This window comes from Glycine max, chromosome 10 (genome assembly GCF_000004515.6).
Source record: "Glycine max cultivar Williams 82 chromosome 10, Glycine_max_v4.0, whole genome shotgun sequence".
Taxonomy (NCBI): Eukaryota; Viridiplantae; Streptophyta; class Magnoliopsida; order Fabales; family Fabaceae; genus Glycine; species Glycine max.
Window position 1 is genome coordinate 46,353,204 of NC_038246.2, and position 57,173 is coordinate 46,410,376.

General features: G+C 33.2%; 8 protein-coding genes across 11 annotated transcripts; 4 read left to right on the forward strand and 4 right to left on the reverse strand.

Moving 5' to 3' along the window:
• The first annotated feature begins 3,255 nt into the window (after nt 1-3,255).
• LOC100800208 (uncharacterized protein At3g49055) lies at nt 3,256-6,348 on the forward strand. The gene is made up of 5 exons (XM_014763350.3): nt 3,256-4,062; nt 4,455-4,531; nt 4,843-4,954; nt 5,049-5,165; nt 5,881-6,348. Exons 1-5 carry the CDS (start codon nt 3,403-3,405, stop codon nt 6,226-6,228), a joined length of 1,314 nt encoding a protein of 437 aa, XP_014618836.2. The 5' UTR covers nt 3,256-3,402; the 3' UTR covers nt 6,229-6,348.
• Nucleotides 6,349-6,487: 139 nt separating this feature from the next.
• LOC100800742 (uncharacterized) lies at nt 6,488-10,981 on the reverse strand. The gene is made up of 5 exons (XM_003535560.5): nt 9,482-10,981; nt 8,826-8,884; nt 8,038-8,166; nt 7,684-7,819; nt 6,488-7,040 (listed from the first exon to the last, which is right to left on the reverse strand). Exons 1-5 carry the CDS (start codon nt 10,184-10,186, stop codon nt 6,726-6,728), a joined length of 1,344 nt encoding a protein of 447 aa, XP_003535608.1. The 5' UTR covers nt 10,187-10,981; the 3' UTR covers nt 6,488-6,725.
• A 1,921-nt stretch (nt 10,982-12,902) lies between these two features.
• On the forward strand, nt 12,903-16,041 carry LOC102662566 (histone-lysine N-methyltransferase SUVR3). The gene is made up of 2 exons (XM_041005916.1): nt 12,903-13,140; nt 13,297-16,041. The coding sequence occupies exons 1-2, from the start codon at nt 13,024-13,026 to the stop codon at nt 13,609-13,611; spliced, it is 432 nt and encodes a 143-aa protein (XP_040861850.1). The 5' UTR covers nt 12,903-13,023; the 3' UTR covers nt 13,612-16,041.
• Nucleotides 16,042-16,366: 325 nt separating this feature from the next.
• On the forward strand, nt 16,367-17,796 carry LOC100785591 (60S ribosomal protein L36-3). The gene is made up of 4 exons (XM_003536414.5): nt 16,367-16,514; nt 16,641-16,746; nt 17,276-17,475; nt 17,605-17,796. Exons 2-4 carry the CDS (start codon nt 16,645-16,647, stop codon nt 17,633-17,635), a joined length of 333 nt encoding a protein of 110 aa, XP_003536462.1. The 5' UTR covers nt 16,367-16,514; nt 16,641-16,644; the 3' UTR covers nt 17,636-17,796.
• A 259-nt stretch (nt 17,797-18,055) lies between these two features.
• Nucleotides 18,056-23,785, reverse strand: LOC100801281 (uncharacterized). 2 transcript variants are annotated; one of them, XM_003535561.5, is made up of 10 exons: nt 23,245-23,785; nt 22,738-22,824; nt 21,578-22,578; nt 21,279-21,367; nt 21,054-21,157; nt 20,850-20,952; nt 20,553-20,628; nt 20,294-20,408; nt 19,632-20,163; nt 18,056-18,869 (listed from the first exon to the last, which is right to left on the reverse strand). In XM_003535561.5, exons 1-10 carry the CDS (start codon nt 23,474-23,476, stop codon nt 18,383-18,385), a joined length of 2,826 nt encoding a protein of 941 aa, XP_003535609.1. In that variant the 5' UTR covers nt 23,477-23,785; the 3' UTR covers nt 18,056-18,382. The 2 variants fall into 2 exon arrangements, with proteins under 2 accessions (XP_003535609.1, XP_006589536.1); XM_006589473.3 differs by having other exon boundaries at nt 22,738-22,835; nt 23,245-23,364.
• Nucleotides 23,786-26,643: 2,858 nt separating this feature from the next.
• Nucleotides 26,644-31,471, reverse strand: LOC100786118 (protein NLP6). Its single transcript, XM_003536415.5, has 5 exons — nt 30,991-31,471; nt 29,705-30,276; nt 29,438-29,485; nt 28,385-29,318; nt 26,644-28,047 (listed from the first exon to the last, which is right to left on the reverse strand). The coding sequence occupies exons 1-5, from the start codon at nt 31,262-31,264 to the stop codon at nt 26,900-26,902; spliced, it is 2,976 nt and encodes a 991-aa protein (XP_003536463.2). The 5' UTR covers nt 31,265-31,471; the 3' UTR covers nt 26,644-26,899.
• Nucleotides 31,472-38,541: 7,070 nt separating this feature from the next.
• LOC102666086 (uncharacterized) lies at nt 38,542-40,530 on the forward strand. The gene has a single exon (XM_006590146.1). It carries the CDS (start codon nt 38,542-38,544, stop codon nt 40,528-40,530), a length of 1,989 nt encoding a protein of 662 aa, XP_006590209.1.
• Nucleotides 40,531-52,936: 12,406 nt separating this feature from the next.
• On the reverse strand, nt 52,937-57,049 carry LOC100786631 (signal peptide peptidase-like 3-like). Of its 3 annotated transcripts, none has more exon segments than NM_001254403.2 (4): nt 52,937-53,228; nt 54,646-54,846; nt 55,550-56,475; nt 56,995-57,042. In NM_001254403.2, coding segments are annotated over 3 exon segments (1,119 nt in total). In that variant the 5' UTR covers nt 56,351-56,475; nt 56,995-57,042; the 3' UTR covers nt 52,937-53,111.
• Between the last annotated feature and the right edge of the window lie 124 nt (nt 57,050-57,173).

Genomic DNA, 57,173 nt, shown 5'->3' on the forward strand with positions numbered 1-57,173 from the left:
GAAGAGGTTGGTGGAAGATGATGCATGTTTTTTCCGTCAAATCCTATTCGGGTTAAATGCAAGGAATCCTCATATCTTGGTTAGAGAATGAAATCTCAATATGAATGTGTTTGTAAAGATAATTCTTTGATTTTGATTTTTCTTTTTCTGTCATTGATTCGAAGGATTGTTTTTTATTTCTTTTATTCTGTCTATGTAATTGTTTTTTTGTCCTCGATCCTTAAAGTATGTGAAGGACTGAATGTAGGTTATATTTTATGTTTCCTATTCTTAAATTCTTGCTATCAATTTCTGGATATTACAATTTGTTGCTTATAAGTTTGCATACAAAATATATTTCTTTTGTGTTTCAGAAAAGATATGAAAATATTCATGCTTTATGGTCATCGGAAGTTTTTTTTTCCCTTCTAAATACATGAAAAATTATTTTTGTTTTCCTTTTACATGTGAAAATGAGAAGATCTTCTTGAAATTTTATAAAGAGTTTTGCAAGATTCATTGAAATTGTCTATGCTAACACATGCATCCTCTCCTTATTTTTCGTGTTTTTTTAAAGACATTACAATAGATAATATTTTGGAATGCACATATTTTAACATTGAAAAGATTCTTTTTTTTTTAAATTTTGTTTTTTTATTTAATCCTTACGTTATTTTCTTTCAACTTACTCATTTTTTTTCAGATTTTTCAATAACTAATTTTAATTATTTTTCTCCCCTTTATTTTATTTATTATTTTTGGTGTTTTTTGTGTGTTTCTATTTGAAAAAAATAAAAAGAGTAACAAAGATAAATAATTTTAAAAACCTACAAATTATTTAACTAAAACTGCCCATTTTTAAATTTTAAAACCTACAAATTTGTTAATTAGAACTGTTTATTTTTTTAAATTTTAAAACTCTACCAATTGAAAACTGTTATCTTTTTGTTGCTAATTATTTAACAAACCAATATTTTAATTAAAGCTGTATGTTTTTAAATTTTAAAAATCTACTAATTTGTTAATTATAATTATCCATTTTTAAAAATTTAAAAACCTACTCGTCATGTTAATTAATATTTAAAGTAACCACACATTACTTTCTTTTTTCAACATATACTTTCTTCAAATTAATAACAATACTCAAAGAGATTTTTTAAGTTTTTTTTTTAATTTTGTTTTATCTTTATGCCTTTAGGAAAATGAAACCATGGAAATATATAATTTTTTAATATCAAAGGATTGTAAAGAAATATTATGTCTATTGATAAAAGACTCTTTAATTTATAAGAGAGAAATTAGAAGATATAAGATAAGTTAAAACCTCTTATATTTTATAGACTATTTACCTGTTTTTTTTTACTTTATTTTTATTTACTTACTTTGTTGTTTCTTCTTAAGTGCTTTTATAAGTAAAGAAGAAAAAATATAATGATTTTTTCATTATCTCATTCACGTGCTATAAGTTTTTTTTAATTACTTTGTTATTATCGTTGTGCCTTTAGGGAACAAGAGTCATGAGCGTATATAATTTTATAATATTCCACGGAAGTAAAAAGATGTATGGTGTTGTGTTGGAAAAGAGAAAAATGAGAAGAAATGAGATAGACAAAATAAAAAAATCTTACATTTTATAGACTTTTAACTATTTTCTTCTGTTGTATTATTTTTTTTTTTACTTTATTGTTTCTTCTTAAGTATTTTTATAGGTAAATAAGAAAAAATCTAGTAATTTTTTCCTTTTCTTATTCGTAAGTTTTTTAATTATTTTTTATTATCTTTGTAGCTCCAAGGAACAGAAATCATGAGAATATATAAATATATAATATTTAAGGATGGTGAAAACATGTATCATATTGTGTTGAAAAAGTCTTTGATGTGAATAGAGAATAAAGAAAAAATGGGATAAGTAAAGTAAGAAAACATCTTACATTTTATAGACTTTTTATTTGTCTTTTATGTGTTAACTTTATTTACATTTCTAATTATTTTTCAAATTAATTTTGCCTTTTATTACTATGATTTTCTTTCTCTCATTTTTCTATGTAGTTGAGAAATTTGAAGTTAGCATCTCATGAGTCTATAGGAAAGGAAAAGAAAGAAATGAACATAATTGTGAAGAACAAGATGATATATATCTCTATTTTTGTCTTTGATCATATCATGCTTATAATATTTAGTCTAAAAAATTTGTATTAAAATTAATTTTTGGATTTGTATTTGGGTAAATTTTTTTGTTGAATTGTATATTTGGATTATGGACATCAAATTACGAAGAAATGACTTGATTGATAGTTGATAATGTTAGGAAATAATTTTATTGGATTTTTGTAAGGTGTTTATTAAGATGAATTTTTTCTCTTAAGGGATGTTTATAAAATGAATCCTTGTAAGCTATTGAAACATGAATGTTTATTACAAAAAAAAAAAATTAATATCTTTAAGCTAACATGTTCCTATAATGACTTCAACACAATATTATCCTTAATTTTTTTCTTCTAAAAAAGTAAATAAAAAGATTAATTAATTATTTTCATTGTCCTAGAATTTTTTTATTTATTAAATGCTAGCAGAAAAACAAGAATCATTATATATTTCTATAATTTATTAATTTTGGATATAAATGTTTAAAAAATAATAACAAACTCAAAAACATTGTCAAAAGGATGGTTTGAATGATTTTTTTTTTGTTTTACAATTATAATTTTAAAAAATGTTCAGATAATCTTTACTTTCTATACATATTTTTTATATTTACTTTATATATTTATCCATTCTCTTTTTTTTTTTCTTCACCACATATTTTACTTTAAAATATATAAAAAATTCTTATAATTGAAATATATACATCCTAAGAGCAAAAATAATTAAAAATTAAAATAAAAAGAAAAATATGTGGTAAAGAAATAAAATGATATCTAAATATATATCACAAATGATTTGATCAATTGTGTATAAATAGACATATATTTACAAACATAACATTTTAATTTATCATGTTATTATAATAAACAAATAAATATAAGTAAAATCATGTATACATTATAAAACATATTAAATTAAAATTAATATGCACATTAATTTTAACATAATAAAATATAATAAAAATACAGACACACAAAACATCATGCGTGTGTTTTCACTGGTTATTTATAATTTTTTTACGTTTTAAAAAAGATTCTGTTAGTTTATTAATCAGTATCGGCAACACATATGAAAGACAAGTTTGTGTCGCGTTGGCTATTAGTTCCAACTACACATTAAAGATCAGCCCGCCAAATCTTGAAACCTCCTTTCTTTTTTTCCCCAACCTTTCCCTCTGTTGACTGGTAGTTTTGAAACTCTCTTCTGTTTCCACAGCCTCTGACTTTCTTCTGCTTTTCTCTTCATGAAGATCCCCAAGAACCCACTATTATATGCAACATGGAACAACTTTCTCAACCATCACTTCAACCCCATCATGTCTCTGACCATCTTCTTCATTCCGATACAGTCCCTTACATTGAAGTGGTTTTGAGAGAAAATCAACAAGATGACGAGTATTTCAAAGAAAGAGTTGAGAGGTTGGAGAGTGAGAGGGAAGAGAGAAATGGGGTAATGTTTAAGGCTTCGGAGTCTCTCACCTCAACCAAGGAAAGCTTGTCTAGTGTCATAGAGGGGTTAGAGGGAGAAAAAGATGCAACTTTTGTGGAAAATGGTAATGGGGAGTGGTCAGATGTGGAATCAAGGATGTTGTTGGAAGATGCAAGGTTGATCTCAAGGCTTGCAATTGAGGTGGAGACAAGGGTGGATAGGTACAAGGAGATGAGGAGGAAGGAGAAGAGAGAATTGGAGAGTAGTTTAATCAGTTTAACTGAGGAGAATAGAGATGTTAATAACTTGCTTAGGATTGCTTTGTTGGAGAAAGAAGCATTGGAGAAGAGAATAAAGGGTCATGACCACAAAAGGATGCCCCTTTTGCAGTTTGGATTGCAGAAAGTTGGGTTTGGATTCATGATGGGGGGTGGGAATAATGAACAATCTACAGAGAATTCTTTCGCTAAATCAGATAGCAGTGAGTGTGAAGAGGAGGTTGTTAGTCTGGTAAGCTATTATTAATTCCTTTTAGTTGATGAAAATTTCTCTTCCTTTCATCCAAATAAGTGTTCTCTTGTAATATAGTTGACATTTAACAAAAGGGAAGAAAAAAAGACAAACATAAAGGAATCATAACATTGCGTAAAAGATAGTTACATTAGACACACTACCATTACAAACCTGTTATATTGTTAGGACCAAGATTTACTCTTTATTTTTTTTTTCTGTTACAATTTGCCAGTCACTCTCTTTTTTCTATCTCACGGTGCTGATTTATTACCACACCATTACATTTAGTTACATTTCTCGCATCTTTATGTGTTGTGTAAAAAAAAAGGGTAACATTTCTTATAGATGGCAGTTGTAGCCTGTTTTGAAATTTATGGTCATTTTCCAAGGCCTCAACAGTGGAAAGGATAATGAAGAATCTACGCCTTGAAACCACTCAATTGAGGAGATCTTTGGAAGAATCTAGGTACTTTACCATCTAATATTATATTGAACTCATAGATTCTTGTCGTTCTGGTGATATGGTTTTCTGGTGATACTGCATAATTTGCAAGAAAGAAAGTGAAATTATAGATTTATGCAAAGCCCTTTCATATATGCCTCGTACTCTTCTTTGATAGTGCTAGATAAAAAAATACGAGTAATTTCTTCTCTCTCGGCTTATATTGATAAGAATATTTGAGTTTATTACTGAATTGTGGCTTGCTTCTACAATTTATAAGGTTATTGAATTCATATTCCTTGGTTTTGGATTATTTATCATGAACCCCATGCCAGGTCAGACACGGAGCGCCTCCAGTGTCTCACAGAGAAACAGGCCAAAGAAATTGAAGAAAACAAACTCTACATTAAGGAGTTAGAAGACAGAGAGAGAATTTTGGCTCAAAATGTAATCACCTGCTTAATCAATTACTGAAATAATAGTTCCCTAATCAAGCTCTTTTTCTTACTAGTCTTTTTCTTTATGTCTGACTTGCCAAAAGGTAGAGGAGTTTTTGATGGAAATCAAAGCAGCGGAAGAAGAAATTGCTAGATGGAAGGAAGCTTGTGAGTTGGAAGTTGAAGCTGGAAAGAAAGAGATTGAAGAGCGTAACAAAGTGGTAAAAACTCGTTGCATGCTGTCTAGTGTTATATTATTATCTCTTTGTACATGCTTTAAGACAAAACTTAGATGTTGTTTTTTTATGTGTTTTTGGTATTACATTAGAGTTTTATTTCAAAAATCAGCATAAAAATGTTTTATATTTACAGTTCCGAATGTTGTGAAATTCTACTTCTGTTTGAAGGAAAGTATAAAAAATACTTAAGATACTGTATTTAAATTTTGTCTTGTTCTTTATTCCACTTATCCCTCTCCTCCTGCACCTGTAACGTGAAGAAGAGAGAAATACACGGGATTCAAGTGAGATTAATCTAACAAATGAGTCTTACCTGTCTTTCTTTCTCATCACAACATGTGCAGAGAGGATCTTGATCTGTTTTCTTCTAATTCATTCAACTAATTCTCTGAATACTTTTAAAGAAGTATTAAATGAGAAAATAATACATTTAATATTTAGAAACATAAAATGCATTCAATTATTTCTTTTGTTTGGAAAGTAAAAAGGAAAATATTGTAGGAGAATTTAGAATTTGTTTCATCCTTAACAATAGATGGTGACATTTAAGAACGGGTGATACTTAAAAAGTTAAAATGATTATAGTCTCAATAATGAATAATCTTTCTTTTTCTAATTGAAATGCCTTGGATGCCAAATTAATTTATATAATTACTCTATTTCTTTGTCTATTAATGATTTGTCATTGTTCCATGAGGTGGCTGCTTTGAAACAAGAACTACACAAAACAAAGGCTGCTTTGAACATATCCAATGGAAAATTAAGGCTCAAAGAGGAACTTGCAGTCACTGCAATAGCTGCACAGGAAGCAGCAGAGAGGTCTTTGCGGCTGGCTGATACTAGAGCAGTTGAACTTCGTCGACAGGTTGAAGAACTAACCAGACAACTAGAAGAAGCAGAGAAACACGAACACAACAGCCATAAAGTGAGACGTATATGTTGGCCATGGCAAGTTTTCAAATTGAGCTCTGGCAATATAGCAAGCAAGAGTTGGAAATGCCAAAAGGATGCTACCAGAAATGCAAGCCTTAATTTAATGAACTGAAATATATATATATATATAACATACTTTTTTCCAAAACAATGAGTTGATTCATCTTAAACTTCATTTTCTCGTGTAATAATTACTTTTGTTCTTGTAAATGTGAGATATTTTATTGTTGAAGTTGTTTGGACATCACACGCACCATCACTAAAATTTTCAAAACTGTTGGAAATCTTGTGACTTGTGAGGAAAATAATAAAAATATTCGAACTAGCAGAGAAATTGAGAGATTGAAATTCAAGAAGAAAAATTGTCATTGAAATTTATGCCTATGCATAGGCCTACAATTAATCTAAATTTCCTAAAATATCTTATCTGCCATCAGATTTACTAGGATAACATTAGCTAACAATTTCCAACAAATCAATCAATCTTCTTTTCATGTTATTTCATCTTTGAGCTACAACTACACACCAAAAAGATTCACAAAAAGAATGAACGAATTTAGTGGTTCCCAACAATTATTTATAAACTAGTCTGTATAAATTACACAACCATTATTTCATGAGCAAAATGTGACCATGCTCATCCTTATCAAAAAGACGCTCGATCATTTCATCCCAAGTTTCATCCACTGTACTCCTATTAGTTGAACCAAAAGAAGATTCACCTTGTGACCTTCTTGAACTCTCCTCTCCCTCCTCATCAAAAGTTCCATATTGTGATTCTGGTGTATAAGCATGTGGAACATCAAATGTTTTAGCCCTTTGTAATGCTGCTTTGTATTCTTCACTGTGTCTAGCTAATGTTTCTTGCATCTCCATGATTTGATTTGCAGGTATTTCCATGATACTATCTTTCTCCCTCATCAACTGCAGTTGGCAGAAACAAAATGGCAAAGGTTGACTATTGAATAGAAAGGAAAAGTATTCTGAATATGTTTATTGTATCAACACAGGAAATATGTAATGTACACAGAAGATATTTGAATTCAAAGTGCTAAAAACTAAATCCTTATGGACCCTATCACATCTGTTAGTTCCTGTTTTGTAGTAGAACAAGTATGAGATGGACTTGGTCATTCCCCTTCACAGAACCCGATTACTTACATGTATGATTGTGACATGCCAACAAGAAGCTCAAATTTGTATAGGAGACAAATTAAAGATTTACGGAAATTTATATGCATAATTGAAGGGCACGAAGAATAAAATGTTGAATGCTTTTCTCTAATTCTTGCTACAATCTACGGGAGGGAGTTGTTGGCATGTTGCAAAGCCATAAAAATTGCCATTACTTTCTGGTTGAAATATGTGAGTCTAATAGCTTTCTCAAAATTCATATTACTGTATGCCTTCTAACCATTTCAAACCTTAAGACCATTGGTGCTGGCGAGATAAAGAGAAAACAATTGTAGCCAGGGCCCTAGTGAAGCGCAGAAAGAGAGAAAGAGACCAATATTTCACTTGCCCCAACAAACAAAGTAGTAAGAGATTAAGGGATTGACAAACTTACATCTAAAGCCCTTTGGGCTTCTTTCTCTATCCAAATAATGGCATGATCAGATGTGGCATTGCAAGAAAGCACTATGTGTTCAAACCTTCCATCTACTGGCACTGCTGTCCTCACAACTGGGGGAAACCTTCCCATTCTGCATAGAGTTAATGTGAAAGCCAGAAGTAAAAGTTATAAAAACATCTTTTAACCGTATTAGCATATGTTCCAACGGAATAAACAAGACCATAAAAACATGCCAAACAGTTAAATAGAATACAGTTGTGTTTAAACAACTGGTGGTAGTTTCCAGAAGTACAGTAACAATTCTGCAATGCATAAGCTCTTATTGGAACCTTAAGTCCTTAACCATACCTGAAAGGCTTTCTCTCAACAATGTGATAAAGGCGACCGGGAGCATAGAGTCTCCTTGGATCTTTCAGCATCTTCTCCTCTGGTATGCATGTATCCTTCATGCACCTCAAGCACAATAAGCATGGCAAACTGCAAAACCAAGAAAAAAATATCTTACCATAAAAACATTAAAATTACTGTGACAATCATTTCCATTACCTGTTGACCTCAACTAATCACAACCGTAGCTGAAGAACCTTATAAAAATAAGCTTGTTACAAATAACTTGCACAGTTGCACTTAACAAAAGAAACATCAGACATAAATCATACAAATTGGGTACTTGGCGTTGGCGTGCTCCATTAACCACAACTTGCAAAATCAAAGAAAATGAACATAGCTAGAGGGACAACATAACAGGTGGTAGACAGCTGGAAGCCTAAACCAAAACAGGCACTGGTAGAAAGAAGCATGTTAGGAAAGGGAAGGTACCACCAGAACAAAGCATGGTAGAAAAGCCTAAAGTTTATCAAATAGCATCTCAAATTCATCCAATCACTATTTGGAACTTCACATGGCAAAAATAACTTTAAAACTGAACTTTGGAGACCCAAAGACCTTTGTAGATTGAGGAGTTTGGAATGCCAAAAATTGACTCAGTTGTGAAATGGTTGGAATTGGCTTGGTCAACAATTCAGTCAACTAAGTTAACAGATAGCACGAAATTTAGCATAATAGAACACACTGTATCCTTGTATATCAAGCAGGATGACATGGTAGCTACTCTTGTAAAGGGCCTTATGACATACCAGAAAAGAGATTTGAATATATCCTCCAATGGAGTGGCTGTCCTTGGTAAGAAGTCATCCTGATCAAGGAAAAGAGCAGTTATTTCAAAGTACAAGATTTGGCAATTGGCATGAATCAAGACAAGGAAGTAACGGAGTATGAGGATATTAGTAGTTAGATGCAACTTATGCTTAACAGCTGCCTGGCTAAAACTTTATTTTGTCTTTCAATGATGCTCCTCTCTCACCACATATATTAATGGAATAATTTACTAGAATTTAGGAAATCTGTATTTATCTGCAGACTGTGGCTATCACAATAAATACTCGTCAAACAATAAACTAAATGAAAATTATAGCTTGTATTTAAAGGTTTTGGAGCACTATATTCATAATTCGTCATTTTTTATTCCCTTGCACTAATGCAAGTTTATGCAAAGCTGGAACAGTTCAGGAATGCAATCTGTATTCCAGAATATTCAAAATTTAGGTTCTCTTTTCTAATCATGTCTTATTTATACACAAAGCAAGAAACAAATATGGATGGAAATTTAAAGAAGACTACCTTATATATCAACAAATGCTTTAATTTTACTTTCATCATAATCTGCTGGAAGTAAAAATATTCAAAAGGATGTTGGATTCCTGAACTTAACAAAAGGATTCATATAACTTGCCTGAAGCACAACAGAGTTGATGACATCTGCATATCTGACCGCCAAATTCAGTGACATACACCTAGCAGGTGCAATAGCATAGCACCTGACCCTCTTCCTCTCAATATGTCCAAGTTTATCGTGATTTTGCACCACTACCATGCTCAACATTGCTGCTACTCCTGATCCAAGGGAATGTCCAGTAAAAGTCAGAGAATAGTTTGGATACTTCTCTACCAACTCCTTTAGAATTTCACATTCAGCATCCATAACCCATCCAGCAGCCTTCAACAGCCCGTTGTGAACATACCCCCCATCAAACTTCCTCTTCCCCAATCTATTATCCAACAACACTGCATAGTCACTCTCCTTTGCCAAATTTAGTCCCCTAATGGCAAGAACTATATCAGCATGATCATGATCAAGATACAGCATATAGGGCGGGGCCCTTCCTTGTGTATCTTCATATGCCTTCTTGAGTATTAACCAATCAGGGATAATTCCATAGCCACCAGGAGGTTCCCAAAGAGGGTGTCGAATATCATCTTCATACACGGCTAAAATATACCGACAAAGGCGGGGAACAGGCTCAAATTCTTCTACAGTGGCAAGTCCCCAAGTTTCACTGTCATGGCCTGCAGTGTAAATACATCTTTTCCAAGCCCAACGAGCACAAGCCAGACAGTACACACATTCAAGAAGAGGCACACCACACAGAATTGACATTGTACCTATAGCTAGGAATACCAAGTATGCTGAAAACCCTCACAAATAGGCAAATTTCCTTATTGTACGTAATTACTTGCTTATACAGAAATAAATATGAACTTCAAATATGAAACTTGGAGCTCAAACTACAACGGTACGTGTACTTTATTTCTTGAACAATTAACAGGATATTGACATCATCGAAGTAGTGTACTCAACTCAACAGTGATCATTGACCAGAAGCTGTAGCTTAGGGTAGCAGATCAAAAATAAAATACAGGTAACACACAGCAATCTAAACTTGCTTGCTAATTGCTACAATGGTTGATTCCATTCAGAACAACAAAAGTACAGTACTAAGGGATTGTAGCAACTATACAAACTGGAGAATTTAATAAACTGAAAAAATTTAAGAGGGGGTTGATGAATATCAAAATTGGAACAGGTATGCATATTCCAGGGGAATCCCGAAACTCAAGGACTCAAACTTGGCAACTTCAGCGAATATCAATAATGATCAGTTTGGTCACAAATTTGAAATTTCATGCAAAGCACCAATGAAAAAAGGTGGGGAAATAAACAAAAACAAGTGAAGGCAATTTGTACCAAATATCAGTGTTGATCAAAGAACCCAGTACAGCAAAGCACCAAGAAAAGAAACATTGGTCGGAGGCTGTGAAAACCTGACAGTGTCATCATATCACAGGCTTAAGGTTGGAAAACAATCTCCGAGGTTCTTCTGATATGTGATGATAGAGGACAAAATTGGCTTTATCCTGTGCTGAGTTGTACACATAACTTAAAAATGGGTATGCAAAGAAATAAATATATATATATATATATATATATATATATATATATATATATATATTTTTTTTTTTTTTTTTTATATTTGGTTTTGAAAGTAAAGGTGTCTGTGTACACTCTACAACTCCAGCAAGTAAAAAGACCGTTTGGTTTTGGGTTTTTCCATTGGTGCAATGTTGGGTGGGGAAGATGACATGCTGCTGAAGTGTATGACATAATCATTATTGGCTTTCATTTACATATTTAAGAGAAAGGGGTGTCAGAGTTAACAGTTGAAGATTCCAGATCATATGGCATTTATTTTGGGGGCTTGAGAGTGGTTAAGCTATCATGTTTGTCTTTGGCTGATGTAATGGCTACCCATGCTTGTAGCTTCTGCAGCAATCTGCAGTGTTCTGCTTGGCAGTGTTATTGCTAGAGGGAATGACACCTAAATTTGGTAAGAGAATTAATTGTTTTCCAATTTTGTGATCTAAATAAACCATGTACTCTATTTTCCTTCTTACAAGTAGTGGCATGTACGATGTAGTTTTTGAAAACATTGTTTACACTTTACAATACCATGTTTTTTTTGACACTTTTGCTCAAATTCCGGTTTAAATGTTTTAAAATTTAATTTATTTAGAATGTCTTTTTTTTTTGGATTTATTTAGAATGTACCCACGTTTAATAATCCAAAGAATAATTTTGTGGTCAACAGTGATTCTATGAATTTGGTTTTGATCCTTCTAAAACATGGAGTATTACTTTTCCTTTTTCCAAAATGTGAAATCATTATTTTTGGTCCAAATTCATTTTAAAATAGATAAATAACATTTATGTTAGATATCATGAAATTTTTAAAAGTATCACATGTTAATTTGGTACCATAAATGTTTCAGTCAAAAAAACTTGGTACCATAAATATTACTGGATGTTATTTAAGATAATCACTTAACCCCTTAAAACACAAACATTTAATGAGTGTTACATAAAAGTAGAAATAAAAAACAATGATCAGAGATAAACAAAAGAATTTTTTTATAAGGGTTAAAATCAAAACTCGGTTATTTTACAACGAATAAAAGTATATTTAAATTTTAATTATTTTATGTTTTTCTTGAATATATCTTAATAGTAATATCTTTAATTTTTTATACTGCAGAAGATTCTAGTTTTAGATTAAAAAATAATTACTTTTACATATATAGAGAAAATGTTTTAAAATACTACGACGAAGTGATAATTTTCCGGAGTAATATTACGTCAATGTTTTAAAGTAATTATTTTTAATAGAAAATATGTTATATTGTAGGAGTAATATTTTTTGGTACTGGTCTATGAATTATTGAATAGGGTCAGCTGTAATTAAAAAAAAGTTATATTACTCATTTCATCTTTATGAAATATTTTTACCTAGTTTCTATAGGTGATTTTTTAGTTCCTATCGTTTACATTTTAATTTTTTTTTAGTCTTCATAATTTAAAAGTATTTTTTTTAGTTTTATAGTTTGTATTTCAATTCTCTTTTAGTCCCTATAATTTGAAAGTAATTTTTTTAGTCTATATAATTTGTATTTTAATTATCATTTAATTTTTATTAAAAAAATATATATAAAAATAATTAACTATAAATTAATTATAAATTGTCAATTATTTTTTTTATTACAAATTATTTTGGGACAAATTAGTTATAAATTATTTATTAATATTTTTGTAGTTAATTATAATTGATAATATTATTTTTTGATAATAAGAACTAAAAAAATGAAAATATAAAATATATAAATTAAAAAATCACTTTCAATTTAAGGAACTAAAAAATAATTAAAATATAAATTATAAAAACTAAAAAAATCTTACAAAGAGACTTAAAATGTAAATATAAATGATAAAGACGAAAAAATTACTAGAAACTAAAAAGGTATAAACACCTAATTTAACACAAAAAAAAAGAAAAGAATATGGTCCATTTACGGAGTAATAATTTTTGAACTCTTTTTAGGATAACGACGACGACGTTTTGATTCCATCCATCCCGAAAGACGCACGCACAGCAAGCAACGGTAATGACGAAGCGTTGGCGTTGCAACGCGAAAGAGGAGGAGGCTCTTCTGATCCAATGCGTGTTACCGTATCTAACCCCGTCAGAACTCGCCGACCTGCAAATCCCTCCACAAAGATTGGTAGAAACTACTTTCCACTCTTTGCTATGGTTAAGGGGATTGATTGTCACTTATAGTTTCTTGATTCTTTTTTGTTGTTTTTCTTATGCATGGTTGTTTTTAATCCCCCTATGCATGTGTGTAAGACTAAATGATGCTTTTTCTGTATGGTAAAAGGTGAACTCGCAGGGTGGCTTCTCTTCTGCTCTTTTGGTTGTGAGGGAACATCTTCCTTCTGGAAAGGCATGTCTGAGAACAGGAAATGTTGCACGGTTTGTAAATCATTCATGTGACGGTGGTAACTTGAGCACAAAGCTAGTTAGAAGTTCAGGATCTTTGTTCCCCCGCCTCTGCTTCTTTGCTTCAAAACATATCCAAGTAGATGACGAACTTACTTTTAGCTATGGAGAAATCAGGAAAAGGCCTAATGGGTTGCCATGCTTTTGCAACAGCCCTTCTTGCTTTGGAACCTCGCCCTCTCAAGACACTTGAGAGTTGAGATACATAGCTATTTTAAAGATGTATTCTGTGTTAATTGTCAAAGGAATCTTGATTTTGGGAAAGAGTAGTTAATTGGTCTTGAAGGGCATTGCAAATATCCTTGTCACAGGTGAGTTTTTAGTTAACACCACCAATATCTGTGTGTGGTGTGTAATGATTGCGTGATCACAACTAATTTATTTATCCTTATGAAAAGTAAAACTTGGCAGGATACGTGTTATCATTTCCTTAACATATTTTTCACCCATTTTCCTATGGCTCTGATTTGTGTTTCTCCTACCTCTTTTAGCCCCCCCTTTTTTTCTTCTAAGAATTCATCGTTCATTTCCAATTTCAATCAATCCACCCTCTTTCTCTCTTTTCACGTCTCCCTCTCTGGTCTGGTCTCTGGCAACTCCCGGATGGTCAACGTTGTCGCCGACCACCACAATGATCAAATGTCGTTCTTATTCTTTCTTTGTTCCTTTTTTTCTATATTTTTATTATTTGATTTTGTTGGGATTTTGGGTTTTACTTTTGATTTTTCAAGTAAAAGAATAATCTTGATAGGGTGGTTTTGGGCTACTTCACGGAACATTAACTCACGAATTGCGAATGTTGTTGTCCACCACCACAGTGAGATGAATCATTCTTCTTCTTTCTTTTTGTCCCTTTTTCTCTCTCTATCTTTTCATTATGATTTTGTTGTGATTTTGGGTTATATTTTCAATTTATCATGTAAAAGAATAACTTGATATGGTGGTTCTGAGCCTACTTGATTACGTGCAGCTTACAGTGGTAGGCACTTCCACCAAAGGGTAATATCAAGTCTCTGGCCATCTTCTTCATTCCAATAAGCCCCTTTCTTTGAAGTGGTTTTGAAATAAATAAAAAAAACAATAAGTGGAATATTTCAAGAAAATAGTTGAGATTAAAGAGGGAGAGCGAAGAGAGAAGAGTCATGTTTAATTATAGGATAGCTTGTCTAGAGTCGTAAAGGGGTTAGAGGGAGAAAAAGATGAAACTTTTGCAGAAAATGATAAGGGAGAGTGGTTAGGTGTGGAATCAAGGATGTTATTGGAAGAAGCAAGGTTAAGGCTTGCAATTGAGGTGGTGACAACGGTGGATAGGTACAAGGAGATGAGGGGAAGGAGACGATAGAAATGGAGAATAGTTTGATCAGTTTAACTAAGGAGAAAAGGGATGTCAATAACTTCCTTAGGATTTTGCTTTGTTGGAGATAGAAGCATTAGATAAGAGAATAAAATGATATAACCAAACTTTTTGCAGCTTGGATGGTTCATGATGGGGGTGGGAATAGTGAACAATCAACCGAGAGTTCTGGGGCTAAATCATATAACACTGAGTGTGAAGATAAAGTTACTAGTCTGGTAAGCTCTTTTATTTCTTATGATTGATGCAAACTATTATTCCTTTCATCCAAAAAAGTATCCTCTTGTCATGCAACAAAAGGACAAAAGGGGAGAAAAAATGACACAAATATAAAGGAATCATAACATTGCTTAAAGATAGTTAAGCTAGGCACTTAATTATTACAAATCTGTCATATTGTTAGGACAAAAATTGACTTTTTTTTTTGTTTCAATTTTTAAATAGTTACAAATAGGGAAGAAGAATGAAAAAAGTTGCAAATAGAATTGTCCTAAATGTTTTCCGTTGTTTTTTACATCTCTATATATGGTACCAATTATTAACGTGAAATTTATTCACGACAGTCTTTCTAGTAAAGAGTGAAGTAATTTTCTTAAGAACCCTAATTCACTTTCTCCCTCTTTCGTTACACTCTCTTTTGGAGTTAGGGTTTCTCCTTCAACCAGCATGGGGCAATAACTTTTGCTTCTGATATTCTTCTTAGGATTAACACACGGTTGATCCTCATTTTATGGGCTTAGGATGAAGCGATTAATAAGACCTTTTTTTTTTTTTTTTAATATTGTGAAGGTGTGAGTCTAGTTTTATACAATATAACGATAATAATAGTATGAGGGATTTAACATGAAATTAATATAAAGCAAAAAATAATAGTCAAACATTTTTATTTTTATTTTTTGTTAATGGAAAATTAAAGTCTACTTATTATAAACTATTTCAAGATTTTTTTCCCCATGTTATAGGAGTGAATGATCTAAAGAATACCGAATCCAATAAGAATGCATGTCAATGGCGGAGAAAAGAAAGATTGTACGACTGCAAGAGATTTAATTGAGTGAAAATCCACAATTCAAGTAATATGAAAAATAAAAAATAGGAATTAAAGGTTATACTAGCCACTAGGCTAGAATATAATTAAGGAGGAGTTGACATGCACATGAGTTGATGACTTGATGTGGTAAAACTAAAACATTTTTCATAATGAAATAATAGATGTATGTACTTTTTCTTAGTGTATTTTTTTTTGTAAAATTTAATATTTGTTGTATTCTTTATCCTATAATTTAAATATTAATATTTTTTATCCATAAAAATTAATCACAATATATGGAGATTTATAATTTTTTTGCAGGAAAAAATGTATAATATTTTTTTGTGGTATATTTATGTACCGACAAGATATAAATATTCACCAAAATTTAATCAATTATCACTTATAATTATAATGAAAATAAAAGTTACAAATAATATATATATATATATATATATATATATATATATATATATATATATAGACAATTTTTGTCTAATCACTTATCACTTATAATATAACTGTACATTTTTTTTTCTTCTAATATTGTTTTTGTTGTTTTTACAACTCTACTTTAAGTTCGGCCCAATTGAAGTTGGATTCGCGACCCGACTTGAGTCTCTAATAAAAAGGGTATCAGCTTCTTCAAAAACCCTAATTGCTATTCTCTCTCTTTCACAGCACACTCCTCCCAGGGTTTCTCCACCAAGAGGTAATAATGGCTTCTTCTGTTCCTTGCTTGCTTTAATGCTAAATTGCAAATCATTGTTCAACGTTAACTAGTTATTGCATAAACCATAAACGAAACGTTTCTGAAGCGTGTTTGTTTCTGGGACAGGGAAATGGCTCCCAAACCGCCTAGTACGGGTCTGTTTGTTGGACTGAACAAGGGACATGTCGTCACCAAGAAGGAATTGCCCCCACGCCCCTCGGATCGTAAGGGGGTAAGTTTTTTCAATTGTAATGAGTCAGTTTTTTTCTATTTGCACTTCTTTTTTATATTGTAAGTTGCTATTTGTGTTTTATAATTTTCCGTTCCTTCTATTGTATGTATTAGGTTTCTGATTAAGTATAGTAGTTTTCTTATACAAGTGTAACTCATGTTTTTTTATGACAATTACTTTGCCTATTCATTAGAAGAATTGCAATATAGAAGCTTTCAGTTCTTACTACAGGTGTTCTTTGTGGGGAGCACTAAGATTTTGAACTCGTATTTGCGCCAATTTTTATTTCCAAACTGATCTCAATCTTTGGAGACCTATTTTCCCTTCCTTTTATCAATGCATTCACTCTGAATAAAATGTGTTCTTGGTTGTGAAAATTGGACTATTTATCATGTTAGAAGTGTATTGATGGATCATTCTTAAATTGTTTTAAATTATGATGCTGTATTGGATAAAAATAATTAAGACATACAGAGATTTTGTTTTTATATCTTATATGTGGTCCTAAAATTATATTGATTCAAAACAGAAAACAAGCAAGAGGGTGCACTTTGTGAGGAACCTCATAAGAGAGGTTGCTGGTTTTGCACCCTATGAAAAGCGTATAACTGAGTTGCTGAAGGTTGGGAAGGATAAGAGGGCACTTAAGGTTGCAAAGAGAAAGCTTGGAACCCACAAACGTGCAAAGAAGAAGCGTGAGGAAATGTCCAATGTTCTTAGGAAGATGAGGTTGGTCTATGTTCTTTGTTAATATTATTATGCATACAATATAATTTATAAATCTGATTGGCATTCTTGAATGGTAATTTCTTATTGGTAGTGGCTATTACTTATGATATTTTTTTCCATTGTATGCAGGGCTGGTGGGGCTGGAGACAAGAAGAAATAAGTCTTATTTACTCTTTTCTAGTTTCACTAGATGGACCTGTGTATTGATGGACGAACTTTCATATTTTTGCTTTGGATCAATTAGTTTACTTCAACATTTTGTTTGAGAAATGTGTTTTGCTTAACTGAGACATGATTTATGGAAGAAGCTAGATTGGATTATTTTCTGTTTTACTAGAAATGAGAGTTATAATCCTTATTCAAGTGAACATCGCATTTTATTAGTTGCCTGAGGGTTATATTGCAAGCTGTGATGCTTTGCATGCCTTTTATTGGTTAAAACCAAATGACTCTATTTGTGATAAGTAATATTATTCTTTTTGTGACAAGTAAATGAGCATTCTAATTTGACTCTCGTAATGCTTCATGAACGTTGTAGATTGGATATTTCAAGACCTAACGATTTAATATTAGACGCAAGTTTTTATTTCCGAATAGTGCGGCATTTTATTTCTGCATCTGCATATTTCATTATGTGGAATTGTAGGTTATGAATTACACCGATGACCACTCCTTGACAGCAGTTATTTGGTTACAAAATGATAAGCTTCAAGGCAGTCTTCAATTGTTCCCTGGGTTTATTTCTTAACATAAAGGAGATGAACAACAAATATGATCGACCCATAAAGATTGAAGTTAAATTACAACTGGTTGTTAGTCCACCTCCACAAATTATACAAAAATTGATTTGATTTACATCATACATTCCAAAATTCGCTGAACAAGGCAACGCACAAAAAAATGGAGATCAGGGCTTGAACTTTTGAGTGAGCTTCTCAACTCCTTCTCTACAATCACCTGCAACTCGCTTTGCCTCTTCTTTGATAGTAAATCCAAATTCAAGAGCACTTTGCTGCACCTCATGAGCTGACTTGCCTGCCTTTGAGATGGCAGATTGTTTCAATTCTTCAGCTTGTTTTCCAGTTTTGCATGCCCATTCTCTCAATCTTGATACAAATTGGGAAATTATGTGGATAATCTTGTCAATCATATCTCTGGCTCTTCCTCCCACCTCTACTGCCATTTTTTTTAGCTTGTCCAGTAGGTTTTCAGCCCTGTCAACCGTGTCTTGAACCGATAACTGCTCCTCAGTATTGAGCAATGTAACTCCAGCAAGGTCCTCATGGAAGTCATCAACTGCCGCTTTGCTTTCATTCCTCTCCCAACTATCTCTAGCCCTCTCCAAGGCCAATGTATGTTCGCTTACTCGTTTGGCCTCATCCTCTGCCCATGCCCTGAAACCAAACACTTGGGTTGTAATGACGAATAAGCGAGTGTAATTTTATGACAGGACTATACAAGAAACAAAATGAGTGCTTCTGAACTGTTTTGTTTAACTGTGATAACAAATAACAAACTATGTCAAACATATTAGCCTACTAGAATATCTATTATGCCAAAATAGCAATGTATTTGTCAAATAAAAAATTATCAGTCCCACTGATTTTATGGTATTGAAGAATAATAGTGGTGTGATTGATTTTGGCCATTAACATCAATTAATAACTGCAATTCATATTTCATGAAACACTTGTATTTAAGAACCATGTTTGAGGTAGTACATGTAACTCGGTCAATGTAAAGTAAACAGTTTTTTTTAGAGCAAAATATACCAAAAGTAAGAATTCAGTTACGAGAAAATAAACTACTTTAAACCCTTAGTGCATAACCATTAAATTATTTAGTTATAAGGAATTTGTGAGGATAAAAATGTAGAAAATCTCCAAATAGAAGTAGAAACAAGAAAATATTTTGACAAGGTAGAAAGCATCAAATCAAGAAACATAAATGGATCCCAATTAATATAGCTGGAAATATGGATGCACATATGAAATGACTAATTACATATGAATATAGACTACAAACAGTAAAATGTGAAGAAAAAAAATCTGCCAGTCCTTCCCACAATTACTTCATGCTTTTACCATTTTCAATAAAACCAGAACTTAAAGATCATAAAACAAATTTAGTTGCTTTATGAAGTTTTATAATTTTACCTGGCCATTGACAAGGCTTTTCGTTCAACCTCTAGCTCATACTGTAATTGTGTAATTTCCTTGTTTTGAACTTCTGCTAGCTCCCGAAGCTTACTAATCCTGTCTTTTTCATAAGCTATTTCTACCTTGTCACTAATAAGGTTTTGTAGTTGATCTTCCACCTCATGCTTTAACCTAGAAAAAACATTCCTTTCTGATTCAATAGCAGCTCGTTCCTCTATCAAGGAAATTCTCTCCTCTTCTCTCTCAGCCCTCAACCTTTCTAACTCGCATCTTGCCTCTTCAGCCATTCTTTCAACAGCATTGATCTTTTCTCTCTCTATGGAAAGCTTCTGTTCCAAACTTGCATTGATATCCTTCTCAACTTGAGCTACTAAGGCACTATGAGAAGCAACAGCATTTTCATCCATAGATTCTGACTCAAAGCATGCAAGCTCTTCATTAACTATGTCAAAAGCATCTCCAGCAGCAAGGGCTATGGCTGCTTGGGCCTTTGTAACTGGTTTATGTGGCTGGAATAACCGTGTATAACCTTAACTCCCCAAAAAAAGAAGAAGAAAAAACAGTTAAAATCAAATGCGGATAAGAAATGAAAGAATAACACAAGTTCACAGCAATGCAGGTATGCATTTTCAAAGACTTAAAAAGATAATATGACTTGCCAAATGCAAGAGCTATTATTCCATGCTCCCCAGCAGATACATCAGCTACAAGTTCAGGGCATGCATCAGAGTGTATCTTATCAGTGTCTATAAAACCAGAAAGTTGGCACAGCATCTGCCCATCGATCATCATATTTGAAGCAAACAAATTGCTTAGTTACAGTACAACTAGAAAAACACAAATAGCTAAAGTACATCACTTCTCTCTCTCAAAAAAAGAAGCTAAAGTACATCAGATCAAGCAACAATTTTAAAAAACCTTTCTATCTGCTTCTGGAAGCTGTCTTTTCTCTAGGTCAATCTTCCAAGTAACAAGATCCTGACGTGATAAAGGGCTGCAAGAAATGAATATAGGAGAGTAGGGAAATCACAATCATAGCCTATGCTATACAAAGTTACAAGATGAAAAGAAAGGAGGATACCATGTGAAATTGTGAATAATTTAAAAAAAGGGAGAACTCCAATAATGTTGAATAATAACTGTGTTGCCCCAGTGGAAGACGTAAAGACAGTAACCACAAATCAGATATCCAATTCCAAATTAAGTAAAGCATACCTTTCAGGGGAGAAGTAAAATGGGCCATAGTCTTCATTTGTGGACAACGGTCTATCATAACATCTTGAAAGCCTGCTTTCGATAAGTCCAGCTTCTGCCAGGCCTGTAATATCCATATTCTTTAGACATGATATGCTAGAAGAAAGTCATACATACTGACAAGCTGTAGTATTAAAACACAAACTTCAAATATCCTACTCTGACCTTGAATGAAAGAAAAATCAGGGTCCTCAGGGGTGATATCATCAAATGCAAGCTCAGTAACACTGTCTACGAACATGGCAGGATATACCTTTGAGATAGTTTTCCTAAAAAGGTAATCAGAAAGGCACACATATCACCACATATTACAATAATAGAAAATAGCCAACCTTTTTTATATATTGTTATTTCACATAATAGTGATAGAAAGAAGAAATAAACAACTACCTTGATAGAGCACTACTAGCAGACACTAACCATCGAGCATACTCACGGCGTGTGCATAAATCACTGGGCTGAACATCAGGTTCAATGACCTGATTATGTAGCAAATTTTCAGGTGAGCAGTAGACATTTTATATTAATGATCAGACCAACTGGAATATTTTACTGTGAAAAAATCCAAACTATATCTATGATGTCAAGTCCATCTTTTATAAGTTCTTCAATGTGCAGTCATTTTGCATCACAAAAATAATGTTTGACCCACTATCCCTTTAAAAATAAGAATAAGAACAAAGAAATACCTTTAGAGTTTGCAAAGCAGCTAATGCTTGTCCCTGAACTTGATCGACAGCAGCAGGAACCAAAACCTTTCCAGGAAGCACCTGTACAACTGAAGAAACTGCTGATGGGGCAGGAATACCAGGAGCAGAGTAAAAAGCACCAAAGTTTGAAGTTTCAGATCTACATATATCAACCTCATTATTATCATTTTTAACCTGCTCGTCTAAAAATGCATCGATTGATGAAACAAATGATTTTGTAAACAGGTCATTTTCTGAAAAGCTCTGCTCTGCCAAGGATGACTGGTGTAAGACCTGTGGCATGTTGTTCAGGTCAAGATTTTCTTTGGTTGAAACTGATTGAGCACTCTCTTCCCAATCTTCAGGAATAACCGCAGGAAATGAAGTTGTTTTATTTGACTGAGTACTAACAGCAATATTGACAAGTACAGTTTCATTATCGGCTACAATACCAGAACTTCTATTGCCACTTGAATCAGTAATTTCATCCTGCTCCTCACTTATAACAGGTAGGGGTTCAGCATCAAAGTTGGACACTTTTTTTGGTTCAACAAAGGATGGGTTCTCCTTAAGTTCAGTAATAGAGTTTTGTGAATCTACAGCAGTGCTGCTATCAAAAGAATCAACAGGATTTTCAGATTCTGAACCATTAAGCACCATTGCACCCTCAGGGAGAACTGACTCCTCATCAGCAGCTGATTCAATCTGTAATTCTTCTTGAACAGATATGTGCTTCATGGCATCAGAATCATTGTCCTTGTTATGAATATCGTATACCAACTGAGATCCTGCATTGGAATCATCAATGATCCTATGGGAATTGGGAATCTTATCATACTCAGTAGATGAACAATCCCTGGATACATCTATCCGACCTTCCACATTACCATTTCCTTGCTCCTCCATTGTTCCAGAATTTACTTGCTCTATTTTGTCATTACAATCATCAGAAGACAAAAGCACTTCCTGTTCCTGATGTGTAGTCAGAGGCTTCATTTGTCCTGCACAAAGTCAAATACGATCCAACAGAGAAGGTACAATTTTAAGCATGCATAAGTTTAGTTGGCTCACCCAGACAGACAAATTCCCTCACGACAAGAAAACTTAATGGTTAATGCACGACAGAAGCGGAAGCAAAAAAAAAAATAAAAATCACATACTGGCACTGTTTCGTCTGCTGACAAACAAGGCAGCAAAAGCAAGCCCTGAAAGAAGAAGAATTCCAGCCACTCCCACTCCCACAACTCCTGAAAACAAGCTACTTCAAAAGTGTCAACTGTCAAGTAGTGCGAATTTACTAACACCAACAAAATGTTAATAAAATATTTTTTTCAGTAACTCTCCAATTGTATGTCAAAATGCCAACCTCACAAATTAACACTAACATATGATTCCAAGAAGCAGGTGCCTTCTAGTACAAGGCAAACAAATGATTCAAAAACCAACTCCACTAAGAGCAACCAAACATTTCACATGCAGCTACAAGCACATCAATTTTCCAAAATTTCAATGATTACCATACTCAATGATAACTTATTAATTAAGCAAAAATAAAAGTGGGAGACATAATTTTATAATTAGTAGTGTTAGCTTAGAATCGTTGACCTTGATCGAAAAGAGACAATAATAGAAAGAACTCAAAATTAAAGAATCTCCCTCAGTCTCACCCCCATTATTTGATTTGTTCTTCTTAACCTCCGAATTGGGCGATCCATCCGACCCAACCCGAATGAGAACGTTGTCCGACCCATTTTCGTTGTTTGCGACGCAGAAAAGGCGAATCCGACGACGATCGAAGTGAGGGAAGCGCGAGTGAAGAAGGATTGGGAATTTGGTGGAATTGGAGGGACTGAAAGCTAATCGAATTTGGAGAGAGTTGGGGGCAGTGATCGACGCCATCCAAGATTGATATCACCTTTGCACTAACTACACTAATGTCTCTCTCTCTCCTAGATAAGATGATGAATGTTGGTGTTTAATTTTGAGCTGTGCCAAAGCCAAACACTCATAAAGATCGATGATGAACCAAAGTGGTGGCACTCAAGAGTACGTACACTCAAGGATGATAGTTTACGTAGACTCCAGTTTGATAAACTCTTCGTAGACTCAGTTCATGCGTAGACTCACTGTTCTCTCTACTAAAAACATTGAAATTTGTTTCGAAACTGAACAAATTGGAATTTGTTTCCAAGGAAAGGAAAAAACATCCCCAATGGAACTTGGTCTGGTTATTATTATTTAACAATCTTATCACCACTTTACTAATTGCATGTAAACTTTTAGTTATGTTTTTTACCCCCTAAGTCAGCGCATTTTCATTTTTGGTTTTATTTTTCTAATTTTAATTTCTATAAATTTGTGTTTTTTTTAATTTTAATCTTTGTAAAATACTTGATTCATTTTTAATTCTTATAAGTTTGCATTTTTCAATTTTGATCCCTATAAACGCAAACTTATGAGACTATAAAAGAAAAAATATATTAAAGGAACTAAAATTGAAAAAAATACAAATATATAAAAATTAAAAATAAGCAATTTTTTTAGGAACCAATAATAAAAAGACATTAACTTCCCTAGATCAAAAATATATTTAAATCGTTTAATGTAAATTTTAAGACCCAATAATTTATGAGTTTAATGATTATATATGCATGTGTTAAACAGTCTTACAATATCATTCAATCACAAACATTTGAGTTATCTTAAAATAATTATTTGAAGAGGCAACCAATTTATCCTACATGATAGAATGTGATTGGATGTGTGTAAAAAAATTTAGACTATCAATATATAATCTTTTTTCTCGTAATTTATATAGAACATTTTATGTTTTTATCTCTTTCTATCTTTATTATTTTATTTATGTTATCTTAATATATACTATTGTGTTTTAAATTGTTAAGAAATGTGTAGAAGAATATTGAATAAAAAATCTATGCACTAATAATAGAGTAGAAAAAGATATTTAAATGAAAAGTATTAAAAAAAGTCGTTTTATAAGAACTAAATTATTTAATTAACAGTTATCTAAGAAAATATTCAATTAAAATAGAATAAAATAATGAAATGAAACCTGTTTTATAAAAAAATACCATATAGAAAAATATTTATATTTTTTCTAAATCGTCATCAAATTAATTAAAATGGAAGAATATAAAAGAACTGGAATGAGTATAATTAATAAAAGAGAAGTTAATGCTATTTAAAGTTTGGAAATGACAAATAAATAAAAGAAAAAAATTGACCATTAAAAGGAACGAAAGGAGTATTTAATTCACGTAAAATTTATAACCTATATTGTTATCTTGCAACTCCTCTAGTAAACAGAGGTGCACATACCCACTGTTACTGTTCCATTAAAAATGAATGTTGAAGATGTATTATGGTAATGACATAACTCATTTTTATGGGAATTCTAGAATTGATTATTCGTGCATATCTGACATGGAATTGATCCTCTCTACAATTGGGAGAGAAAAAGATATCAATTGTTTTTTTTTTAAAAAAAGAAAATTATAAAGCTGATTTTGTTTTTCTTTCACCTTTTTCCATAGTATGCTACTCTTAAACAACTTAATAGGCTGGTATCTACACTTTTCGAATATAGCAGTAAATCATTTCCAGCATATGAGTGATACGGTTAAGTCCTTTCCATAAAGTGATGTCCTACGAACTCGAACCTTTGCTCACCTGTCACAATGCAATTGTGCACCCAACCCCATGCGTGTGATACTAGGATTGGTTTTAAAAGTTTTTTAACCATTTTCATAATAGAGCAACTGTGGGTTCATTTTCAAATCAATTAATTCATGAAAAAGGTGAAACTATATGCTTCCTAGATTGTCTCGGTCAGTAATGTGATTGTTGCATATCTTTTTTGGTCTAGATCATATCTTTCTTTAAAGATAATTTTATTTAAATTGGATAGAATTATTATGAACAATAAAATTCTCTCTAAGTATCCACGTGCTTGATGATTAATTGTTGCAGATCTTAACTTGCTCAGAGGTTATTTGTGTAAATGAAATATATCCTATCAATTTTATTATGATTTCCAAACTTTACCCAGGCTAACCTTCTCAGTTCTCTGATATTCAAAATTATAATCATCTCCGGGAGACATTATGAACGATTGAATAATTTTGTGGTCAATCCTACTTACTATATAAGTTCATTTACCAAATTCATTTCCTAGACATGTTTATATGATAATCAAATAACTAAAATAGTAACTTGATAAACACGTCTATAAGCTGGTGAGATGAAGTTATTTTGCAAATACCTCTTTTATTTTAGTTAAATTAACTTATAAACTACTCAAACAAATTATCAACAGAGCAAATAACTGTTAAATTCAGTCTTTGTCTCTTGATTCTTAAAGAACAAAAGATGTTACTTGAGTACTTGTCAATGTGACTTTTACTAGTACTAGGAATTTGAAACGAACTTTCTTTAGGCTCCTTAGTGCAGCCAACTGTTCTATACAATGCTTTGCACAATCAACCTTAGAGAAGACAACAGGACAAGGATTCAACGTTAGCTACATTTTAAATCAAGAAACCGTACCATTATGACAGAACTAAGATGTTTCCCCTCGAGAAAACTAAAATCTTTTCACATTCACCGAACGAAGACAAGTCAACATGACAAGAAGAAAACAACAAAAGATAATGAAATCAAAAAGAAGATGTGGAGCATAACAATCGGGACCCTCTGCTTCTGTTCACTAGCGATAAGGCATTGACTATTCCAGAAACGAAGCATTGATGATTGCTGTCTTTTATAATGAAATATTATAATTTTCTTAGTGGATGGCAAATTTAACTTTTCATTTATCATGCACTACTCGTGTGACAGTTAAGGCAACACACAGAAGAGTGTTACTTTTGAGGCAACATAAAGTGGGACAACACCAAAGATGCAACTGCTTGGCGCTGTTTAGCCATTATAAGCCAAACCATGGCTTCACTGAAAGCACATTTGACACTGCATTTCTTCTTGAGCAATCACATGTTTTTGCAACAAAAATAATTTTCCCTTCATCCAAGATATGAACCGAACAGTTATAAATTTGAATGTCAACATGATTTTATTTTAAAAGCTGACCACATTATGTGTCACCAAAGAATCCTCATGATGAATCAGGAACTTACTTTTGAGTGATACCAAAGATTCAAACTCCTTTTATCTGATCTCAACTTCTCAAGTTTCTTACAATTAGAGCAGATCATAACCAAAACCTATTTTCTTTTTCCTATTGTCCTAAACACCACAAGAACCTACATAATTAGAGTACAGACTCAACCTATATACAGCCACTTCTCACTCCCCCGAGCTCTCACATGAGCTTCCAAGATTGGAAGTTATGTCATGCACCAAAACCCTGATTATGTTACTTCCTGATGATCTTGAAACATCCATGCACTCCTGTAGGTCTGCATCACAGGCTATCAAAACCCATTCGTGATCATCATCCAGGTATTTGATATCAAATGTACCCACCTCTAGCTTCAATCTTTTGGCAATTTCTTCTTTCAGTTCAACAATGCCACAGGTCAATGAGACTCGAAATCTAATGATATCTTCTCTGTATGTTGCCTTGATTGTCACCGTCTTCATTTCTTTCATAGCTGCAAAAGGTGTCACTGCTTTATTAGGAGTACCCATGCTTAGCTTAGGAGACAAATCAGGACCTGGAAGATTAGTCCCACAAGCTTCTGGAATCATATCCTCCAAAATGACCTCGGCTACTAAAGGACACAAATTTCTTAAGTCTTTGGAACTACCAGCATCCTCTATTAGCATCCCTCCAAATGGCTCTTGAAGTTCTACGGCCACAAAGTCAGGCATAGGGTAAGCAGTTGGCCGGCTTGGCGTATTAATAGTTGGCTGCAGTGTTGACTCAGGTGATCTCTTTATCCCAGCACATTGATCATTGTTGGAAGTAATGAATATATCCTTTACAGGAGAACTTTCGTTTGGGGGACTGTCATGGCATGAACCATGAGAAGTAGGATTTGTGCTATCCTCACTTGAGCCATTCCTAGTTCTAGTCCTTTTTGGTTCTCTCCCAACCTCTCGAGTGTACCCACCTTTATCATTAATTACTTTCTCAAGATTCTGTGTCCTTCCTCCCAGCAATTGATCTTCCATTCCAGCCTGTCTGTTTGCTTCTAATGCTTTGGAGGCATTCAATTCATTCTCTTTCACCTGAGGCTCTGATGGCTTAATGCTTAATGAGGCTGACTGGCTGAACTTGTTTGGAGTAGAAGGCTCAGGAAAGGAACCAACAGCAATGGGAAGTGGACTTTTGCTAAGAGAATTCAAACCAAATGCTCCTTCAGCACCTTGGACAGATTCTATAACACGCTTGAGCTTCGACAGGGAACGGTTAACCTTGTTGATCTTTCGAGATGGCCAACGGGATATCCCATGCTGCCTGCAGATGCGCTTCATTGTGGTAGGGCAAACTGTACAGCAAAAATATATCTAAGAACAGCATGTTTGAAACACTACTTACTTTCCTTTTTCTGTTTAGATAAAAGAGCTGCTACTACTAGGGGGAAAGAAAAACATTTTTGCTTTTTGCATATTTTAGTTGCATAGTATATTTTTTAATAATTAAAAAAATCTCCAGATACCAGCAGATTCATAGAGATAAAATTTATTGTGGTAGAGAAAACATTTGTATTCATGGAAAAAATAAATATTATTCTTAGGTAAATATTTGTTTCCACATAGCAGCATGTTCATAAAGATAACAAACAAAACTATTGCTTATAAATATATTTTAGAGTATGAACATACCACCAAGGCTCTTTGCAGCATCTTTTAGACTCCCAGCAAAATAACGTTGCAAGACTTCAAGACTGATTGATTTCTCAGTTTTTCCACGTTTCCTCTCTAAGGGTTTCTTTATGTTTTTAGTCTCTATGGAGGGCATATGATCAATTCCGTCTGCATTTTTACCAAGACTCCTTCCATCATTCATGTCGTTACAGTACATCAATATTTGTTGTTCTGATGGATCCTGTGGCACTTCCTCCCCCATGTTTGGTGAGGTATCAAGTCTAGGTGGTGATTTAATAGATGGTGTAATTGGAATAGATTCATGCCTCGTATGAACTCTTTCAATTGTTGCTTCAATAATTTCAATTGAACCATCCTCAAGTTCAACACCAGAAGCAATCTTGAGACTCTGGAAATGCTGTTTCATTATTGCCAATATGGATCCCAACAAAGTCTTTTGTTCATGAAAGTCTGTGATTCTAGGAGGCAGAAAAAACTCTAATACATAATCATCATTTCCTGTATGAGAGCTTCGTAAGCATATTGTAAAACAGCTTGTTAACCCAAACATGAGAGCATAATGAACTAAGGGGTAATCAGTTTTGCAGAATTGGGTAATGTTTGAACAGAAGCACATGCTGTGGGACAAAAAAGCCCTCCCAGCAACCCCTTGGCCTTGTTGTAAGTGATGCTCAACACAGGCCTCCCGAAAACCCCATAAATGAGCATCTATAATATAGAATGCTATGTCAGTTGTAGACATGCAAACTTTCCCCATGCAGCTACCATCAAAACTAGAGCAACTTTTTTTTACACCACCACCTTGGGCCAAAACACTTCGATGCTTGCAGGGAATCCATGTCTGGGCCAGAGGTAAATTAAGAGTTTCACATACCACTGTCAATATCTCCAAGATCTCTGATAATGCATTCTGACGACCTTCATTACAAATCTGGTTTAAAAGCATTGTCAAGTTTTATCTGTGAGAATAGAAGGTTAAGATGAAGAATAACAGCAATATAACCTAGATATAACAGATAGGGATGCATCATATATGATGGTTAAAATCACCTGAGTGTATGGATGGTCCAAAATTTCCGAACTCCTCAAATTTACTGTCTGCAAGGAAACTGACAGCAGGTGATTGTTGAATCTAAATATGGTTGTAATCATATAAAATTTCTAACAAGCTGGTACTATAGTTAAATAATCCCATGGGAATTATCCTTGTGAAATTCAATCTTGATATACTAAAAATTGAAACATCACATGATATTTGACAAACATGAAAAAACCATAACACATGGGTATAATTAGCAAAGTTAAGAGAAACCCAACCTCAAGGGCTTTGCAGATTTTATCAACCTCAGGAGCATAATTAATCTTCGGTGAAGTCATTATCAACTCCAGTACACCAACACATGACTGGATTGAAGGTTCAAACACAGGCAAAGCCAAGGTTCCACGAACATTGTAATGTTGAGCATGATCTCGGCGTGGATACTCTTTACTAGAATAATACTGAACATTTGGAGTCCATTCTGGTAATTTCTGCTGAAAAACCCGACCAGGGAGTCCCAAAGATCCATCATTCTCCCCATCCACAGAAAACATGTACATCAGAGAGACTGTTCTATACTGATGGAGCCCATTACTATGCGGATCAAGAACAAAGGGTTGACCTGAAGTTGTAAGCACATACCGATTACCATTCCGTACTGGTGCCCAAACCTGAGCTAGAACATTCAGTTCAGTCAACTCTTTGAAGTAACGAAGCGCTTGTGTCATCCTTTCCTTGATTACACAATAACCATCCAAATTTTCCACTGGTGGCATAGGCACAAGTGGTGGCAAATTTTTTTTGTTGTCATCATTCTCCACTGGCTTTTCAGCTATTGAATTTGAATCGCCTGAAAACAGTAGCTTCAGTTAGAAGAAATGTAGCTCCCGGCAGAAACAACAAAAAACACATATTTAGCACCAGATATGGCACTGGAGTAGACTATGAAAACTTCACAGTTATGGTAATAACACATTTGAGCTCAACATGACAATATATCTACAACCTCCAAACCTTATAAATACTCCAAAAATCATATGAAAAAATGTAGCACAGAAAGGCAAAGGTAAAATCCCAAGGAAACATTACAGGCAAAACTCTGGCCTGTAAACATTAGCTTCCTTGAACAATACTGAAGGGAGTACAAACATGTGAAACCGAAGTTTCAGCTGTGGAGTTTATAAGAGACAGATAGAAGAAATCCAACTCCAATCCCATAAATTCCATCCGTATATCACTTATGCCTTGTATCAAGTTCCTCAACAGCCACATAGAGCCTCAAACACGGTAATTGTCTATTAAAATTTCTTTTTTAAAAAAAACTATTGTTTTTTTTTTCTTTCAGGTTTCATAAAATTCAAGCTAAAATAGGCAAAAGAAAACTCATAATACGAAAAGAACATACACCACGGAAACTAATCCCCCACCATATTACATTTGTAAATCAACAAAACCAAATTCAGCAGCATCTATCCAAGTTACATTCAAAAGGGTATCACCAAGTTCAAACGAAGAATGAAAATTCCAAAACTTTAGGCAAAAGAAAACCAATCTGAAAACATACAAGAGAAGATCTTGTGGCAATCAGAGAAGGCAGAAGCAGGAAGCTTGGGGTCTTCTCCATCAGAGAAAGCCCAAAGAGGAGAGTAAGGTTGGTCAGAGGAAGTGGAGAACAAGAAAGGTGACATGGGGTTTGAGCCAAAGGCCATGTGATCCAAAGGCCATGAAGTTTCTAAGTCCAGATCGAAGTCCATGGTGGTGCAGCCACCACCACCTTCCTCTGCTGGCTTTGACCTGGGAACATAGTCTTGGTTATTTTCTTCCTCAGGTTCTGACATTTTCTTCTCACAAATGCTAAAGGCTTTGTGGTAAAGATTAGAACTTTTTGAAGAGAAGTTTGAGGAGGACAGCGTAGAATAGATGATGATGATGGGTAAAACTCTGGAGAAGAATGCATAGCATAGATAGAGATTGTGATTCCATGTGAAATTTTTCACAACTCTCCCACTTGCAAGTTGCGACAAAGTGTCAATAAAATACTCAATAAAATAAAATTGAAAGGGGGAAAAGAAAAAAAATCTTGTTGTGGCACCAACTACCAAAAGAAGGGGCACTTGCACCTGTCTCTGTCTTTTCCCTTTTTATCCATTTTTGTAAGATTTTCAAAGTTCAACTACAGAACGATAATAATGTTCTTCTTGACAATTTTTTTTTATATGTTTCTTTGTTCATTTTATCTGAATTATAACTTGCAGTAGTGGAAGCCTATTAGTTACTCCATTATATCTAAGATTTTGAGACGAATTAAGAAATATAATCAATATTTTAAATTTTATAAAATTTATCATGTAATTTTCTAATAAAATTTTCATATTAATTAGACTATCTGTCATCAATATTTATTTTTTATCTTCTCACTTCACAATAAATGACGAAGGATATAAGAAAAAATATTTAATACTTTATTGATATTGTATGATGACAATTAAAATGAAAACAACTTTTTTTTTAGTAAAATGTCAAATAAAAGGGAATATTCTTTGTCATCACTAACAAAAGGGACTAAAAGCATGGATGAAAAAAATCCGTAGGAATTATTAATAATCAAACTTATTTTTAGGAAATATATATTTTAACTATTATTTAATAATTAATTATTATTATATCAATTGATGTTTGGATAAACTCTTAATTAACGAGTTGCATCTAAAAGTATCTCTAAGATTAAGATAAAACAAATTGGATGATTGAACCAAATAAGAGAATTTATCCTTATTAACTTAAGTCAATATCCTATGGCGAGTCATCTAACAGAATCATCTTATCATGCAAAATGAGAAAAACATATAAGATGCCATAATAAGGCATTGTCAATGTTAGAAAATAATTGCTAATGAGATAGAACAAAAAGAGAGAACACCAAAATTTATGTGAAAAATCATGGACAGATGAGTTGTGAATCCACTAATTAAAAATGGTAAGAGAGAGAGCAAGATAGATATGTGTGTTTACAAAGGCTTCTCATAATGCAAAACCCTCAAAACACATTATATTTAAGTATACAAATTATGGCAGCTAGTCAATAGGAAACATCACAATATTTCTACATCAAATGAGTCACATTGCGAGCTTTTCGGTTCTGTTTAGATAAAGGTTAGAAGTATTTTTGAGAATTTTTTTATTAGAAATATAATAAAAAAATCAGTAGAAAAACTCACAAAAGCATTTCTAGTATTATATTCAAACAGACTTTTCTCATCGAGTACTTTTTTTCCTATGAAGCATTTGACAATCCCTAATTAACCATTGATCTAGGTCAAGGCGACAATAATCCAATGATTTCCGCTGACAAAAAAATAATCCAATGATCTCCAGTCTTTACTGTCGAAATACAATTAGGATACCTAGATTTGTGTAATTTCTCTACCATTAGTACACCAAAATATTGAACTATGAACAATATAAAGACATGAGATAAAAACAATTTTATTGGCTATTTATTGAGAGAGCCTAATTCTGGACGGGAGGAATAACAAGGCCTTTATCCTTCCATCCCTTGGATAAATAATGAGGAGAAACACAATCTTTGTAAGATATAGCTATTAACACCTTACTCTCTCTTGTAAAATAACTATACACATTCATCATTTATTACCATTCTATCAAAATTTCTCTCTAATTTAAGAGTTAGAATATTCCCGGATATGCCAACCCCGTCATTGATCTCCATTGTACCCCACTTTCTTGAAGTAGCTCACCATCATAAACAGTACGTGGCAAACATTGTGTTAATCCCCTTGAGATTACTATGGAGTACCAATTATAATTGTAATCTATCTGGTGCAGAGAAGGAGGTATCTCTGGTGCCTTCCTAACTATAGTTACACATATATAAATACATAATTATTTTGCTGAGAAAAAAACAATATATTCTAATCTATCTTTTAAAATATACTTTAACACTTTATATATATTATTAAAAAAATGTGTTACTCCAATCGTTATTTAGATACATGGGGAGATTAAACAAAATTGAAAGCAAAGGAAAAATTGTCTACGAACTACGATTGGTCAGAAAGACATGGAAAGAAAGAAAATCGATCGAGGCTGTCTTGTGTGGTAGTAACAGCATTAGACTAGTACTTGTTTGTTTGCGTCGTGCATGAAATTGCATATCCTTTCATATTCAGAAAATGGGTGGTTAGCGTTTAGTGATGCCCACTAAATTCTTCCCTCTTGGACGTTTTTCTTGCCACGATGGTGAAACGATGTTCACATCTGATCTTCTTCTGTCAAGAGTGGTTGTTATTCCTTCAACCATGATTAATTAGTATCGAAAAATTATTGTTAGTAACTACGTTTTTATTTCCTCCAATTTATCCAGAAATTGGACGTTAATTTGAGGAGTGTAAAGTGACCCAGAAAAAAAATATGAGGGCTTGAATTTGTCTAACAAGCGTTTGTGTTGGTATCCTAGCTAGCTACTGAGTTTAGAAAATGATGGTTGTACAAATATGTCTCACATAAATTCTTTATTTTTTTTTTTCAATTATGAAAACAAGTATATTTATATTCGAAAGTCATAAGATTAACTTTAGATTATTAAAGTGAATTTTATCTCGTTTAATAAAATATTTTTTTATATGTATGATCAGAAAATTAAATTCTTATTAACATGTGTAAAAAATCCGATTATCTCGTAATTATATTTGTTAAACCTTGTTGGTCATATAAATTCTAATTACTTAAAAATAAAGATTATATAAAAATAAATTCTTATTAGCAATTAACAATGTTAAAAGAAATATACAAGAATCAATAAATACCTATTAAATTTAAACTCATGCACGTACTTAAATAATGGTGCATGAATTTTTGAGCATGCAAATTTTTGTTTAATATTGAAGCACTCACGTGAATGTGCATTTTTATGGGGAGTGATGGTTCACGGAACTCTCCTTCCAATGGGAACTGATGTCGGAGTTATCCACTCCTCCTTCTTATTCTTAATTAACAATCCTCCTTGCTTGCAGTGGACTGGAAGAAAACAACAGTATCATTTTAGGGTGGTTTTTGGTTTATTAGTAAGTTAATATTTCTACATTAATGGGTTTTTATATTCAACATTTTTTTATATTAGAAATTTATATTAGTAAAGTTAAAATCCACAATGAAGAAGGTAAATTCCTTATTTTCTCCATTTTTATTAGACATTTCAACACTTTTTTTTCTTCTCTTTTGAAAATGTACTTCACATACTATACCTTAATAACTGAGCAATCACATTAGACTACATTTTTCTTATCTCTATTGTTAAATTAAATTTTAATAGTTTTTTTTTAGAAAATTGTCATTAATTAAAAAATATTCTATTAAAATTTAAATTATTTGTTATAAATTTTAAATATTTATAATATAATCATATAATTGTATTGTAATTTATAATTATAATATTGTTTATATATTTAAGAATATATATTTACCATCAATTTTAATTATGAAGAAACAAACATTTGTCGACTAGTATATAAATAATCATATTTAGCGATTTAGAATTATTATTTTTAAATTTATCATATATTTTATTTACTTAAAAAATTAATTTTATAAAATAAAATAAAATAAATAGATATTAAATAGAATGGTCAATCCAGCTAATTTTATTTATTTGAATTGATATAAGTATAATACTGGTTAATATGTTTTTAATTGAAGTTGGGTTATATTAATTCAGTTATGTGTTTTTGTAGGCTGCAAGTTAAATCACTCAACTTATGGGCATTTCTTGAAAAATTGGAAGTTTAAAGTTTAAACTAATTTTTGTGGATAAAAATACCTTGAATTTTTTTTTAATTTAGATTCAAGATTTTAACTGCTGGTTTGTTATTTTTGTTTCTTAATTAAAATTTGAGCTACCAGGTTAAGCCTCTAATTGTCAGTCAAGTTGCATAAAGTCAATAAATTTAGGGTTGAATTAGACTGTGTAAAAAATAAATCAGATCAAAAAAGAATTATACACAGTCTATATATTCTTTTAACAGGTTAAATAGACTCTGCCTATGAAATCAAAGTATCAAACTAAACTATATCCATTTTAACAACACTATCATTAGCGTCAGGCTTTCACATTTTAAAATTAATTAAACAAAACGTTCGTAAAGAAATATCTATTGATGTTTTCCTCTTTGGCACGTACAAAATATCTAGTTATAAATTAGAGGAGGAAATACATTTATTTTGAAAAATTATTCAAGATTTTATTTTTTAAGTAATTAAAATATTTTATAAAGTTCATTTTTTTATGTGATGATTTTAGAACATTCATAAAAAAAATCTTTTTAATATTTTTTTATTAATAGAAATCAAAGACATGTAAAAGAGGATTTACATTAAAACATGCAGCATATTCAATCAACTGTTACATCAATGATAAAAAAGTTTTTGTATTTATTACTGATTAATAATTTAATATAATATTACTTTATTGATGAAAAACATATAATAAGACCACTATCACGGTAATAATAAGAAAATGGGAAAATATAATATTGATATTTGGTAAGGAGAAATATTACTAGAACAATTCATTTTAAAAACTTATTATTCGTTGGTACATTTGGAAAGCTCAAAATATTGGAGAGATACCTATTAATGAACTGGGTGACTACAGAAGGGAGCATGATACATGATATTTAACTAAAATCTTTAAAACAATATTACACGACTCTTTGAAAAGAGAATCAGTAATATAAAATCTTAAAACATCCAATTAATTTTTTTTTAAGAATTCAATTTAATTATTTAGTCATGTCAGCATTGAGTTTATTTTATAAGTTTTTTACTTTTATAAAAAAAAAAACTCTTTTAACTTCTTCAAGAACCAAATTGCATAAGTTAATTTTAGCTTATAAGATAAATTTCATTATTTTATTTTCTTATTTTTATCTTTTATAAATATCTATAGAAAATCTATCTAAATAAAATACATTTGATAGAAAAAAGGCTTGGTGCATCACTGCATATATATACCAATGCGACAACGAGCTGAGAAGGAAAAAAATAGTAACAAAGTGGAGACTGTTAAAAAGTTTCTTAATTAATTAATTTTGATAAAAATTAGTTGGCTAGCTTAGTCCATTGAAAGCAACAATTATTGTGATACTTAATCTCTTGTGCTTCTCTGATCTTTGCATTTAATTTTGAACCCTTTCTTACATGGGCGCACACACAGGCCAAAGGAAAAACATTATAAATTTCCCACTTGTGGCTACAGGGAGTACAAGAACGTTTTTTTTTTCCAATTTACTATTCCATAAAACAGTGACCGAATAAGTGGAAGTCGATGAAGAAAATCATAGTAAAATAGTAAAATGCAATATATGCATGTAAGGTCAATGCGCAATTGATTCATTCAAGGGATCCAAAAAGGCACTATAGTTTTTGTTTGGTGATGGATGATGTTTGCTTGCGAGTAGCCACATAATGATAAATGATTATTTGACGTTTTGCTTACTAAAAAAAATAAAAAGAAAGAAGGAAAGAAGAAATCAGAGAGGAAGATGATTGAGATGTATAATTTTATATCTGATTATTATTGGGGGAAAAAACATTTTCTATTAATGAATCATTACTCATTAGCGATATGAACATTTGCGTCACGTAAATCTGCAACTCACGAATAACTTATTAATTGGTTTATTCGTAAATTAAAAAAATAGCAATTATATATTTTTTAACTTTTCATTATTAAATAATATCTCGTATTAATTTAATAATCCAGCGCATTTAACGTTGTAGCGTACATATAATTTATCCTAATAAAAAACTGAGCAAGTCAAAAAGAAGTTTCACACTTCAGCAAGCCATTTTTTATTGACAAAACAATGGTTTTCTGACAATAATAGACAAAACTATGAAGCATAAAATCAATCAATTTGGATGGGAAAAATTTAACTGATTTATTTAATTCGCATAGACGAGAAGTATGACTATCATTCTATCAATAGTTTATATGAAATCAAGGGTTTTATGTCCAGATTTCATTTTTTTAACACTCCGGTGAAACATTTTGACAAGCTTTTAATATTTCAGGCCAACTATAGTATTATTTTTTATTCAAAATTTAGTGATATTAAGAACTCATCACCATACTTCAAAAATATTTTATGCAGATACTCAAATTTTTCCTCATCATAAGCTTAATTAATATGAGTTGTCAACTAAGCTACATTAATTAAATATATTCTAATTAACCCCATTTCTACCATGAGAAATACTAGCAAAATATTATCTATTATAGTTGGAAATCACAAAATTTAATGGATTATATACTTTATTTAATAAATCTTATTCATAATTTTATTTTTTAATAAATATTATCCAATAAAAACTACACATAAAAATAATGAGATAGTGTATTACTAATTTACACTTCTTTTATTACATCATGCGCGTTAAAAAATGTTTGTTTGTTGTGTTATAGTAAAATAATTGATAATAAATTGTATTTCTTAACTAAATATTTAAGGATTCAAATTTTAAGTTTTAGTATAAAATAAATTAATTTTAAAGAAAAATATGTATATTACCTGCATTCATTTCTAACAAAAATTAATTATTATTTTCATCAGAAACTACTAAAAAATATAAAATATTCAAAGTTCAATATATATCGAGTAGAAATTAGATATATAATAGATCTGTGATATGCCCATGCATAACCCAGCACCCGAAGCAACTAACCCTTCACCCGGAATAACTAGAACTCGAAGAGAAACAACCACACCTCATCACTTACACGACTACGTACTCGAGTAGCAGGAAGAAGGAAACTAAATCCCAACGCACGTGCAGGATCTAGAAGCTCGAGTAGTTAGTTCGTTATTAGTTAGTTGGAACGTTATAACTGAAAGCTGGTAATAAGCACGTGAAACTTAGTTGTAATAAGCACGTAAGACTGGTGTATATAAGCTAGGAAATGTACATATTATGCATGCAGATATAAACAAAGTTTCGTTCAGGAGGAGCCTTCCCTCGAATAAGGCAACCACATATCTCTCTCTCTCTCTCTCCTACCGTAAAACTAACACTGGTCCGACCTGCCGACGCCATCGCCATGGCCGACCACGCAACAAGGAAGACCACGACGGACAGACTCGAAGACGCCATTACCCGATTGACCCATAGCCAGGCGTCCCTCTCCGATAAGTACTCAGAATTATCAGGCAAAGTCGATTCCATCTTGGATCATCTTCGCCTACGCGACACAAATTCTAACAACCCCAACGCCCATACGTCCTCCGCCCAAAGAAACCATGTCAAGCTAGATATTCCGAGGTTTGACGGCCGCGACCCCCTCGGGTGGATCTTTAAAATCACCCAACTATTCGATTACCAGAACACCCCTGAAGAAGAAAGGATCACTGTGGCATCTTTCTATCTTGATGGTGCAGCTTTAAGCTGGTACCAATGGATGTTCCGCAACGGGTTCATCACGTCGTGGACGGGTTTTTTACAAGCTCTCGAATCCAGGTTTGCTCCAACGTTCTATGACGACCCCAAAGGCGCCCTTTTCAAGCTAGCCCAACGAGGCACAGTCAATGACTACCTCACGGAGTTTGAAAGGCTAGCCAACCGAGTCATCGGATTACCGCCGCCGTTTATGCTCAGTTGTTTCATCTCCGGCTTATCACCGGAGATACGTAGAGAGGTTCTAGCCCTGCAACCCATTTCTCTTCCCCAAGCCACTGCGTTAGCTAAACTACAGGAGGACAAACTAAGAGATCGTCGTCGGGTCTTTTCTCGACCAACTGAGTCTTCCTTCCCCTCTACCCAACCTACTAACCCCAGCATCAAAGCCAAAGCCCCATTTGTTCAACGAACCCCAGAAGAGATTGCGTTCAAACGCGAAAAGGGCCTTTGTTATAACTGCGATGAGAGGTGGAACTCGACCCACCGTTGTAAGGGACGCGTTCTTCTATTCATTGCCGACTCCCCGTCACCCGAAACTACGGATTCCGACCCTGAACCACTCCCTTTACCAGATGACGAACACCAGGATGCCCAAGACCAGGTAACGGACGAGACGTTCCCTCACATCAGCTTGCATGCACTCTCAGGATTTCCCTCATCTGAAACTTTCAGACTTTATGGAACCATCAATCACGCGCGTCTCACCATCCTCATTGATAGTGGAAGCACGCATAATTTTCTCCAGCCACGCATAGCTCACTTCCTTCGTCTTCCGGTAAGGCCTACTTCTCCATTACGAGTACTGGTGGGAAATGGTTCAGTCCTTGACTGTAACCAGCTATGCTCCAATACACCCCTTTCACTTCAAGGCCACTTCTTCAACGTTTCTTTCCACCTTTTACCGATAAGCGGGGCCGACGCCGTGTTGGGTATCGAATGGCTCAAGCAGTTTGGGCCGGTTATTACTGACTACACCGCCCTCATTATGAAGTTTCATCATTTGGGCCAGGCCATTGAGCTTCACGCAGACGTTTCAAATAGGCCCGAACTGGTCTCAGTACCTCAAGTAAAACGCTTGGTCCGCACCGGGTCCACATCCGCCCTATTCCACTTAAATCTACTACCCGTAACCCGACCCGAACCGCCACGTCATCATCTTCCTCAACATCATCTTCCCCACCCCGACCCTGCAATCGAAAATCTTCTCCGACGTTACCACCAAATCTTCGAAACACCCACCACACTTCCTCCTCCCCGAACCGTTACCCACCACATAAACCTCCTCCCTTCATCATCACCCATCAACGTAAGACCATACAGATACCCTCATTTTCAGAAGACCGAAATTGAAAAGCAAGTCTCCGATCTGCTCGCGGCAGGCCTAATACGAACAAGCACAAGTCCATACTCCTCCCCAGTTCTTCTAGTGAAGAAGAAGGATGGAACATGGCGTATGTGCGTGGACTACCGTGCCCTTAACGCAGTCACCGTTCGCGATAGGTTTCCGATACCCACTATCGACGAATTGTTGGATGAACTAGGGCAATCATCTTGGTTCTCTAAGTTGGATTTACGGCAGGGCTTTCACCAGATCCTGATGCATGAACCGGCTATTGAGAAAACAGCATTCTGAACGCATCAGGGGCACTATGAATATCGTGTGATGCCTTTCGGTTTGAGTAACGCCCCTTCTACATTTCAAGCGGCCATGAACAGCTTGCTCACACCCTTCCTGAGACGTTGTGCCACGGTATTTTTCGATGATATTCTAGTTTATAGTAAGACTCTCTCATTACATACTCAGCATCTGGAAATGATTTTCAAAGCTCTGTTAGACGCTCAGTTCTATCTCAAATATACGAAGTGCGTGTTTGCGCAAACACAAGTCGACTATTTGGGCCACATTGTTTCAGGCAAAGGAGTTGAACCTGACCCCTCTAAGATTCAAGCTATGCTACAATGGCCCACTCCCACTTCTGTTAGAGAACTCCGCGGGTTCCTAGGGCTAACAGGGTTTTATAGAAAATTTGTAAGGAATTACGCGTCCATAGCCTTACCACTTACAACCCTTTTATGTAAGGATGGCTTCGAGTGGAATGAAGATTCTCAAGCTGCCTTTGATGCCCTTAAATCCGCAATGACTCGAGCTCCCGTACTAGCTCTTCCCAATTTCTCTGAGCCATTTACCGTAGAAACAGACGCGTCACAAACCGCCATGGGCGCTGTTTTGGTACAAAGGGATCACCCAGTGGCTTTCTTTAGCAAAGTATTTGGTCCTCGGTTAACCCATGCCTCAACTTACATACGTGAACTTCACACTATAGTCACAGCAGTACGAAAGTGGCGTCAGTATCTCTTAGGGAGATCTTTCACTATCCTAACGGACCATAAGAGCATCCAGGAGCTTATGACGCAGGTAATTCAAACCCCTGAACAACATTACTACCTCTCTAAGTTGTTAGGGTTCGATTACACCATCCGCTACAAGTCCGGCGCTTCTAACATTGTAGCCGATGCTTTGTCTCGTGCACCACCACCTTCCGGCCAGCTTCTATTACTCTCCGTCCCTCACTTGGATTTCATCTCAGACCTTCAGCAATCCCTACATAGTGACCAGGAGTTTCAAACATTGCTCTCGAAAATCCAAGCCCAACCCTCAGATTACCCCAACCACCAACTTCATAATGGCCTCATTCTTTCCCAGGGACGAATTTGGTTACCCAACACAAACCCGTATATACCTACTATCTTACGCGAATACCACGCAACGCCATTAGGGGGCCACATGGGTGTCGCAAAAACAACACATCGTCTCGAATCTAGCTTCACTTGGCAGAATCTCAAAACAGATGTTAAACGTTTTGTTCGAGAATGCAAGGTCTGTCAACAGACCAAGACAAGCACTCGCCGGCCGGGAGGATTGCTCCAACCACTTTCTCTTCCAACAGGGGTCTGGGAAGATATTTCCATGGATTTTATAACCCATTTACCAGCCTCCCACGGTTACACGGTCATCTTCGTTATAGTAGATCGATTCTCCAAGGGCGTGCATCTAGGAGCTCTACCCACACACTTCTCGGCTTACAAAGTTGCAACCCTCTTCATTGATCTGGTATGTAAGCATCACGGGTTCCCTCGCAGCATCGTTTCGGATCGCGATCCAGTTTTCCTGAGTTCGTTCTGGCGAGAGCTATTTCGGTTGCATGGAACCCTCCTCCGCATGAGTACGGCGTACCACCCGCAGACCGATGGCCAAACGGAGGTAATGAACCGAGTACTCGAACAGTATCTACGCTCCTTTGTCCACTCACAGCCGGCAAATTGGTTCCGTTACCTAGCCCTCGCGGAATGGTCCTATAACACATCTCTTCATACTAGCTCCGGTTTCACACCATTCGAGGTTATTTACGGCAAACCTCCGCCGTCCCTCCCTCATTACCTTCCAGGCCACACGACTAACGAAGCAGTCGACACCTTGCTCACCAGTCGTCAGGAGATCCATACCAAACTCCGGCAGCGTTTATTAAAGGCACAAGAGGTTATGAAACACCACGCTGACTCCAAACGAGAAAACGTATCATTCACAGTTGGACAGTGGGTCTACGTTAAACTCCGTCCACATCGACAACGTTCCGTCACCGGAGACACTCATTCCAAGCTCTCGAAGAGATTCTTTGGACCCTTCCAGATCCTTGAACGCATAGGTCCCGTAGCATATTGCCTTCGGTTGCCGGACAATGCACGCATCCACCCCGTCTTCCACTGCTCTCTTCTCCGAGCCCATCACGGTCCCACGCCATCCTCCTTAGACACATGGCCCTTGCAGGTTGTTGACCACAGGCCAATTCCACATCCATTATGCTTCTTAGACTCAAAAATGGACCATACTACATCTCCCCCTACGCGTTTGGTCCTCACTCAATGGAAAGGTCAACCCCCCGAAGACACCACTTGGGAGCCTTGGTCAGAGTTACGCGACTCCTACCACCTTGAGGACAAGGTGGTTTTCGGGGAAGGGGGTATTGATATGCCCATGCATAACCCAGCACCCGAAGCAACTAACCCTTCACCCGGAATAACTAGAACTTGAAGAGAAACAACCACACCTCATCACTTACACGACTACGTACTCGAGTAGCAGGAAGAAGGAAACTAAATCCCAACGCACGTGCAGGATCTAGAAGCTCGAGTAGTTAGTTCGTTATTAGTTAGTTGGAACGTTATAACTGAAAGCTGGTAATAAGCACGTGAAACTTAGTTGTAATAAGCACGTAAGACTGGTGTATATAAGCTAGGAAATGTACATATTATGCATGCAGATATAAACAAAGTTTCGTTCAGGAGGAGCCTTCCCTCGAATAAGGCAACCACATATCTCTCTCTCTCTCTCTCTCTCCTACCGTAAAACTAACACTGGTCCGACCTGCCGACGCCATCGCCATGGCCGACCACGCAACAAGGAAGACCACGACGGACAGACTCGAAGACGCCATTACCCGATTGACCCATAGCCAGGCGTCCCTCTCCGATAAGTACTCAGAATTATTAGGCAAAGTCGATTCCATCTTGGATCATCTTCGCCTACGCGACACAAATTCTAACAACCCCAACGCCCATACGTCCTCCGCCCAAAGAAACCATGTCAAGCTAGATATTCCGAGGTTTGACGGCCGCGACCCCCTCGGGTGGATCTTTAAAATCACCCAACTATTCGATTACCAGAACACCCCTGAAGAAGAAAGGATCATTGTGGCATATTTAAGGATTCAAATTTTAAGTTTTAGTATAAAATAAATTAATTTTAAAGAAAAATATGTATATTACCTGCATTCATTTCTAACAAAAATTAATTATTATTTTCATCAGAAACTACTAAAAAATATAAAATATTCAAAGTTCAATATATATCGAGTAGAAATTAGATATATAATAGATCTGCATGTCATTCGAACTAGAATGATTGAATGCAGATTATTGTAAAAAATGATGTCTCGATCGTTTGCAGGTACAATGTGACTACGGCTGCCTTGCTGTCTAAAGACGACAGGCTAGCTCGATATAGCTCCTAGCTGTATGTGACATTAATTAAAAGAAATTAAATATAAGCTAGAATAATAATTAACAAATTGAATTTATTAAAAATATAATAAAAATTATGTTACATATAAATTTAAAATAACATGTAATGTTTAATGTTATTGACATTTTTTTATTAATTTTAAAAAAATATATTTATTTATTTTATTATTCATCAAGGTGATGTAATAATACTTGCAATGGTATTATGTAATATTTTATGTTAACAATTTTAAAGGTCACTGTGGACATTTTGGGACCCCAAAATGAAACAATAGATAATAATCCTCATGTGTAAACATATATTTTAAAGTGTAAACATAGTATTTCATAAAAAAATAAAAAATTAGACATATAATTTTATAAAAAAAATGGCACATTTTATTGCACACAAAATATTTTTAAAGTTATAAAATGGTTGCTTATCACCTACAAACAAAATACACAAATTATTATAAAAAAAAGTGTTTTCTTCAATATTTTGAAATGCAAAATCATTAATGTTAACAATAAGAGAATCCTAGTGTCTGGAGGAAGTTTAATATCGCTAAAAAATGACCGTTTCTTTGAGTTTGCCTGGATCTCTTACAATGCTCGAAGGTTCCGTGCGGGCTCACCCGAGTGGTTAACTAAATGAATAAACGTGAAAGACAATGTAAGAGGATAAGAACGTGAAAGAGATAATATGAGGCTGATGTATGTATAACAGGAAAAAGACAATTTTTCTTTAGAAATCTTCATTTTAGAAGTTTTTATAAAAATATGTTTATAACTATGGAAGGTAAAAAAAAAATGATAGAAAAATGAGAAAATATACAGTAAGACAAAAATATTTTCCGCCGGCCATCTCTGCTTGTATACATTTCATCATCATTTTTATTTTAATTAGATATCCATCTTTTTAAAAGCAAACTTAGAATGCTGATCAGAGATTCGAATATTATATTTTCTTTTAGAATGCACGGCGGATCCAACTTAAGTAGTGATCAGTTGCATCTGTGAATAAATAAATATGAGTTATTGATCCAATAGCAATTGAGTTTAGACACCATGTCAGTGACTCTTTCTTTTAAAGAATATTTATATACATTTTAGTCTTTGATAAATATAATTTTGTGATTTAGTTCTCTAAAAAATTGTTAGTTTTATGATCTTCACAAATTTTTAAATTGTTTAAATAATCTATATTACTATTTAATAATGGCATATCATGCATGCAACATCATATCATTATATGGTACGGTGATAAAAAAAACATGTTACAAAAAAATTTAAATTTAAGAAGAGTAAAAATAATAAAAATTAAAAAAAACTAAAATTAAATAAAATCATTTTTACATGAATTAAAAATATATTTTATCCTAAAATTAAAAGATCATTAGCCACTGTCAAAAGAAGGCCAAAAAGAAAACAAAGAACATGATCTAGGCACACCATGGGAGAAAGTTAGTGGTAGGTAGCCAAACTACAAAAGAATCGATCAGGAAGTCAAAACAAAACGTGACCAAAGGAACACTACTTTTTTTGGCTTTTTTTTAGGGAAAAAGGAACACTATTTATTAAAGTACAAAACTTAAGAATGTTCTAGCAGGACATAATCGAGACATGCAGAATTTCTTCTCAACATTTGCATTAGCTTCCTCCCATTTGTTCAACCGCCCAGGAGTTTCGTCGATTGTCTAATATAAATATGAGGAAAATGAAATAGAATATATATGATACTACAACTGAATGAAGTAATAATAAAAGAACAAGAAAAAATCATTTAATTATTTTAGATTTTTTTTAAGACTTTTAGATGTTTTATGATCTAGTGGAATGACATTAAATTAAAAAAATGTTTTTACCCATGTCTTTAAAGTGGGGGTGGGGAGAGTGGAGTTTTGATTAGAACGTAATGAAATATATATATATATGGATGCCACTTTCTTTTAAAAGGGTTGAGATTTGAGAATGTTCGAGGTTGCTTCAATTTCCTTCATTTATCCTCACGAATTGTCTACGTCTCACTAAAATTAATTACATCCTATGCTGAGTATATATATGCTCCCAAAGCCAATTTTTTTACACCGTAAAGAATACATATATTATATATATTTATTAAATTTTATAATAATTATTTAAAAGTTATATCTAACAGTTATTTTTTTATAAAAAAAAACAAGAGATTTACATTGCAACTATGTTGACACTTCAATCCTTGCTGATCCAATGTCCAATAAACCCGAAGATATATTAATAAGAAAAGGGAACAAAATACTTGGGGACCAAACCAAATCCAACAAAATAAAATAAAGAGAACATGTAAAACGAAAGTTTTTGTTTGTATCTAAGAAACTCCTGTAAAAGGAAATGAGATTATACGTGAATCCACCATGTTTAATCAAAATTATCAACACTAAAAGATATTATCCTATCCGTGCAAGCGTTTCTTCCCTGATAAATATGATGAGTAATCCTAAGATTGAAAAAAGATGTATAATGAATCTAATTTAACCACCGGTGTTTTGAATAGACTACAGGATCATATTAAGAAACTTGAAGGCTTGAATTTGTTTCCAGCCAAAGGAAATTCCACGAATTTTCTACTGCTTTCTAACACGATTTTTAATTAATTAAAAATATAAAAAATTATACTGACAATACATAAAAATAAATATCTGAAAAAATGAAAAATGTTTTAAACTCAAGTTAATATAAATCCTGCGTTCTTTCTTTGAAACCAGTAGTTGCGACCTGCAAGAATCTTATACAGAAGAGTGCTACACTTTGACTGTGGATGAAAGTTCCTAGCAGGGTTCGGAGGTATCGTGTGAAAACTTTGTTAGTTTGTTTTATTGTGAGAAATGAGAAAACACACATATAAATATAGGAAGTGTATCATGTTTAAACTTTTTTAATTGTGAGAGATAAAAACACACGTATATAGAGAGTGTAAACTTTTTTTTAATTATTAGAAATGAGAATTACGTATATAAGCTATTAAGTTATATTTGAATGATTAAGATTAAAAAATAATACACAACTTTTTTTAAGTGGTCCTATGATTACTAATAATTTTTTATTTTAATTATCTATATATGATTATATGACTCGTTTGCTTCTCATTTTCGTAAAAAACTCACTATACGTACACACACAGCTCTACTAGTAAATTACACGTACCCACATTTATTCCTATCGCAAATTTTGTGAGTAATTCCTCATATCCCAAATAAATATATTATTCTTTATGAGTAAATTTTTTGAATACTTACTAAATGCATTACCCATTGGTACTATTCTAAATGCATCAGCAATATCTTGAGATTATAAATATAATGTAGAAAATAGATAATTTTTTAGATAAATAACACCCCACTTTTCCCCAACATTTTACCTTCTATCGTTATTCGTTACTATCATTTTCTTTTAATTTTCTGTCTTTTAAAGTCGTTTCTCTGCCATTCTATACATTTTTTTATAAAACAATTTTTCTAGATTTAATATGTCTTGTTCCACTCTCTAATTTGTTGTGTAATCAAAGTTGTATTCGTATTGTTAAAAAAAAAAAGTATACACAATGGACAGGAAACTAGAAACGCCCAAATTAATAATATAAGGAATCTTAAGTGAGGCACAAGAAAAATTCTAAATCGAGCTGGGTCAAAGTTGTTCCATATTCTATACCCTCCCGATTGTATTAATATGTTTTGCTACATTTACATATTTAATAATTGAGTATAACCATACTCTTTGACCATGAACAAAGATATTGGAAAGAAAAGAATAATATTCAACTTAATGGAATCATATCAACCTGCATTTTAAACAAATGTATATAATGTTATGTCTTTTATAATATTTTTATTGATTTTATTACTATTTTATAAAAGTATTAAATAAAAAAATTTAGTTCAATTATTCATTAAATCCTTATAATTGTAAAAAATTTACCTTTTAATTTTTATACATATTATTTCTAATCTATTTTAGTTCTTATGAGTTTAGGTGATCTAAACTAAAAAATATTATATAGAAATTAAAAAATATTAAAAATCATATGTAAAGACTACAGTGGATATTTTTTAATATAAGAATTAAAAGATAAATTTTTAAAAATTATAAGAATTAAATGAGTAATTAAACTCTTCTTTCTATAACATACACTACAACTTTATAAAATATTTCTCTTACTGCAACTTAATTAATAAGATACTATTATGTAGATCATTGAGAGCTTTTTTATGTACAATCAAATAATGGGATCTGAATCTAAGACTTCGTATAAAAAGTGAGAATATCTAGCTACTCCCAATATTAAGCTAACGTGATGGGTCTAAGATACTTGAGTATCAAACATTATACAGGATTATATACTTTTGAGTACTCTACAAACTTGATAAGTTTTCATAAAAAAAATTCTAATCCATATGGTATGTGTGGTTTAAGAAAGAAAGAAAAAGAAAGATAGTGGGGAAAATGAGAAGGAGGTGATTTTTTTAGTTAATTATTAGATAATAGAGAAATTGAAAGGAAATAAATAAAAAACATGTATGTCTGATCAAATAAAAAAAAAGTGATATATGGGAGTAATTTAATTTTTATATATTTACAAACTTTCTATTCTTTTTCTGCTCAAATTGGAAGGAAGAAATTGAATCCTCTAATTTATTGATCTCTTCCTTCCTCCTTTTCGAAACTTCCGAACAGTAAAATTATTAAAAATTGAAATATTTTATTTCCCTTCGTAACTCTTCTTTTCCTTTTCCATCAAATCAAATTGACCATAAATCTTAAAGTTTTGTTGCGCGCTTACCAAAATTTTAGAGTGTCAACTATTTATAAATATAAAATATTTGAATGGTAAAAAAAGTAACTTTATATTATGTGTTATTAGATTAGATTCATTATTTCTAATGTTCCTCTTTTATTTTTTAACAAAAAAGTGAAAGGGTTAAAGTTAGTGATTGCTTTAAGATAAAGAAAAACTAATCGATAACACCTGCACCGGATGGGATATATCTTGGATATGCTGCCACCCCAGAATCACCCTGCTCTCAGCTACCTGCATGTTGCACTTGTTTAATTAGCTAGATTTTATGGCATTTATAATGTTGATTAACTGAATTACATTATATTTTGCTTCTTTTTTTTAAACTATCGTGAAAGGTCCTCAATCATTACAAAATATATATTCGTTTTTAAATATGCAATATTCAGCGCAACGACATCGTGAGTGAGATATATATATGTGTGTGTGATTCATTGATCACTAGCCTCAACGCAGGATGACTGTTGGAAATATATAGATGGTCCTAGACATGACAAACATCATTCTACACATTAGTACATGTTTAATAAAAAGTAGTGATACAATATGGGATCCTTGCTTCCGTTTGATATTATTAGTTTTATACAATTTGGGATTATATTTTGATTTCTGATATCACCTAGTTGTTAGACATTTGGCATATATAATTTTAGAATGCTAAGTTGTTATCAAAACGTCGTACAAACCCTAGAACAAACCTAGGATAAGATTTTTTTTTCCCCAGAAGAGGCAACCAAAATCATACGTGAGATGAAGAATGGTACAAATTAAAACTATAGGGATAGATGTAGGTCACAAAAACTACAGGGGACAAAAACAATTGTGTGTATGTTAAAGCGATTATAACAACTCCTCCTACAATCTCTTACTCATTTTTATTCATCTATTTTGTTGGAAGAAAATGAAAGGGAGAAAAAAAAAATAGGATAATGGTTTTGATATATATATCTTTATTTTTTAGTTTAAAATTTTAGAAAGGGGGAAGACATAGAGGGAGACAAAATCTCTCTTCCCCCTGTACCCTCTACGTAAAAAATTGGAGAGAAAAAATGGAGGAAAGAGATTTTTTTGACTAATTAAACTAAATTATTCTTAACGTATATAGTAATTCTATTTGATTATTTTAAAGATATAATAGTAAGTTAATTTATTTTCTCTCTCTCCTTTGTAGTTTTGGGAAGAGTTTCTGGACCTAACCCATTTCATTAGAAGTGAAGATCCAGCTTTCCATCATGTATATATTGTCACAAAATTAAGCAGCCAAAACGGCCATAATATACAAAAGGAAGAGATATATACTATCTGAGTTAAAACTAAAAGCACATATATGTTGTTACTTGTTAGGTTACTTATACTTAGCAAAGCAACATAGTTCCCAGCAATTTTAGCATTTCCATAAGAACAATAACCAGAACATATACGTGCGTTCCCAAAATAATGTGACGAAACTCAAACTAAAAATAGACAGACCAACCAATCCACGATCTTACTAATTAATATAAACAGCGGTGCTATAGAGCACAATTATTTTCTATGAATAATATACAAACAATCCCAAATCTCTTAGTTGGAATTTGTTTGATGGGCCCTATAAAAATAATTTGTGTTCAATTACAATAGCTTGTTTCTATTTCATCACATGATGACGTTGTCATGTTTTTTATTAGAATTGAATAGTTATATATTGGCAGTACGATAACTTTTACACGACCAAGCAATCATCAAACGTATTCATTCTATATGCACAATGTTTGATCTTGAAGCATTGTATTTGCATGACAATAACTTCTCAGGAGATATACCTTTATCATTTCATTGCTAAACTGCAAGACATTTTCAGGAACTGCTCCAGGATTCATGAGCATAAAATTGAAGTTATGCAATTGAGATCCAATTAATCAAATCTAGTATAATTATTAATTTCACTACAGACATGCTTTCTTGTCTCATTGTTGTTGACCTAGTGGATAAAAGGTTAAACTAACCCGCCCAACATATAGTTCATAGACTATTACTTGAGTTCCTTTAAAAAAAAAGAGTATTACTTGAGTAATTTTTATATTTAGGAAAGGGATTAATCTTTGATCATTTACTGAGAATAGCTTTAGTTTTTTGTTTTTTTTTTATAAAAAAAAACACTATTAAGATCAATTCCAAATTACTTTCATGTATGAATCATTGTCATAAAATGAAAACAAGTCCATTCCTCAGTATAGTTCCACCTTTTAGTTGCTGAATTCAGGTTTGTGATGCACATACAAATGGGCATGAAAAAATAATATGAAATGAATAATGGCATGATATGGCTCATGGAGCATTCAGTAACAACTTATTGACCGGATGTATTCCCTCCACTAAAAAGAATAGTGCCATATACTTACGTGTGACAGTGTGACATTGTATTGCATAAAAGAATGTGACATTGTATTAGCCTTTATTGGACTATTAAAAATTAAAAATATTAGAAAATAATTTTTTTATTTATGCTAATAATAGAAAAAAATGACATGTTATCAATATCAAATGTTAGTATATAAGAGCATCTCCAGCTAGAATTTCTTTGAGTGAATTTCATAAGTTGTTTTTTTATGAGAATCAAAATATTTTTTTAATCCCCATAATATCAATAATATAAAGTCACTCATAAGAAATTTATACACAATTTTACTCAAATGATAAGAAACTTAAAAAAACTCACACTTTTATATTTTTTTATTTTCACTTAATTATGGTTGAAATAAAATAATTAATTCAATTTTTGAATTATTGCATATAAAAATATTAAATGTTAAAAATTAATGAAAATTTACTCTATTCAATTTTTTTATAATAAGTTAAAAATAATGAAAAAAATACATCATGATGGAAAATACATAACATTACATGAAGTTAATTTTCATTATTTTGTTTTCCAAAATGTTCCCAAATATCCTCAACCAAATCTTTCTAAAATTGACGGTGCTTATCTCTATCAAGAACCTTTGCTCTCCTTTGGAGGTATGGTGATCTGAAATTAAGGTGAGCACCCAAAGATACTTCTTTTGTCGACATGTCATTATCTTTATTATCATAATCAATATGATTTTGATACGTGTGTCATTCGTCCTCGACAATCATGTTATGCAATATAATATGTGCATAAATTATATTCTAGAAATGTGATGGACCACATATAATTACGAATTAAGATTGGAGCACTCCAAACACACGTTCTACATCCTTTGTTGTTTATTCTTGTCATTGTGCAAATAATTTTCTCTTTGTGGCATTGAGGTAATCTTCACAAATATAACTTGACAATCATGTTATGCAATATAATATGTGCATAAATTATATTCTAGAAATGTGATGGACCACATATAATTGGGAATTAAGATTGGAGCACTCCAAACACACGTTCTACATCCTTTGTGGCTTATTCTTATCATTGTGCAAATAATTTTCTCTTTTCTCTTTGTGGCATTGAGGTAATCTTCACAAATGTAACAAAATCTAGATAAATTTCATCCACTAGATAATACCCCATATCATATTAGATTTCATTCATTATGTATCGCACCGTAAGCGCGTGTAAATCCATAAGTTTTGTGATATCATGATTTCAAGAAATTTTTGTTGTATTGCCATTATCACCTCAACAAAATCAACTTGTTAATATAGTTTTATAATATTTATATTAATATTTTGATTAGTTAGACAAAAATTATACTAAAAGAAATAATTCTAACATCTAACATTTTTTATTCGTTAAGTAACATTTCTTTTTCTAGCCTGAGTGGCAATCGTTGAACTTGGCCCCAAAATTTGTTGGCAAAGATATTGATAAAATGACACATTTTGAAAAGCCTGGATCTCTCGAGAAACAAACTTCCTGATGAAATTCCTCAAACCATGTCACATTTGTCTTGTCATGGCTACTATTTCTTGTAATTTAATAACTTTCATCGATCAAATACTTTCTGGCACGTTATATAAATGAATTTCGTTACTGATCAACTTCACCATATCCCTCTAGTCAAGGCTGTACCAAATTGTTGTACTTTATATAGTAGAAAATGTATTTTTCGGTCATTATCACTATCCCTAAGCACTGGGTGTCTTTAAGGTTCGTCTCTACATTAAGAATGTAATTTTTTTTCTTTTTTTTTTATCACGAAGGAGAGTTTTTATAAACTTCTTTCCCCCAATTTATGTATGGTATATAAATAGAAACATCAAGACAGCAAAGTGAACAATTAATGTAAATTTTCTTGGTGAGTCTGACGATTAAAGACTCTCAGTAAATTTACAACTTTCTATTTGGCTATAAACCACCAGTCCCTAGACTAAACTTCTATTTCGCGATCTTTATCATTGAGATTTGGGGTGTTTCCTTCCCACAACTCAAATAGCTCCCTTTTCATCCAAGATATCACAACTACAGGTCCCAAAGTAGAAGGCACCTACATAAACCAAGAAAAGGAACATCGATAAAGTGAAACCAATAAAATTTAAAAATTTCACCAGCTGCCAGAGCAGTTACCAGGGTTTACAAGAGTAATTTAAAATTTTCACTAATTGATATATAAACTTAAGTTTATGCCAGGAGTAAGCTTAGTTTTCATTTTATGTGTGTCAAAGCCCCAGGATTTCCTTGTATCAATCAAGAGATATTAATGTCGGTGCCATGGTCAAGGGAGTTGAAAATACAAAATGAGACAGGTTAGTTTAAATACTATTCATATAGGATATTTTCATTACATAAGATGAATATGCAAGTCCTTAAAAATGATGCACCATTAACAATCATGGGAGTCAGAACAATGGATTGGGTATCACATAGTTTGAAATTCAGCCAAGCAAGTTAACTTTTGAAAAATACACAGATAGACATGAATTTGATGTACCATGTAGTTTATGCACTGGCCATTAGTAAGTGAAAGTAGTTCTGACAATTTCAGACTTGGATCTTAGAAAACATATGACAAACTAATTGCATGATCCAAATGGCTCAGTGTGCAAACTCAATATACACCATACTTAACCAAGAATCTCTCCCTACTGAGATCAGAATTTGGTTGTAAGAAAATGTTCAACAATTTCAGTTTACCGCTCCAATGCAAACCTGGCAAATGTATCTTTTTATTGCTAAGTGCACCTAGCAGGGACATAAAATCCACTTTTACAAGAGAAAGGGTTATACACAAAGGCTATCAATATCATAGCTACAAGTGCTGGTAACAAAAGGGAGGGTAAAAGTAAGAAGCAAGCTTTTATGATCCATCCAACGGACAATGATCACTTCACGTAGATAATGGATGGAGGAACAATCTCCAGTTTTGACCTATTTAGTTTAACCCGGTAAAATCATATACTCAAGTCAAACTCATAAGTTTGAATTTCTAGATGGCAATTCTTCAAGTTGATATACCATACTTATAGACTAGAAAGAGAAATAACAAAGTTAAAATCATTTATATTAAGCAATCACTGTGACTACTTTCTTTTATCTGCTATGCAAACCATAGTTTCCCAATATATAAATAAAGGGATTTTCTATTGTGTACCCATGAGCACATGATAAGAAGTCAAAAATAGAATGTTTGTATCAGAAAAGAAAGCATGTATTAATTATTATATCAAAAACACAAAAGTCATCTTATACTTGCATTTTTAAATTTTAAGTAACTTAAGCATTTCATAGGGTGTATTGAATGCTTTCACTGCTCATGACTCATGATCACACAAACATAAAAACCCTTGATAAAATAAGATAATAGGAACAGAAATTCTGGAATAAATGATGAATAAAGGTCAAAGAAAGTAGAGGTATAAAAGAAACCAGTATTATGACAAGAAGAAATAGAAATAAATTAGTACCAGATAAAGAAGTGCAGGTTGAGGTGAGTGGGTCAAGACACCAGCTGCCAAAGCAGTTACCAGGCCAATGGCATACCCGGGTAGCGCATACCATATGTATTTGTGCCCCTTTGAGGAATGTAATTCTAAGAGATTTACTGTATCCCTGCTCTTGCGATAATCAAAGCAGAGGACTAAAGCCAGTAGCATGCCTGGGATAGCCTTCAAAAGATGAGCAAATATTATAAAGCAACAAACACATAAATTTTGAAGAATCAGAATTTTAAAAATTTATTAAAATCTTGGCAAGCTTAGGTTGACACAGAATTGTAATGATATTTTATTTTATATAGCACATGTAATGATATTATAAACACAGTAATTGATGGAGCACACAAAAAGCATTGATCATATTATATCCAATATAACTACTGCATAGCTTTCATTCAAATCAAATCACCATGCAGCACAAGAACCCGTTCAAAATTCAATCAAATATAGTTGATGCAGGGAAATGGAAGAAAAGGGGAGGGGAGAGGAGGGAGGTTACAGCATCGAAAAGTGACAACTAGAGTACAGTGAACAAGGGCTATATCTTTCTTTTTTATTGCTCTTGCATAAAATTTCCATGAGGTATTCAAAATCATAAACATAATAAATGTCAATCCAACCTACATCAAACATAGCAAGGCATGATCCAGCAGGAGAACAAAAGAAAGAAATGCACAGCATTTCACACAGCCAAAATCAATTTAAATCAAGTAACATGCAGTCTTCGATAGTTCCAATGATTTTACAAAGTAAATCCAACACAACATACTACTTCATATGAAAGTAACCAAATGAAAAGACAATCTAAAACTTGGAAACAGTTAAGGACATGTTCTCATACAGTAAGAGATCTTAGACAGTAAGAATGTCATACCATGTCTCCTAAACCAAGCATCATGAAGTCTGCCGCATTCTCTCCAGGAACAACACCACCCAACAAATTTCTTGGAAAAACAATCTTTACAGGCAGCTCTAATTTCTTAGTTATCAGTTGCAACCCAGGAAGACCGATACTATTGGCAACGGTGTGCACAGGATTTGATGCTTGCTGTGTTGCCACTGATACCATGACATTTGCACCAAAAAATCTTTCAGAGAAGAAAACCCAAAAAATGTCATACACGAATAGACAAACAAGGAGCATAGCGCAAATTTTGATGTTTGGAAGACGCACATGGCTTACAAACGCGATGCATATAGATATGCCTAACAAATTGTTCAGTATCCAATGACCAGAAACAAGCCAAGCAGCCACAGTGAAAGAGCACACTAACAATAGTATTGCTTGGAGTCGTGTAAAAGATTTCGAGCAACAGCGTGAAACAAATGGATCCGCTAAACCAAACTGTGCCTTCAAATAGGCAACATAAGGAGACAAGCAGAAGAAAAGAGAGGATGCGGAAGCAACAGCAGTGAATGCAGTGAGAAGCTGCGAGACAGATGAGAACAAGTAGAACATCAAAAGCAAGCTAAAAGAGCTCATCACCGGGATCATCAATGCCTGTGACCTATCCAATGTAATCGATGCTTCACATAAGTCACGATTATGCTCCATTTCTTTCCCATAGTTTAGAGCTCGAAATGCTGCGCCAAATGTCACAGCCACAGCTGTAATGATAAGTGTGACAGGCGCAGGCTCTAGCAAGTACAACAGTTTCCAAAGGGATTCCATCATACAAGAGGCACAATTAACTCAAGCCCACTTTCATGCATACACAACTTAACACTTATGACTCTGCAACCAAAGTTGCACAGTTTTAATTTTGAAGACAAAAGCCTAAGCAGTTAAAACCGTGCAACCTGCATACATCAAATGAAACTTGTAAGCACATCTAAGTATTTTCATTGAACAACAAATAAAAAAAAAGTTTCAGAATCCAGTAATTATATTTTCATTTCAACCACAAAATAAAACAAAACAAAACAAAATCTCTCAGGTCTAACCACTTTAGGAGTTTGAGTAGTATCATCCATCTAAAACAAACAAACCCATCAGAACATGTTCACATTATTGTTTTATTTACCCTAAATCGAAGCTCGATAATTTCTTTCTTCGAAGAAATTAAACTGAGTATCGCACCCAAAATTCCAACCATCCCCTAATTTTATCTCTCACGATCGCATCGATTAACCCAAGAAACAAAGCGCACTAGTGCACTACCACAGACTAACATCGCAAAAGTTTAAATTTTTGAATCGGAGAACAAATTTTTTGCAGAAAAACGATGATCTAACCCACCACAGAGATTGAAGCGAAGTGTGTTGTGGAAGAAGGAGGAAAAGGGGATTGGGAAATTAGGGTTTAATGGAAAGACTGACCTTGGACTTTTGCAGAGGTTAGAGAGACACTTTGCTTTCTGTGTGCTCAATGAGGATACCACCCATTTCTCTAAATGTAGTGATGCAAATGTCAATTTATCCATATTTTCATTTTCAACCCACTATTTTCAGTTAATTTTCCATGCTTCCCATGGTTTTGTTATAGGATGTGTTTGATT

What these genes read in the sequence shown, in the direction of transcription:
- LOC100800208 (XM_014763350.3), top strand. Translation starts at nt 3,403, where the DNA reads ATGGAACAACTTTCTCAACCATCACTTCAACCCCATCATGTCTCTGAC. An exon ending in AAGAGGAGGTTGTTAGTCTG is followed by an intron (nt 4,063 to 4,454) that starts GTAAGCTATTAT and finishes TCATTTTCCAAG; the next exon opens with GCCTCAACAGTGGAAAGGAT. An exon ending in AGATCTTTGGAAGAATCTAG is followed by an intron (nt 4,532 to 4,842) that starts GTACTTTACCAT and finishes ACCCCATGCCAG; the next exon opens with GTCAGACACGGAGCGCCTCC.
- LOC100800742 (XM_003535560.5), bottom strand. Translation starts at nt 10,186, where the DNA reads ATGTCAATTCTGTGTGGTGTGCCTCTTCTTGAATGTGTGTACTGTCTG. An exon ending in ATATTCAAATCTCTTTTCTG is followed by an intron (nt 8,167 to 8,825) that starts GTATGTCATAAG and finishes TTGGTTTTGCAG; the next exon opens with TTTGCCATGCTTATTGTGCT. An exon ending in AAGCCCAAAGGGCTTTAGAT is followed by an intron (nt 7,041 to 7,683) that starts GTAAGTTTGTCA and finishes TGCCAACTGCAG; the next exon opens with TTGATGAGGGAGAAAGATAG.
- LOC102662566 (XM_041005916.1), top strand. Translation starts at nt 13,024, where the DNA reads ATGACGAAGCGTTGGCGTTGCAACGCGAAAGAGGAGGAGGCTCTTCTG. An exon ending in AAATCCCTCCACAAAGATTG is followed by an intron (nt 13,141 to 13,296) that starts GTAGAAACTACT and finishes GTATGGTAAAAG; the next exon opens with GTGAACTCGCAGGGTGGCTT.
- LOC100785591 (XM_003536414.5), top strand. Translation starts at nt 16,645, where the DNA reads ATGGCTCCCAAACCGCCTAGTACGGGTCTGTTTGTTGGACTGAACAAG. An exon ending in GCCCCTCGGATCGTAAGGGG is followed by an intron (nt 16,747 to 17,275) that starts GTAAGTTTTTTC and finishes GATTCAAAACAG; the next exon opens with AAAACAAGCAAGAGGGTGCA. An exon ending in AATGTTCTTAGGAAGATGAG is followed by an intron (nt 17,476 to 17,604) that starts GTTGGTCTATGT and finishes CATTGTATGCAG; the next exon opens with GGCTGGTGGGGCTGGAGACA.
- LOC100801281 (XM_003535561.5), bottom strand. Translation starts at nt 23,476, where the DNA reads ATGGCGTCGATCACTGCCCCCAACTCTCTCCAAATTCGATTAGCTTTC. An exon ending in GAACAAATCAAATAATGGGG is followed by an intron (nt 22,825 to 23,244) that starts GTGAGACTGAGG and finishes GCTTGTTTTCAG; the next exon opens with GAGTTGTGGGAGTGGGAGTG. An exon ending in CAGCAGACGAAACAGTGCCA is followed by an intron (nt 22,579 to 22,737) that starts GTATGTGATTTT and finishes GACTTTGTGCAG; the next exon opens with GACAAATGAAGCCTCTGACT.
- LOC100786118 (XM_003536415.5), bottom strand. Translation starts at nt 31,264, where the DNA reads ATGTCAGAACCTGAGGAAGAAAATAACCAAGACTATGTTCCCAGGTCA. An exon ending in TGGACCATCCATACACTCAG is followed by an intron (nt 29,319 to 29,437) that starts GTGATTTTAACC and finishes CTTTTAAACCAG; the next exon opens with ATTTGTAATGAAGGTCGTCA. An exon ending in TGCTGCAAAGAGCCTTGGTG is followed by an intron (nt 28,048 to 28,384) that starts GTATGTTCATAC and finishes TTTGCTGTACAG; the next exon opens with TTTGCCCTACCACAATGAAG.
- LOC102666086 (XM_006590146.1), top strand. Translation starts at nt 38,542, where the DNA reads ATGGCCGACCACGCAACAAGGAAGACCACGACGGACAGACTCGAAGAC.
- LOC100786631 (XM_014762537.3), bottom strand. Translation starts at nt 56,350, where the DNA reads ATGATGGAATCCCTTTGGAAACTGTTGTACTTGCTAGAGCCTGCGCCT. An exon ending in TGCTTGGTTTAGGAGACATG is followed by an intron (nt 54,847 to 55,549) that starts GTATGACATTCT and finishes CATCTTTTGAAG; the next exon opens with GCTATCCCAGGCATGCTACT. An exon ending in AACCTGCACTTCTTTATCTG is followed by an intron (nt 53,229 to 54,645) that starts GTACTAATTTAT and finishes TGGTTTATGTAG; the next exon opens with GTGCCTTCTACTTTGGGACC.